Source organism: Pyrus communis, chromosome 7, assembly GCF_041283825.1.
Source record: "Pyrus communis isolate YQ-2024b chromosome 7, ASM4128382v1, whole genome shotgun sequence".
Classification (NCBI taxonomy): Eukaryota; Viridiplantae; Streptophyta; class Magnoliopsida; order Rosales; family Rosaceae; genus Pyrus; species Pyrus communis.
The window spans coordinates 5,003,531-5,075,619 of NC_142571.1; the positions used below are offsets into that span (position 1 = coordinate 5,003,531).

The 72,089-nt window shown below is 37.0% G+C and overlaps 5 protein-coding genes across 12 annotated transcripts; 3 read left to right on the plus strand and 2 right to left on the minus strand.

Annotated features, from left to right (window-relative positions):
* Positions 1 to 587: 587 nt before the first annotated feature.
* On the minus strand, positions 588 to 6,963 carry BTR1L (binding to TOMV RNA 1L (long form)). The gene is made up of 8 exons (XM_068472902.2): positions 6,552 to 6,963; positions 5,225 to 5,463; positions 5,022 to 5,128; positions 3,044 to 3,237; positions 1,771 to 1,835; positions 1,286 to 1,381; positions 1,145 to 1,206; positions 588 to 1,058 (listed from the first exon to the last, which is right to left on the minus strand). The coding sequence occupies exons 1-8, from the start codon at positions 6,637 to 6,639 to the stop codon at positions 962 to 964; spliced, it is 948 nt and encodes a 315-aa protein (XP_068329003.2). The 5' UTR covers positions 6,640 to 6,963; the 3' UTR covers positions 588 to 961.
* A 5,099-nt stretch (positions 6,964 to 12,062) lies between these two features.
* On the plus strand, positions 12,063 to 12,389 carry LOC148695496 (E3 ubiquitin-protein ligase SIRP1-like). Its single transcript, XM_088697201.1, has one exon. The coding sequence runs from the start codon at positions 12,063 to 12,065 to the stop codon at positions 12,387 to 12,389; it is 327 nt and encodes a 108-aa protein (XP_088553327.1).
* A 20,691-nt stretch (positions 12,390 to 33,080) lies between these two features.
* Positions 33,081 to 37,546, plus strand: LOC137734802 (RAP release 2, galactose-binding-like domain protein, putative (DUF1997)). The gene is made up of 6 exons (XM_068474084.2): positions 33,081 to 33,435; positions 33,555 to 33,745; positions 33,888 to 33,933; positions 36,376 to 36,458; positions 36,552 to 36,668; positions 37,263 to 37,546. The coding sequence occupies exons 1-6, from the start codon at positions 33,237 to 33,239 to the stop codon at positions 37,332 to 37,334; spliced, it is 708 nt and encodes a 235-aa protein (XP_068330185.1). The 5' UTR covers positions 33,081 to 33,236; the 3' UTR covers positions 37,335 to 37,546.
* A 13,105-nt stretch (positions 37,547 to 50,651) lies between these two features.
* On the plus strand, positions 50,652 to 57,126 carry LOC137735133 (RING/U-box superfamily protein). 8 transcript variants are annotated; one of them, XM_088697754.1, is made up of 9 exons: positions 50,747 to 50,999; positions 51,148 to 52,608; positions 53,459 to 53,577; positions 54,372 to 54,414; positions 54,496 to 54,998; positions 55,087 to 55,399; positions 56,202 to 56,367; positions 56,525 to 56,627; positions 56,736 to 57,126. In XM_088697754.1, exons 2-9 carry the CDS (start codon positions 51,451 to 51,453, stop codon positions 56,851 to 56,853), a joined length of 2,523 nt encoding a protein of 840 aa, XP_088553880.1. In that variant the 5' UTR covers positions 50,747 to 50,999; positions 51,148 to 51,450; the 3' UTR covers positions 56,854 to 57,126. The 8 variants fall into 8 exon arrangements, with proteins under 8 accessions (XP_068330619.2, XP_088553879.1, XP_068330616.2 ...); XM_088697753.1 differs by having other exon boundaries at positions 50,655 to 50,999; positions 51,369 to 52,608; positions 54,372 to 54,998; XM_088697752.1 differs by having other exon boundaries at positions 50,669 to 50,999; positions 54,372 to 54,998.
* A 5,518-nt stretch (positions 57,127 to 62,644) lies between these two features.
* Positions 62,645 to 65,618, minus strand: LOC137733258 (putative 2-oxoglutarate-dependent dioxygenase SLC1). The gene is made up of 4 exons (XM_068472405.2): positions 65,129 to 65,618; positions 64,576 to 64,823; positions 63,889 to 64,231; positions 62,645 to 63,191 (listed from the first exon to the last, which is right to left on the minus strand). The coding sequence occupies exons 1-4, from the start codon at positions 65,426 to 65,428 to the stop codon at positions 62,937 to 62,939; spliced, it is 1,146 nt and encodes a 381-aa protein (XP_068328506.1). The 5' UTR covers positions 65,429 to 65,618; the 3' UTR covers positions 62,645 to 62,936.
* Between the last annotated feature and the right edge of the window lie 6,471 nt (positions 65,619 to 72,089).

A 72,089-nucleotide genomic window follows, 5' to 3' on the forward strand; every position in this document is an offset into this window, starting at 1 on the left:
ACCCTAATTCTCTTCAATTAAATATGAGCTTGTACATATTGACCAATCGTTATACTTCCAACAACTCTTAAGATACAAGCCATTTTTATTTGCAAGCACGAACTCCACCATTTCTAGGATTAGGTTGCATCTAGCCCGGCTAGATTGTCTACGTACTCTATGCTCTAGCACATGAATCAAACCTACATAGTCCTCTCCCGCCTACGCCTCGTGGTATTGAACCATAGGGAGAGATATTTGTGTAAAGGGTGTGAGGAAGAAATTCCTCATGGGAATTTCGGCGGTTACTTGGAACTCATACATTAACCTTCTCCTTATGACCTCTATATATAGCAGTCAATTTAGGGTTAAGGTGTGGGATGGTGACCACTAATCCGCGTGCACAATTTAACTCGCTAATTAAATGGTGACCACTAGTGACAAAAGCATCCCCTATAGTATATATTTCGAAGTTTTGTCCCTCTTTTATTTTTTCAGGCTCAGCAATACACTGATAGGAGGAAATGCAACACAAAATCTCTACTTCTACGTACTCGAGCTACAAGCCTTCGCACATTGCGCGAGGGGGAGGGTTTTAACCCGGGACGCAGAAGAACAAATTTTCCATTATCAAACTTGATTTCAGACAACACCTACAAATTCAGAAGTTACAACTGTATAAATTAAGAAATAAAGCTAATCATTCTCTTTAGTCAATAAATAATTGCTTTCTTCAACATTTTCCCTTTTGAAAATACAGGTCATCTCATATAAGTCCCTATAAAATATAAATTGCTCTCCAGACAAAAAGAAATTTCTTCCTGTTCTTGCTTCCTACCACAGCATTCAGATGTTCTCAACCAAATTATCATACTCTGAGAATGTAAGTGGACACACTTCAATACCAGAAAATGTATAAGAAATAATTCGGGCAGCTCCACCACGAGATTCTCAAAGAGAATGAGTTCTGACGCTCGGAAAGTTAATCCATTGCCCTCTCGGATGCATAGGATACTTTCTGCATTATCATGGACTCAGCAGCATGGATTGCCCTCTGTGACCCCGTGATTGTCACCTTCCTGCAGAACAAGACACATGATGGAAAGTTATGATTTGGAGATGGTCGCTCGGAGGGGAAGATTTATGATACCATGATTTATAATACCTGTCAGTAGTTCCAGACATGAAGTCACCCCTATCAGATATCTTTATCTTGGCTCCACTACCCTGCCAAACGAAAGTGCTCTGGTTAGAGTTTCTGCATATGTTATGAAGCTAAAAGATATTAAGGTAGTATTTATAAAACCTGACTAATCTCCATTATGGTCCTTCCACCACGACCAAGAACCAACCCAATATGCTCGTCTGCTACGCCAATCGTGACCGAGTTACTCCGATCCTCCTGGAAAACAACAGAATTTTTATAGTCAAGAAGAAAACAAGAACATAAACATATAGATAGCATGACAATTATGCACTTGCTATCAAACGACAAGTTACCATTCCATTGCATGTTTTAACCATCATGGAAATAAGGTTCATGCAGCATTTTCTACTTCCAAACAGGCTACCAGCCCCCAAAAGAACCATTTGACATGTTTTCAAGCACATCCACTGTCCCGTATAACTTTTGTAAAACTTAAAAGTGAATTCTGAACTACTATCGCAGGCCAACACTAACAAGTCTAGAAAATGAAAACTTACTAAGTATATCTGTTCAAATTATATCACAAGTCCCTGAACGTCTGTTAATTTAAAACAAGATAATAACTCAGTGGGAAAAGGATGAACCTTAGCATTCTGAAATTTTCCTCCAGTCCCATTTGGTGGTCCATAACTCATTGCATTGTACGCTGCTGTTGCAACAGAAGGAAGCACAAATGTATATTGGATACCATGAAAACCCAAGAAGAAAACACCTATAAGTTCAGTTGGAGTGAACTTACTAGGAATTAAATCTCGCCATAATAATTTTGTATAGAGTCCAATCTAGGCAATTATATGAAATTATGCAATCATACTATGAAACAAATGGCCATCCAGAACCTCTATTCACAAGCACAGAATTTTAGTATTAAAGAATTTCATTTGATTATCAGTATTGTCAAAAATTTGTTATAAATGAAGCATGTCCAGAACCAGACCCTACAGGGATACCTCCCTCCGAAAATCCACCTACTTCCCAAGGGCTTGTCCTGGTGCAAACCCAGGACGTTCCCGTCAATTGCCTAGAAAATAAATAAAGAGATATTTGGATCCTGGTCCCTGAGTCCAAATTTATTAGCTGTGTCCAATAACATTTTAAGTGTGGTTTAACTAGAAGAGTCAAATGCACGCACATAGAGCAAACCAAGGAAAAGAGAAGTCACAAACATGTCCTTCTATTTCACACACACAAGAACATCAACTTAAAGAAGTTTAGAACGTTTTCACAGAAACTAAAATAACGACTCTTTCATTCTACTCTACCAATTTATTTTATATCAGAACACATTTAATAGAAATTGATCTCTCTTATTTTCCATTTCAGTTTTTCAAATCCATTTCAATATTATAAGCAATGGAAAATGGTAGGAAATGCCTTTTCTACACAATTGGTTTTCTAGTGATAACACACTTAAAACTATGCACATTCTTTTATTAGTTATGATCTATTTTTTTCCCCTCGTGGGGAAATGAAGATCAAAATTGGAACTTCTCTTGTTTAGAATAGAATGGGGACACCGATTTGTCTACTTCCCAGAAAAGTTCATTTTAGGTCTAAAATGTTTTACTCTGTAAAATATTTTGCACAAAAATTAATGGAATGTATAAAAATCTCTCACTATTTGAAACCAAGCTAATGGATCACATTTCAAGATGAAGCAAAAACACATTAAGAAAGACCTCTATAACCTCAATAAGTCATGTTCACTACACTACATTTGAATCGTATGTGCACACAAACACACTAAGTCTATATAAATTACAAATTTTTAATTTTTTTAATTTTTTTTATTTATCTTGAATTTATTTATTTATTTTGAGAACAATAAATTAAGAATATGATCATAAGCGGACACACCTGGATATGAAAATGGGGCATTCATAGACTGCGCATAATGCGAGTCTTCAGATAACTTAGAAACAATTAAATCAACTGCTCGCATCTGTTCATCCAGACTTCCTGTTACTGTCACCAGCCGATCATTCAAACCAAAATAATTATTGTCTTGTGGTGATATTTTAATTCCAGCTTGTGATTCTTCAATAAATGACCTGGTCAAAGGAAATCTTAAATGTTAGCAACTTCTTTAATTATTTTGTTGGGTGATATACATACAAATGAGGACCCTAAATATATAATTGAACATCATTGAAACTTTCATCAACTATGAGTTAAAAGTATCAGTTTGAAAACCTTAACCAACAAAAAGACTTCAGCATTCAATAACACTTTCATGAAGAGTAACTACGGGATATCAACAGGGCATAAGCACGGGCCATGGCTTTTCTCATGTAAAGAGAAGCCTAAACCCAGCTATCTCATTAAACAAACAAATGACAACATAAACAGGAAGGGGAAATTAATTGCCAAAACCTCCCCTTAATAAAGTTGCCGATGCAGACTCCTAGTCACTGCACGTATTGTTTTTATTTTCATAAAAAGCTGTATCCTCGATATAATATATATACATCTTCTAATCTAGCAAATTGTGTATCTCTGCTACTTGTCTACTCAACATCTATAAATTTCTCTACTTAGGTCATGATATCCTTCAAATCTGAATAGCTGAACAAGACAATCTTTCTTTTTTGGGCAACAGCTGAACAAGATGTTGTACTTTTATGCACAAACGGAAGCAAATTCTAACAAAGTACCAATATCAACGTCATAGGTGAAAGCTAAAACAAACAATCTCAAACTAACAAAAGAGATTTACGTGGTTCGGCGTAAAACCTAGGTCCACGAGCGAAGCACGGCAAGGAATTTCACTAAACAAACGGAGATTACAAAAGAGTATTTAAACTCTCACCACCCAAAACCCACAAATTACAAACCCTAACCCAAACGAGTAGAGAACCCAAACAAACGGAGAAGATTCTCCCAAACTGCTCTCTAACTCACAAATTGACTCTCACCAAATTGCCACACAAATGAGCCACACGAAATACACTAACCCTAAGGTCCTATTTATAGTGCATAGGACTTAGGTTACAATAAGAATCCTAATAGGAAGTAAATCCAAAACCTAATCAAATAGGTAATTAACAAAATCTCTCCACCAAGGAAACCAACTAAGAAGTCAAAATCCAAACCCAAATAGAACACCAAACCACATAGGTAACACAAACCTAATTTTTTGCATCATCCTAATTTTGAGCCGTAAAACCCAACACAAGATAATCAAGTATTTCATCTGAAACAATTTTTCAGATATGACAGGACTCCAACAATAGGATGTATGAACCAGCCTCAAGCAGAACAATTCTCTGTATCAAATAATGCTTCTCCATCTTGAGTCTATGCAATCATATTAGTAATCAATTTAGCCAATAGACTTTATACAACAGCCCACCTGGCATCATGTCACCTCCAGATGACAATGCACATATCATTTTTCAAATCATTACACCTCCAGTTCACTCAATGATTATGTTAGTGAGCACACCAGAAACCCAACACTAAGGAGTTGACTCCCCCCAAAATAATATTCACATCTGAACAATTTTATTATTGTAAATCCACCAATTTAGAAAAAACCTTACTGATTCTTAGTTTCTGACAGCAGAAAACTCTGATATCCAAATTTGTTTATACTCGCCTTTTCTTGCATTTCTAGGTTTTTTCAAGTATCCTAGCCATGTCCATAGTGAAGTAAGAACATGCTTCAGAGAAGTACAAACACCAGGGAGGATGAGTTTGTTTTGTTATTATTATTGAAGGGAACGACAAAACAAAAAAGTACTTAGTTTTACCAACAAGAATTCAGATTTTATATTCTATAAGCATGTCAAGATTGAGTAATGATACTAAAAAATCCATGAAGTTGTGTCCTTACTTTATGGTAGATCCTCCTTTCCCAATTATGCCACCACAAGAACTATTTGGAACAACTAATCTCAGCTTTGTTCTTGGTTCCACTTCTTCAGTTTCTTCAGAATGAAGCTGACCAACACAGGAAAAGCACAATTAGCACCAGAAAAATCTAGTTTACTAATAGTTTAAAACTTATAAATTGTAAACCTGCATCAGAAAAAGTACCTCACTCAGTAACTTAGCAAGAACAAGGTCCACAGCCTTGACTATTTCATTAATTGTTCCAGAAATCATAATAATCCTATCAGTTGTTCCAGGGAAAAACTCATGATTGCGCGACAACTGAATTCTTGCTCCAGATTGCGATTGAAAATCAGTGATTGTTGCACCACCCTTTCCAATAACAGAACCAGCTGCAGCATTTGACACCAGAAACCTAACATATGTAGACTTCTCCGCAGAATCTGGAACAAGCAAAACAGAAGAAAACTACTGCATAAGTATAATGAGGCTGGTTTATTACATTTCCGACAACATATTTGAGTTAACTTGTGTTTGGGAAATCATTGGTTCAAATCATAACAGCAATACTACATATACAAAAACGACTTGAAAAGATTAAATATCAAGAGCTCAAACAGAAACAGCCTAAGCAGAAGTAAAGCAAAGGAACACCTGTGAGCAGTTTACAGTCGCTAAGCTCGCCCTCTTCGCCTTTGCTTAAATTTGTTCCATTGTATAGAGTGAGTTAAAAGTCTGAAACTAAGCAGTTCCCTAGTCTATTATCCACAGAGGATCTATTACATAGAAGCTAATATAATAAAGCATTTGGTCCATTACCAAATTGAGTATTTATTGGATTTATTTAGCAATAATGTACAGGCATTTGAAATTATAACCAAATCAACACAAAAGTACCGAGAGAAAAACATTGGCCCGGAAATCACAAGACAATTCCAACATACGGTAATTAACAAGCATTTCTGAAAAAAAGGCAATTCCACACGCCCCCGTGAAAATCCAATAATTTCTAAGACGCAATTTAGCAGTTGAATAGGAGGAGAAATAAAAGATTAAAACCCAAGGCATTTAAGACTTACAGAAATCAGATCCTAGTTGAGCTTTCACTCTTTAGACACATGCATCAAAATCATATTTATGCCGTAAATATCAATTATATGAAATTCCCTCGCATCGGCATCAGTTCAGAACACGAAATTATTCAAATTACTTTCCCAACCCAATCCAACATGTTTAAACGTAATTCACAACCCTATATTCCTTCAATTGGAATCCCCTACTATTTTCTCAGCAAACAACCCAATTGTGGGGCTTAGGGCTAGGGTTAGGGTTTCAGTTTACAGAGAACAAAGGAATTAACTTGAAGGAAGCTTACATTGCCATTATTGTACAACTCCATCGAACATATAAAGTATAAAAACAACAGATATCACCACTATATACACATTTCACAGACATGTAATAGAAAGACAATAGAGAGAGAAAGTGGATCAGATCAGAGAAGGGGAGAGTGAGAGAAAGAAAGAGATACCCGAACCCGGTGATTTGGGCGGCGGCGGCGATAAGCGCCTCCGTGGGGCCTCCGGTGACGACATGTAGGAGGACTCAGTGGACTCCATTGTCTTCTTCCTTCAGAGAATAAGATAGAGAGAGAATGGAGAGACACAGAAGAGAGATTCTAGAGCATTCGCAGAATTGGAAGGGGGATTTTGAAGCTTGCAGACAAGGTGTTTGATGAAATTGTTGAGAGAGAAAGCAAAACGTGAGATTTGCGAGTGTTTTGGTTTTTCGCTGTGAGCTGTTCGGGGAAGGGAACCTCTCTCTTCGCTCTTCTGCCTGCTGCCCACCTCACCTACTTATCCATCTCCCTCTCTCTCTCTCTCTCTCTCACTCTCTCTCTCTCCTCTTCTTTGTTCTGTTTTGGCCGTCAGAACCGCCTCCAAAGTCCTCGTTTTGTAATTTTAAACTCTTTTGCTTTTTCAGATCGGATGGATCAGGGCCGTTGAGGTAGTCAACTTCCGAGTGGTGGTACGCGAGATGAAGGGTCAGGATCTGAGTGATGATATTAGGAAGGGATTGATTGGGGATAGGTTTTGATGCTCACCGCCCTCCCGCACGTTTTTGGTTCCCATGCCCAACCATACAAATCGCTTTTGTACAACATTTTTACTAATGACCAAAAGTACAATACAACTATTTACCCAAGATATTTATTCTCTGTTGCCACTTAAGACTTGTTTGGTCTTTACTGTGTTTTGAAAAAAAAATGTTTTCACTATGAAAGTAAACCATTATAATTTATAAAATAAGGTTATTGAGTGTTTAGTAAATTTTTTATTTTTTTGTAAAAGTGTTTTTAACAAGAAAATAGTACTTGAGTATTTGATAAATTTTTATATAAATTGCTACGAATATGTTAAATGACTGAAAAATATATCGTATTTAATATGATATAATAATTGTCAAATAAAATAATGTAGAGACAATAAATATAATTTTGTAAAATATGTAGGGTATACTTGTCATTTGAAAATTGGCACTAATTACTATGCTTTTAAAAAAATATATTTTTTTTAGAACCATGGTAGACCCTATTTCTATTTTTCTTTTTTTTTCAGCTGTCAATGGCAACACATTTTTTTGTTTTACCAAACACAGTTGATGTTACAAATTTTTCCATTATTTTTTTTTTAAAGCACCAAAATCCCAAACCAACCTTTAGTATTACGGTCTAGTGGTATTCCTCATCACTTGTAAATAAGAGGTCTTAGGTTCGATTTTCGTCAAAAATAAATTTGAACCATATTATTATGGCAAGCTTATTGTAAGCCTTAGCTCTAGCTCACTCCTCTACCTCTTCATTTAATGTGTATAAAATTGTTACCAAATAAGCCACGCCTTTATAGCCATCACAAGATTAAGTCATATTAAGGGATATCCTCACCTTTATAGCCATCATAATATATCCACCACTGTCTATGTAAAAATTGTTACCAAATAAGCCACGACCGTAAACATGATCTTAATTAATCATATTGCTGAATTCATGTAAACAATTAAATATCAAAGAGAATAACTCAAGTTCATATAACCTAGAAGTTGAATTATAACATTGACAACAAAAACAGTAAACCCTACCCCTCATTAGTCATAGTATTAACACATCCACACCTTCACAGTCGTCATAATATATATTGCGATGACTGTGCAAGCCTTCATCAAAATCTCCAAAACCATCATTGTATTCATTATTGTACGGTGCATTATCATCTTTGTGCTCTCTATCGTAACAAGAGTCATCATCGTTGGACTATTCTTCGATGTTGGCCATGTCACAAAACAAAATTAGGTCGAATAACCTTCAAGTGGGCGAACCCTACATGAGATTGCAGAAAATTTTGGGAACTCGATTTGTGAAGAGAAAGATGACCTAAAGAGTACAATTATGCTAACAAGGAAGAACAAACGCACTTTCGATGAAATATAGAGAAGTTGACGTCAAAGGTGAGGAACTCGATTTGGAGATGAAAAATGTGTTATCGGAAGAATTGGTGAAGTTGACACAGAATAAAAAAAACAAACGCAGGATACCATATAGATACCTCGTTTATTAAAAACAAAAAATTAATCAATGATATAAGATAATCCTCAATTTTTATTAAAACAAATTGTATCTAACGGTCAAGATCATTCGTTGAACTTATCAATAGTCTAAGATAATTGTAAAATATTATAATATTAAAAGATACCGATACCCTTCTTTTTAACAAGGTAAGGTAGAATTTTCCATAAGTTTTAGTTATATTTTTAGAAATGGAAAGAAATCCAAGAAAAAGAAGGAATTAGAAATCCAATAAAAAGGGAAAGGAATCTAATATAGGCCCCGTATAAGGTTTTATATTAATACTCTCAGGTCTCAGCAGGATTCACATCCCTTCAAAACGTTATCTGCAGGCAGGATTTGAAAATTTGGAAACCAATTAAGAATCCCAAAAGAAAATTTTTTGAACATTTAGAATGAAAAAATTAAAATCTCCCGCTCCAATTATTTATATTGCTGATTCAGCAGATATACAGTGTACCTTCTCCATAATTTTCAGAGTTATCTTCAGTTTGGAAACCCTACTATTCAAACTTGAAAGCATATACAGCTGGGTCTGCTTCGTTTTCTTTCTTAGTCTTTTTTGTACTCGAGATATAAATATTCATGGCCGCTAAAAATTGGAAAGCGGTGGGTGATGCTTATTGTAGGGCATGGCCGCAACGAGCTACTGAACCCGAAAGCGGCCAGAACTTGCTACATAACAAGTTCTTGATGGATATCAGGGCCACGATCTGGCGATGCGTGCCGCAACACCCCGTTAAATTTGACAATGACAAATCCTTATTTTTAAACGAGGATAACTAGAGTGTGGAAGACAGCGAGGCCATAATCGAACTTCAGTAGTCTAACTATCAAGATGACATGCGCACTGAAATATCCCGAACCCTTTCTGATCAATTTCAAATCCCCTTCCTTGCTCACGAAGACATGGTTGATACAATTATATACCAAGCCTTTGAGGTCGATGTTAACGATGCAGAAAAAGATGAACTATAACAGTTGCAGAAGATTTAAGAACAAGAAAGTAATAGAGCAAATAGAGGGAAGGCCTTAGAAAAGTATTCTGTTTGTATTGAATGTAAGAAAAACTTAAGAGAATTACAGAGAATGCCAGCTTATATAGCTGTAGTGCCTTAGCTTACAAGCTAACAACTTTCCTAACTGTCTAAATCAATTGCAGCACCACATTACAACTAACTATGCTAAGTTGGCAACTGTTGCAGCACCATATTACAACAAACTATGTTGAGTTGGCATTTAGTCAATGATAGTCAACATCCCCCCTCAATCTTAGTTGGGATCTCCTAGCTTAAGATTGTAGCAATGCATAAGAAATGAGGGACTGTGTAAGCCTTGGTTAACACATCTGCTATCTAGTCTTCAATAGGTATGTAGAGCGCCTCCAAATCACCCTTTTGCACTCTTTCTCTTACAAAGTGATAGTTCGTATCTAAATGTTTTATCCTTGAGTGAAAAATAGGATTAGCACTCAATGATATAGCTTACATATTATCACAATGTATGATGGGTGGATAAGGGACATAAAATTTTACATCCTTCAAAATCTGTCTCACCCAAGCAATATTAGCTGCATTATAAGCAAGAGCTTTATATTCTGCTTCAGTTGAACTCCTTGAGACTGGAATGTTTCTTTGATTGCCATGACATAGGATTGTTCCCAGTAAACACAACATAGCCTGTCACAGATCTTCTAGTGTTTAAATTAGCTGCTCAGTCTGAATCTGAAAAAGCTACTAAGTTGGATTTTGACTTTGCTGAATACACTATGCCATGATTTATTGTTCCTTGAAGATTTCTCAAGATCTTCTTACTGCCCCAAAATGTAAATCTGTTGGTGTTGTCATGAATTGGTAAACTGAGTTGACAACAAAAGCAATATCAGGCCTAATGAAGGTAAGATATTGCAATGATCCTACAATACTCCTATACAAACTTGGATCTGTAAGCATTGTCCCTTCTGTGCAAGTAATTGGTTATGAGGTTTGCAAGGTGTTGTAGCTGGTTTACAAGAGTCCATGCCTGCTTTATGAATCAAATCCCTTACATACTTAGCTTAATTAGCAAAAATGTCACCATTTGCCCTATATTGTATCTACAAACCAGAATATATGTAAGCTTCCCCAAATCTTTCAAGTCAAATATTGTAGCTAGTTCTTCAAATGGTTCTCTAGATTTTAATAGAACTTGATCCAGTGAGAATTATATCATCTACATATAGAAGTAGTATGATAGTCTCCCCATCTTCTGTCTTCAAGAATAAACTTGAATCGGAGGGTGATGCAGAAAACCCTATAACTGAAAGATAGCTTGTAAATTTTGAATTCCAAGCTCTTGGAGCTTGTTTCAAACTATAAAGTGACTTTAATAATTTGCAGACATGTGTTGGATAAGAACTATCAACAAATCTCTGAGGTTGCTTCATATACACCTCCTTTTGCAAATCTCCATGCAAAGATGATTCATTATGTCTAATTGTCTCAACTCCCAATGATTCAATGTAGCAATAGCAAGTATAATCCTCACTGTTGTATGCCCTACTACTAGACTGAAGGTTTCAGTGTAATCAACCCCATGTTCTTGAAAAAAACCTTGTGCAACCAATTTGGCCTTGTACCACCAATATGGCCTTGTACCTTGAAACAATACCATCTGGGTTCTTTTTAACCTTGTAAACCTACTTACTACCCACAATCGATCTATTTTTAGGAGCTGGAACCAAGGTACATGTACCCTGAGCTCTAAGTGAGTCATATTCCTCCTGCATTGCACTTTGCCATTGAGGAATTGATACAGCTTTCCTAAAGCATGTAGGTTCAGTTGCATCTGTAATCTCTGAGATAAAGGAATATCCTCCATGAAATGAGTCTTCATCACTTAATTGTAGTGTTTGAAGTTCAGGAAAATTAGCTAGATAAGCAGCATAATGTTTCCTCTCTATTGCACCACTTCTTAGTCTTGTCACCATTGGATGAGTTGAAGTAACAATTTGATTCTCCATAGGCCTTTTAGATAAAGAATGAGATATTGGTGAAATAGGTGGAAGGAGTACCTCAAGTTGAGAACTGTGATGGATAGGCAACAAAGGTGATTGAGATGTAACTTGTGTACCAGAGTGATGGTGATGATGATGGGGACTCTGACTTGCAAGATCAGAATTCGCTACATTCACAGAATTGCTAGTTGCAAAGGCTGATTCATTTTGTTCTGAGACAACAGGACTTGTAGATCTCACTTGACTTGTACTACTAGACTGTATTGTATCTGCTGCAGAAGTTGTGTCATTATGTCCTAAAACATCATGACTGGATTGTCTTGTTGAACTCGAATCTGCATACTTGTTCCATTCTCAGTGTTTGATAATAATTCCATATTCTGTGTTGGAGGGAATATCGTTCTGATGGGGCGAGGGTTTTCCGTATGGTCGTGTGCATTGATATTTATGTTGCTTACTGGAACTTCATGAACAGATTCGGAAGCATGGATGTTGCGGAGGCTTTTGATAATGGTGGCAACGAACCTACCTTTGTTCCTGCAAGTGAGGCTTCCATTGAGATGTTGGAGAAGGTGAACGTCGAATTCTCCACAACGTGTTCGGTTTGTATGGAGGAGATTAGGATTGATTCTGAAGCAACTCGAATGCCGTGTTTACATATTTTCGATGAGGATTGCATTGTGGAGTGGCTGCACAAAAGTAGGTTTTGTCCCGTGTGTCGGTTTTCCATGCCTGCTGATGGTGATCAGTGATTATACACAGGGAAGGTTGCCATGTGTCTGCATGATTGATGTGTAATCACATTAATCTGCTTTCTGGATTGTCAAATGAATCGACTTTGATGTATTAATTCTCATTAATATGAACAACTTTCCTTTTTTCTTTTTGTTGAACTGAATAGATTAATTGTCAAATGAATCGACTCCGGTGTATCAACAATTAACCGACTATGATGAATCAATTCTCATTAATATGAACAACTTTCCTCTCTTTTTTTTTGTTGGATTGAGTAGATTAATATGAATAACTTTTTTTTTTCTTCTACAAACCATACCGTTAGTGGGTTAAATTGTTAAATATTAGGGAAGTGGGAGATCGGTGAGGATTGAAACCGCACCAAAGTGAATAGACATTATTAATTTTCATCGTTATGATAAAACGTCATCTGCATTAATATGATAACTTTAAAGTCCTCGATTTGTTTAGTACAACCATATTCTTTTTCGTTTTCTCATCTATGGAATATATCTTGTTTCTTTGTTACAAAATGAACCTGGATATGGTTTTTTTTTTTTTTTTTTTTTTTTAATTAAGAAACCTGGTTGTAGAAATATATTTTTCTGATTAAACATATTTTGAGTTGCAATTATCAATTAATGGGATCATTGGTAAACTTTTTAATGAGTGTATTTGTGGTAATTGATATATAGTCTGTTAATTTTAGAAAAGAGCATATTTTCTCCTCTTTTTTTTTCTGTATCTTCTTTTCATGAGTGCAAGTCTCGGCTTGGTGAATGCACCGGCCCCTTCCAAATTCAACCTCCACTTGATACCCTGCTAATTAGGTTTCCTTCTATGTTAGTCTACAGACTTCAACATTAGATGTTACCACTTGAAATACGAAATCTGGTGTATAGGGATTTTATATTGTCGTTTAACTTTTTTTGAAAAAAAAAAAAAAAAAAAATTATATATCCAATTCTGTTTTGAGAAAGAAAAGTCCAACTTCTACAAAGAATTAAGGATAATGCTTCTCTCATTCCCATAACGAGCATTGTCAAATTCTTCGTTCATATGAAAGGACTAAAGAGTCTTCAAATTAAATAATTTTTTTTAAGATGCTTTCATGTGATAGTAAAGAGAATGGACAGTTCTAATTACGATGCTTATACGATGAAATGGTGTCATGTTAGTGTGGAAATAAGGTTTTCCTCCTTGATGAATAAGGTAAGTATTGTATTAATATAAATAAAAATAAATAAAATTTAATTAACTACTATATCTTGTTTTACGACTTATACGGTTTGTAGATAATTAGTTCGCTACCTAATTATATGTGGCTTAGCTCAAAGTCCCAACTAAAATTATACATAGGTTTTGGGGAGTAATTAAGATCATAGCCTTAGGAATAAGCACTTCTAGCAGATTTTATCAAAATAGGAATAAGGTAAACTTCCCACAGTGAATGCATGAAAATAGTATACAAAATGACGACACCAAAACCTAATAATAAGGGTGTTGAACATGTAAATATATCCAAAAAGCCTATTTGCTAAACCACAACAAAGTTACATGGAATAACCACGCAAAGATATGAACTGTACTTATAGATAATAGGAAACAAACATTTTAAAATACGGATTCTCACAGAAACATATTGGTGTTCACAACGTACCCCTCCGGTTCAACGAAAAAAAATAAAAAAAATAAAATAAACAAACATACATACATACCCCTCCAGACGAATTCCTAGTTGTCAAGCGCACGGAAATTTGTATTTTGAAAACTCAGCACAAAGACGAAAAAGAAAGAAACCACAAAAGAGGAAAGAGTTTTTTTTTTCCGTTTTTGTTTGCTCTATGACATCCCACCTCATCCAAAGATTGGGAAAATGATTAACTTTTATGGAACATACAGACATGCAAATCATCAATGCTCGCAAACGGTATAGGAAGGTTAAGAGAATGCAGATTAAGTCCTCAATCGACTTCTATATCATTTCAAATCAAACTAGGGCAAGAAGAAAAACCAAATGTCCTTTTGGCCATGGCCAGTCACGGAAGGGAATTAGTGGTGGGTGAGCCTTATTGTTATACATGGATTCATGGCATTGATGAATTCGAAGACAGCATACAAAGCACGCATTTCGTGATGTATATCAAGGCGACAATCAGACGCCAGCAGCCTAGGGTTTCAGAGGAAGTGGAAGAAGAGGACGCAGAAATAGAAGAACACTTTAGTGTGAATGATGCCACAATGGAACTACAATTTGACCCAGACAGTACTGACATGGGTATTCTCATTTCCAACACACTTTCGGGCCTTCATATTCCTCTCCAGGCTCATCCACCCATAGTAGCTGAAATATTATATAAAGCCTACTCCTGGGCAACGGATAATGATAGTTATTTTCCTCCTAGTCGAGAGGTTTTTCATATGGGGGTGTACGTGGAAGTTAGCGTTTATCAGACATACCTGTCAGATATTGGGGACACTGACATGGACGTGTCTGATACTGGGGACACTGACATGGACGTGTCTGATATTGGGGACACTGACATGGACGTAGAGGATGGTGGTGATGAGCCTCAATTTGTACCGGCAAGTAAATCGTCCATTGAGGAGTTGGAGAGGACGATAGTCGAAACCTCAACAATGTGTTCTATTTGCAGGGAGGAGATGATGGTTGGCTCAGAAGCAACTCGGATGCCGTGCTCACATCTTTACCATGGAGATTGTATTGTGGAGTGGCTGCAGAGAAGCAGGATTTGCCCGTTGTGTAGGTACTCCATGCCTGCTGATGAATGATGATAGAAATTATTGTCATAATAATGAGTCGAATTTGATGTGTTTTCTTTGGTTAATCTGGTTATCTTTCTTCCCAATTTATTATGCATTTTGGTCTTTCTGAACCTAATTATGTTTTAATATTTGTCGTACAACAAAATTCTTGACTGCTTTGATGATAGAAAGATTGAGATTTTTATGAATATTGGGTTGAATTTGATGTTCATTATTGGTTAATCTAATTAAATATTTTACTGCGGTCACTTATACATATGAGAAGTGATTTCCGCATAACCGTTTTGTATGCAAAAATCACTTCTCATACTACAATAGTACCAATCTAGCCCTAGCTGATCCACTGAAAGTAACCACTTGATATTCATTTTCACTTGTAATCGAGAAATCTTGGGTTTGATTCTTGTCAAAGACAAATTCGAACAAAATTATATATAACTAGTTCATTGTGAGGCTTATCCCACTCCCCCACTCCTTAGTGTAGATAATAATGTATGTATTAAAAAGATATGATAAAAAAGCCAACCGTAGAAGAAAGCAAACTTATTAGGGTTCCATAGAGAATAATAGCCCCAAGAGGTTGGAATCCACATGAAATTACTCTGGTGAAAACTAAGAATTGAAAAAGATACTTATCATTAAAACAAACATTGCAATCTTTAGAGACATGAAAACATAAAAAGGGATGAAGAAAATGAAAGGGGTAAGGATGATACGGGAAAAAAAGCAGACATGAGAAAGAGAAAAAAAAGGACTATAAGACATGAAAATCCACAAATATTTATTTACCAATAAAAAGCATATATAATCAATTGTCTGTTCCAACAGCAAAAAGATTTAGGCAAGTTACATAAAATGATGTACTTAATACAAATTAAATCAAGTTAAACGTTTAAAGCTATGGCCACAAAGCAACTTAAACTTTAAGCCAATCATCACCAGAAACTTCAAACTCATCTGACCGTTCCTTCTTGACATCATCAACCTTCTTTTCCAATTCACTGTTGGCAGACTCCTTCTGTACATCATCAAGCTTTTCCAATTCACTGTTGGCAGACTGGAGCTTTTTCTGATAACTCTTCCGTTTCTAGTCAATCACAACAAAAAAAAAAAGTATAGGTTATGTAATGCTTAGACGATTCATGGTTCATCAATCCAAATCTTCCCAGTTACAAATAAAATAGGGAAATTAATTAAACAAACCTTTCATTCTTTCGCCAAAGATGCGGCCGATTCATCAGCCTTCTTTTGCTCTAAATAACCGTCCCCATTCTGAAAGAAAAAAGCCAGTACATGAGCTCCCACGCACTATATGATTCTTTTAGGCCAGAAAGCTCCCATTAAATAATAGTTACATATAAGATTATATAGTAAATAAGCTATAGTTTAAGAACAAGAAAAGAACCGTTTCATGCAGTTGCATCTCCATCTGTGCAAGAGCTTTCATAAGATCTATCTTTTCAGCTTGAGTCTGTTCAACCAGAAACGTAAGCTCTAGTCTACTCAGGCTCTTTCTGCTGACATTCGTTACGCTCAAGCTCTCTCTCAAAATTATTTTAAGCTCTTTGTTTAGGTCAGCTTCCCTCTCTAGCTCAGCCATTTTCTTGGTAAGCTCTATGTTCTCAAGTTGTTTCTTTCTTTCTCCTTCTTTGTAAGCTTTGATACTTTCTGCTCAAGAGCTTTATTAAGTTTAACCTTTCAGCTTTAATCTACTCAAGCTCCTTCATAAGATCTTCATTTTGAGCATTAATTACTCTCCTCAACCATTTTCTCAAGCTCTTTCTTCTGACATTCATTTTGCTCCAACCTTTTCTGAAAATCATTCTCAAAGCATGATGAATATATATATGCGATTTCTCTCCTCACGCTATTTCCTCTGAAATTCAACAGTCACACAATTATCCGGGTAAGCATTGTTAGTCTAATCGAATATCAAACCTCATGACTCATGATAATGTCCTCCAGTTCTAGTTTATGGCAGAGAGAAGTCACTATTTGAAGAGGTTTTAGATTTTCGTCGACCAATAAAATTGTTTGTCATTACGCTATGCATGCATGGTTGATTGAGTTTTAATTAGATTCAATATAACCATGTAAAAAACGGTAGGTCCTTCGGTTATGTCCGTTATTATGATCTATACTTGGATGCATACTAAAATACACTTATGACCATAGTCAAAGTCCAAACCAACACTCAGGTTTATTGGAAAAGAAATCATGCCTAAGAATGACAATGCAATCTATTATTAATTTTAATCCTAAAATAAATTTATGTAATTTAATTGATGTTAACTTGAGAGGAAGAACGATACCAGCTCTTGCAGTTTCATCCCAAAACGTTCAAGGGATTTCTTAAGCTCGGCCTTTCCAGCTTCCTTTTGCCTAAGCTTTTTCGTAAGAGCTTCCTTTTCAGCATCCTTCTGTTCAATCACGCTCTTTGTTTTGATCAACCTAACTCTGCAAATCAACCAATTTATTGCTAAATGCCTTCTTATCAACCTCGATCTGCACAAACTTGTCTTCAAGATATTCCTTTTCAGCGTCAATTTTCTCGCGAGCTTCCTCAAGCTCTTTCTTTTCAGCCTCAGTTGTCTTGAGATCTTCCTCGAGCTCTTCCTTTTTAGCCTTAATCCCCTCAAGTTCATCCCTAAGCTCTTTCTTATGAGATTCGCTCTGTTCAAGCTTTTTCTCAAGATGTTCTTTAGTTTTTTGTTTTGATCAGCTACATTTTGCAGCTCAAGCACTATCATTCCAAGCTGTTTGTTCATCTTAGCTTCGTTCTGCAGCGGTGCAGCCCAATAAGTTTTTTCCTAAGTGTCTCCTTATCAGCTTCAGTCTGCGCAAGATTTTTCTGAAGTTCATTAACATCTCTCAAGATGTTTGGTAAGCTCTTTCTTTTCGGCATCACGCTGTGCAATAATTTTCTTAAGTTTCACGGTTTGTCGAGCTTCAAACTTCTCACTTTTCTCAAGCATTTTCAAGTTCTGCTGGTATTTAAAGTACCCTCTTGACAACATAACATGAAAAATAAAACAAGCTAATTATCTTTCCTGCCCTTTTCCGAGGTAAAGGCAACATGGGTAATCAGAAACCTAATACTTAAGAAAAAGTTACTCACCAAAGTCCATATATCTGCTGAACTGCATGTAATGCATGTCTTCAATCCTATAATACAGAATAAATTGAAGAGTAATGTTATTCATACCATGTTTTTGTACCATATTTTCATACCATTTTATATGGCATTTGATGTGGACAGCCATATTATTTGAATTAATCAGATTTTTAAATTTAGTCATTATTTAATAAATTAATAATTAAGAAAAACTAGTTAATTAAATGATAATGATGATTGTGGTATACGAGGAGTCTTTCTCCTTCCTTTCTTTGGTTTTGCAAATTTTTCAAATGATGTGACTGTCCACATCAAATGCCACCTAAGGTGGTATAGAAATATGGTATAAAAACATGGTATGAATAGCATTACTCTAAATTGAAACAATCCAAGTAATTAACCACTTACACCCGTTCAAGATATATATATATATATATATATATATATATATATATATATTTACAGATGTGTATGCATTTTATGAAATATAGATGCATTCATTCTAAAAATTACTGTATATTATGTAAATAGTACTTCAGCGAAATTTGACAATTAAACAATCAGGATTAAAAAGTAATACTTATTTTTATGTATGTAGTATCAAAGAGACAAGTGTAAATACACTTGAGATACATCGTTTACGTACAATGCATTGAGTCTTGATTGGGGAGAATAACTAAGATGTCACAGCTACATCATCATTGTGGCATTGCGTGCCAATCATACAATGTTATGTGAGGAAACACTAACACATCACATTGTCCTGTTGGCAAGCGAGGTCATGATGATAGCGTACCCGTGCCATACCATATTAGGCATTCTCCAGTTTGGTGCTCGTTTTATGCCTAACCAAATCATGATGAGACTGAATGCATACAAAGGCAACGAAATCGTACGATTTCTCAACATGGAGAAAGTTTCGCATCTATTGATGATCATTATAATTTATAACTCATTGTACTAAAAAGCTATATCAGGTAAAATAGAAAAACTCCATAACATAAATAAGTGGAAGGTGTCCCTCAAGCCATCCCTCATAACACCTGGGGGAAGAATGATCAATTATAATATATCATGTGTAAATTTATAATTCTACAGAAACACTGAAAAAGCTGGTCTAGCTAGGGCTACTTGCTAGGGTTTCAGGACCATCGGAGGTCCAGTGGGTTAAAAAAACTGGTCAAGGCAAAGGTCAAGTTAGTTTCTGAAAAATGGTGTCCTAACACCATTTCAATTTTAAGCCATTCTTCTCCAGATTCAGTGATTTCAAATACAAGGGAAACACATTCAGATATCAAATATCATAATAACTAAAAAGCATCCAAACTCACTGACTTGATATCATTTAAAATCTCAACTTCGACTTGCTGATTAAGATTTCTCATGTTTCTCAAACCCAACAAGAAAAAAAAAATTAAATACCGAATTTATAGTAATCAAAATCAATTAGAAAAGAAAATGTGATGTCTTTGGCTAGTTCTATGCTAACAAAATTACTTAGAAAAACAAATTTGTTGTTTCAAACAAATATGATAAATTCATACCACTCAACATGAAATATATGTATACGTACGTATGATATCTGCATAAAATAAAGATTATGGTATACATAAGAACTTACGCGTGTAGTATAACTAGAGGAAATTCAGCACTCACAGTAACAAGAAGAGTCAAGCTTGGATTTCGTCCTTGTTCAAGGTCGAATCGAGAGAGCTAGGGTTTTGGGTGTGTTCTCTTATGCGCGAACCCTATAAAAATACAGGTCTCCATTTTGTGTTCTTCTACATAACTTGGGAAAAGGGTTATATATCCAAGCTAACTACAATTCTAATTAACTATGGTAAACAAAAATGAAATCCCATAAAATAAAATAGAGCAAAAATTAATATCCTCTTCATTTTTTTTATCGATCCCTACAATACTGTAAATAAAAGGCCCTGCCAAATGCCAAAAAATATTAATAAAAGTAAGTAAATTATTTATTCCTTTATTCTATTATTTTTTTCCAATCTCAATCACAAGTGTAGCATGTATAGAGTCTATAGACTGCTAGTAAACTATAAACATAAATTTGACATAAATAAAAATTGATTTGGGTTATTTGAAAGGCATAGCCAATTGCCAAAATAATTAATAAAAATGGTATTTTTTTTATTAAATCAATAACATGTTACAATATTGGCAATATGTCAATTTCATGTTACAATTAATTTTTTTTTATTAGACGTGATTAATTTGATTATTTTTTTGGGAGAAAAAATATTTTGGGTGATTAATTTGATTATAATAAAATAGAAACTGCAATGCGGTGGTTTCAGACTCCTTCATAATACTAAAACAAATATTTTGGGTGATTAATTTGATTATAATAAAACAGAAACTACAATGCAGTGTCTAAATTCATGAGACTGAAGAACGAAAATTGCAATTCAGTGTTTGGCTGGAATTTAATTAAAACATGCCAAAATCAGATCTGTAGAAATATTATTCCTTAAACAATTCCAAACGGCATGCGTTGTGTCATTATGTCATAACCAATGGTGGGAGATAAAACGGATTCAGAGATAGCACTAGTAAGATAACTAACCGCCAGGTAGTCTTGATGAATATTCAAAGAGGATAAGCAGGATTGGGGATAAGGAGTCCAGGGGCGGCATCTGTTGCTTTGTAACAAGGAATGGCTTCATCTGACGAAGCCAAACAAGGTAATTGGACTCGGTGAGTTTGAGAAACTGGGTGGTGTTGGGACCGGGGAGGGAAGAAGGAGAAGAAGAAGAGGAAGACATAATGTTGAAAGGAAAAAAGCCCTAGACCTAGACGCAGGGATGATAGGGAAAAAAAAGAGGTTGACGTTGGGGAGAGAAAAGAGAACCCTAGGACGTAGTTAGCAGAAATATTATTCCTTAATCAAATGTGTATACAATGCTTACAATATATAGGGTATTAGATAACCCATATTTGATGGGAATTTAAATATAACTAGCATATGAGAGAAGAAGAGAGTGAGAGAGAACGTGGAAGTGGGGATAAAAAGAAGAGAAGAGAGGTTTGTTTTTTATATTTTTTAATTAGAGATATATATGTAAGAATTACATGCAGGTGATATTTAAAAAAAACAAAATTTTGGTTGTTTGAATTACATTATTGCTCATATCCTTTATGACACACCCCGACCGAGATCGGAGCGTGCTGGCCGTCACACAAATGTGACGTAGCCATGTGCACGTGCGGAAGCTAATAAGTAGTAATATAAAAGTACGAATAATTAAAAACTAGCATACAAGTACTAGAATAAGTGCTAGTTAGTGCGATACAAATTCAGAGCAGGTCTATAGCAGTCCAAATAAAACAACAACAGTAGTACGCCCGAAGGCGACCCTACAATGGGGAGTGTCTGTCAGAACGCCGAAAAGCTCTCAAGGGAAACCACCGCAACGGCTAAGCAACTAGAACCTGGAGGGGCGCAAAACAAAAGCGTGAGTGGGCAAAAACAAAGCTCTTTTAAAACCATTTAGCAAAATACAATCTAACCCCTCGCCGTAAAACCTGTATACTTCCCAGAAAATAAATATATATACGTATGTATAGATATGCCAATCATGCTCAGGGGTATATCATTCATGCTCAATATATACCATGTCAAAATCTCATAATGATATGCAAGTGCTCAGGTATGAGTCATATCAATCACACAATCCTCTGGCAGCCGGAGTCACCTAACGTGACCTGTACGGCTGTATATAGAGCTCAAATCTCAATCTAAATAACTAAACCTGCCCACGAGTCGGAACCACCTAAAGGGGTCTGTACGACAGGCCTGGGTGTAACGTGTATATACGCTCTAGTGCTACGATCACGTGAAGACTGTGCGAATAATCGCGGGTCACCTACGAGTCGGAACCACCTACTGTGGTCTGTACGACAAGCCTATGCACCTAGCTTGGATCCAAGCTGAGCGTATGGTGCGGGAGGTGAACAACACGTGAAGGACTGTGCCCTACTCTGAGCGGGAGCACTAACACCGGGGGTGCAGGTTATGAGCTCTCTAAGCATCTCTATCCACTATTTAATGCAATCGTTAATTAACGCTTACCTGGCACTTACCTATGCCTCCACAGCACCCACATATAAATATATATGACATATGCATATGTATATGTATGCCACAAATAATGCATGCAATGATGCATAAACGATATTAATAAAGTGCATGGCATAATGTAAATAACCCTTATTAATCAAATTCTGGGAATATAAATGTATATAGGTATATACGGAAAACAAAAGCCCACTCACTGGTATGTAGAAGGGTCGTAGCCCCCCTGTCTCGCATGTGCACGCTCGTCCTCTGGGTACGTGTCACCTAGATGCGAAACAACTATAAAAACGTTAACTTTAAAGCACATAACCCGTTTCTCGTAAAAACTTCTCATACATTGCTCAAAATGGACAAATGAATATACCCACGTGCTCTACACAACCTCAGGGTCACAACCATATTTTTAGAAAAATTTTTGGACCCCGCACGCGCCCCCACGCGCCAGCACAGGCACGGACCTACGCGCCCCCCACGCGCGGCCACGTGCCAGGCACACTGACGGTGTCAACAGACGCCGTCAGGAATATTCCGTTAAAACCCCGAAATATTCCGTTAAAACTAACTGGTTCCGTTAACGGCGTTAGGAATATTCCGTCAGAATTGACGGAATATTCCGTCGCCTTCTTCCTTCGATCGCCGGCAACGTCGCCGGCGCCGGAACCTGGGAAAACCTGCAACTCAGGTTTTCTCACTCATTTTCAACCGTTTTTCGTGATTTTTGGACCAAATGAAAGCCCTAGACTAGTAGAACAAGTCCCAACAAGTTTTAAGGGCTAAAACTAAGAGATTATACCTGTGCAATTTCTCCAAAACCGGCCAACTTAGAACAGGACGATCCCGACGTCCAATTTTGTCCAACGAAGCACTCCGAGGCTCCTTGGGACCTCACCAACACATCTACAAGCTCAGAAAACCCAAAAACTTAATGTACAAACTTTGCATGAACAGTACACAATTCGGACCACTTCGAAACGACGTGAAAACAAAATGTTTCTCACCTGAAATTGCTACGGTTGTGTTCCCCTCGACCTCACGAGCTTAAATATGTCCTTGGTTCCCTCGATCTGTTAGTGTTTAGGGTGGTTGTGGGTTTGTCCGTACGTTTTCGAAGAGGAGGAAAGGGAATGGGGCTCGGGGAACTCACAGAGAGAGAGAGAGACAGAGGGAGACAGTGAGACAGTGTGTGTGTGTGGCCCTCAGCTTGCCAACACCACACAAAACAACCAAAACCAAATAACGAAACGAACTAGGGGCTAAAATGTCATTTCACTAGTACGTTTTTAAAAATCCCGGGACGGGATGTCACAACCTTCCCACCTTAATAGAATTTCGTCCCGAAATTCCAAAACAACCAAACAGCAGCCCCTAGTGGCCAAAGAACAAACGAGGGTACAAATCCCTCATTCGATCTTCTGTCTCCCACGTGGCTTCCTCAACGGAATGATTCCTCCACAAAACCTTCACTAAATTCACTGTCTTGTTCCTCAGGACCTTTTCTTTCCAATCTAGTATCGTCACCGGCTCCTCGTCGTACGTCAAATCTGGGTTAATCTCAAGCGGTTGATGAGGTATCACATGAGATGGATCAGCAACATAGTGTCGGAGCATAGACACGTGAAAAACATTATGCACTCTAGCCAACTCCGGAGGCAACTCCAACCTGTAAGCTACCTCACCAACTCGTTCTGTGACCGCGTATGGTCCGATGTACCTAGGACTCAGTTTCCCCTTCTTTCCGAACCGCACAACACCTCTCCACGGTGAAAGCTTCAGAAATACCCAATCTCCGACCTCATATGTTCTGTCCGTAGCACGCCGATCCGCTAGACTCTTCTGCCTGTCCTGAGCTGCTTTCAGGTTAGACTTAATCACCTGAACATTCTGAGTAGTCTCCTCGACAATCTCTGGACCCACTAAAACTCTTTCTCCAACCTCTGACCAACATAACGGTGTGCGACAAGCTCTGCCATACAAGGCCTCAAATGGCGCCATGCCAATGCTCGAATGAAAACTGTTGTTGTAAGCAAATTCCATCAAATCCAACCTTTGGTGCCAAGCGTCACCAAACTGCAACACCGAAGCTCGCAGCATATCCTCCAAGGTCTGAATAGTTCTCTCTGACTGTCCGTCTGTCTGTGGATGATACGCCGTGCTGTAAAGTAATCTCGTGCCCAAAACTTCCTGGAAAGCTACCCAAAACTTCGACGTAAATCGTGGATCTCGATCCGAAACAATACTCACTGGGACACCGTGGTACTTCACAACCTTCGAAATGAACAACTCCGCCAAACGGCTCAGAGAATACTTCTCTCTCACAGGAATAAAATGAGCCGACTTAGTGAGTCGATCGACGATCACCCAAATGCCGTCAAAGCCATTATGTGTACGCGGGAGCTTGTACACAAAATCCATGGTGATATTTTCCCATTTCCACTCTGGAACGGGAAGCGGCTGCAACAACCCAAACGGCTTCTTCCTTTCTGCTTTAACTTGCTGACAAACAGCACATCTGCTCACATACTCGGCTATCTCCCTTTTCATACCCGGCCAATAATAAAATGGTCGAATGGTATGATACATTTTCGTAGCTCCTGGATGCATGGCATAAGCCGAGATATGTGCTTCATCGAGAATTTCTTTCTTCAACACCACACTCTTAGGCACGAACATTCTACCTTCTAGCATCAACATGCCATCCGAATCACGAACTCTGAGGTCTCGCCTCCTTCCTTGCTCTCGAGCTTGAATAAGTTCTTGAGTCTCCTGATCAGCTACTTGGGCTTCAAGCACCCGATCAACAAGTATCGGCCTAACTTGGAAATTAGCAAGTAATGCCACATCTCGATCTTCGGCTTCTAGCCTTACCCCCGTAGTACGCAAGTCCACCAAAAGAGGAGCACGACTAGCGTACAACGCATTAATACGGCCCTGTGACTTCCTGCTAAGTGCATCAGCCACTACGTTCGCACGACCAGGATGATAATCAATCGTGCAATCGTAATCGCTGAGCAACTCCAACCACCTCCGCTGACGAAGATTGAGTTCCTTCTGAGTAAAGAGATACTGGAGACTCTTGTGATCCGTAAAGATCCTGCACTTTTCTCCGTAAAGATAGTGCCTCCACAACTTTAACGCAAAAATGATAGCAGCCAACTCCAAATCATGTGTAGGGTAATTCATCTCATGAGGTTTCAACTGCCGCGAAGCATAAGCAATCACCCTACCATGCTGCATCAATACACATCCCAAACCATTCAAGGAAGCATCGCTATAAACCTCGAAATCACCGCTATCGTTTGGGAGTGCCAAAACAGGTGCATGAGTGAGACAATGCTTCAACCGTTGGAAACTCTGCTCACACCTATCATCCCACTCAAATTTAACATCCTTCCTCGTTAACCTCGTCAACGGCAAGGCAATCACCGAAAAATCCTTAACGAACCTCCGATAATACCCTGCCAAACCAAGGAAACTTCTCACTTCGGTGACGGTTCGCGGTTGCTCCCAACTCTCTATCGCTGCAACCTTCTGAGGGTCAACCAAAATACCCTGAGCAGAAATGACGTGCCCCAAGAACACAACTTGGTCTAACCAGAACTGGCACTTGCTAAACTTAGCATATAACTGGTGTTCCCTCAACCTTTTCAACACCAAAGTAAGATGTCGAACATGCTCCGCTTTCGACTTAGAATACACCAGAATATCGTCAATGAAGACAATGACGAATCTATCCAAGTAAGGCTGGAATACTCGGTTCATCAAATCCATAAAGGCGGCTGGTGCATTCGTCAACCCAAATGGCATAACCAGAAACTCGTAATGACCGTAACGAGTCCTGAACGCCGTCTTAGGGACATCATCCCTACTGATCTTCAGCTGATAGTAACCAGACCTCAAGTCTATCTTAGAGAACACGCAAGCACATCTCAGTTGATCAAACAAATCATCGATACGAGGCAAGGGATAACGGTTTTTAATCGTCACCCGATTGAGTTGCCTGTAGTCGATGCACAGCCTCAAAGTTCCATCCTTCTTCCTCACAAACAACACTGGAGCACCCCAAGGCGAAGTACTAGGCTGGATAAATCCCTTATCTACTAACTCTTGCAGCTGAACTTTCAATTCCCTTAACTCCGCAGGAGCCATACGATAAGGAGTTAAAGAAATAGGATTGGTACCTGGAATCAACTCAATGGTGAACTCTACGTCTCGATCTGGGGGTAACCCAGGTAAATCCTCAGGAAAAACATCAGGGAAGTGTCTGACCACTCTCACATCCTCTATTCTGCTAGTAACAACCTCATCCAGCACCACATGAGCCAGATACCCCTGACAACCCTTAGTTAACAACTTTTTCGCTCGTAGCGCCGAAATAACGCCATATCTCACCCCACTCTGCTCACCCGCGAAGGTAACCACAGGTAGTCCAGGTCGGTGAAACGTAACCACTTTCCCATAACAGTCAATGTTGGCACGATAGAAGTGCAACCAATCTGTGCCCAGAATCACATCAAAGTCCACAATATCTAACGGGATAAGATCGGCTGACAAAGCAACACCCTCTACGATCACTGGACACCCCGGGTACACACAATCTACAACGCAACTCTCTCCCCTAGGCATAACAAACTCTAAATCATACCCTAGGGGTGTGGGGCGAGGTTGCGTCGCTTGAGCAAATGTATGAGAAATTACGGAATGTGTAGCTCCACAATCAATTAAGACTCTAGCAAAACAACCAAGAATGTTCAACGTACCCATAATCAAGTCTGGGTTGTTCTGAGCGTCCTGCAGAGAAATATTGTGAAGACGCCCCTGTCCCTGCTGACGCCCGCCGCGGCCTCTGCCCGCCTGAACGCCGCGTCCCTGAGCACCACGCCCCTGACTGGGCTGGCCTGCCTGTCTCGAAGATCCTGCACTGCTAGTGGCAATCTCTCCCTGCTGATACTGTCCTCCCTGATACCACTGAGAACCACCCGCTAGAGCTGGAGGATACGGCATATAGCCGCCTGAATACTGGGGATAGCCACCCTGGGGATAGGGATCCTGAGGGTACTGATACTGCCCAGGAGCATAAGGGACAGCATCACCCTGATAGTGGTAAGCACCACCTCGACCCGTCTGGCCGTAGCTACTAGTACCCTGAATCTGCTGGAGCGGTGCAGGTGGTGGCATAAAGGTCTGCTGCGGTTTCTGCTGCTGCTGACCCTGGGGACAATTTGCCGCTCTATGTCCCACCTGTCCACATGTGAAACAACCGTTGCTACCACGTCTACACTCACCGAAATGTCGGTTGTTACACCTGCGGCAAATAGGGGCTCTGCCTCGCCCACCATCGCCCTGCCTCTGGCCTCTAGCGCCACCAGAAAATCTACCTCCACGACCCTGCCCAGTGGCACTGAAGCCACCACTCGAAGAACTAGAACTAGCTCCACCTCTCTTGAAGTTCTGAGTCTGTCGGGGCCCGAGCGATGCCTGACCTTTGCCTTTGTCATCTTTCTTCTGGTTGCCGTCCTTCTCTTCATCCGTATCGCTCGACATATTCTCGGAGTCCTCGATCCTCAACAGTATCTCATAGAAGTCCCGATAAGTCTCGCTGTGGACCGTAGACGCCATAGAACGCCACTTCTTCCTGGTGCCCAGACGGAAAAGACGGAGCATCTCCGCCGGATTACCAGCGACATCAGGGTGATAACGGGACAAGTCCGTAAACTTACGGTAGTACTCATTCGCTGACATCTTCCGCTGTTTCAGTTCGGAAAACTCCTGCTTCTTACGGTCAATGTACTCAGGGGGCACATATCTTCTTCTAAACAACCCCGTAAACACGTTCCAATCAATCCTCTGATCCGGAGTCAACCTACGAAGCTCCTGCTCCCACCAAGCTGCCGACTCCGTATCCAGAAACCAAGCGGTCGTCTCGACCCACCTCTCCATAGGCAAGTTCCCCTGATTATGTAGCACCCGGAAAGTCTTCTCTATGTGTTCTAGCCAGCGCTCTGCGCTCTCGGGTCCCTCACTGCCCTTAAACTTATCCAGCTTCAAGTTGTACATAGTCTCCAGAGGAGTCCTCTGGGGAGGGCGCATCACTGCCTGAAGGGCTGTAGCAAAAGCTTCCCCCAACTGAGTAATATCGGGGAACATAGGCTCAGAAGAGCGACGGGGTTCCCGACGAGGCGGCATAGTTCTGACAGAAGACACCAAAATTATTAGAATACTCACAAGGACACAGGACTGCCAAACCTAGGCTCTGATACCAAACTGACACACCCCGACCGAGATCGGAGCGTGCTGGCCGTCACACAAAGGTGACGTAGCCATGTGCACGTGCGGAAGCTAATAAGTAGTAATATAAAAGTACGAATAATTAAAAACTAGCATACAAGTACTAGAATAAGTGCTAGTTAGTGCGATACAAATTCAGAGCAGGTCTATAGCAGTCCAAATAAAACAACAATAGTAGTACGCCCGAAGGCGACCCTACAATGGGGAGTGTCTGTCAGAACGCCGAAAAGCTCTCAAGGGAAACCACCGCAACGGCTAAGCAACTAGAACCTGGAGGGGCGCAAAACAAAAGCGTGAGTGGGCAAAAACAAAGCTCTTTTAAAACCATTTAGCAAAATACAATCTAACCCCTCGCCGTAAAACCTGTATACTTCCCAGAAAATAAATATATATACGTATGTATAGATATGCCAATCATGCTCAGGGGTATATCATTCATACTCAATATATACCATGTCAAAATCTCATAATGATATGCAAGTGCTCAGGTATGAGTCATATCAATCACACAATCCTCTGGCAGCCGGAGTCACCTAACGTGACCTGTACGGCTGTATATAGAGCTCAAATCTCAATCTAAATAACTAAACCTGCCCACGAGTCGGAACCACCTAAAGGGGTCTGTACGACAGGCCTGGGTGTAACATGTATATACGCTCTAGTGCTACGATCACGTGAAGACTGTGCGAATAATCGCGGGTCACCTACGAGTCGGAACCACCTACTGTGGTCTGTACGACAAGCCTATGCACCTAGCTTGGATCCAAGCTGAGCGTATGGTGCGGGAGGTGAACAACACGTGAAGGACTGTGCCCTACTCTGGGCGGGAGCACTAACACCGGGGGTGCAGGTTATGAGCTCTCTAAGCATCTCTATCCACTATTTAATGCAATCGTTAATTAACGCTTACCTGGCACTTACCTATGCCTCCACAGCACCCACATATAAATATATATGACATATGCATATGTATATGTATGCCACAAATAATGCATGCAATGATGCATAAACGATATTAATAAAGTGCATGGCATAATGTAAATAACCCTTATTAATCAAATTCTGGGAATATAAATGTATATAGGTATATACGGAAAACAAAAGCCCACTCACTGGTATGTAGAAGGGTCGTAGCCCCCCTGTCTCGCATGTGCACGCTCGTCCTCTGGGTACGTGTCACCTAGATGCGAAACAACTATAAAAACGTTAACTTTAAAGTACATAACCCGTTTCTCGTAAAAACTTCTCATACATTGCTCAAAATGGACAAATGAATATACCCACGTGCTCTACACAACCTCAGGGTCACAACCATATTTTTAGAAAAAATTTTGGACCCCGCACGCGCCCCCACGTACCAGCACAGGCACGGACCTACGCGCCCCCCACGCGCGGCCACGTGCCAGGCACACTGACGGTGTCAACAGACGCCGTCAGGAATATTCCGTTAAAACCCCGGAATATTCCGTTAAAACTAACTGGTTCCGTTAACGGCGTTAGGAATATTTCGTCAGAATTGACGGAATATTCCGTCGCCTTCTTCCTTCGATCGCCGGCAACGTCGCCGGCGCCGGAACCTGGGAAAACCTGCAACTCAGGTTTTCTCACTCATTTTTCAACCGTTTTTCGTGATTTTTGGACCAAATGAAAGCCCTAGACTAGTAGAACAAGTCCCAACAAGTTTTAAGGGCTAAAACTAAGAGATTATACCTGTGCAATTTCTCCAAAACCGGCCAACTTAGAACAGGACGATCCCGACGTCCAATTTTGTCCAACGAAGCACTCCGAGGCTCCTTGGGACCTCACCAACACATCTACAAGCTCAGAAAACCCAAAAACTTAATGTACAAACTTTGCATGAACAGTACACAATTCGGACCACTTCGAAACGACGTGAAAACAAAATGTTTCTCACCTGAAATTGCTACGGTTGTGTTCCCCTCGACCTCACGAGCTTAAATATGTCCTTGGTTCCCTCGATCTGTTAGTGTTTAGGGTGGTTGTGGGTTTGTCCGTACGTTTTCGAAGAGGAGGAAAGGGAATGGGGCTCGGGGAACTCACAGAGAGAGAGAGAGACAGAGGGAGACAGTGAGACAGTGTGTGTGTGTGGCCCTCAGCTTGCCAACACCACACAAAACAACCAAAACCAAATAACGAAACGAACTAGGGGCTAAAATGTCATTTCACTAGTACGTTTTTAAAAATCCCGGGACGGGATTTCACACTTTATTTATGTTTGCTTTTGATTAGAGGGTTAGAATAGTAATTCTATCGAATTTTGGTTGATAATGAAAATTCTATTAATATATATATTAAGGAGAAGAATCTGGAGATGATGAGTATACTTTTAACATGATCACTCTTTCGTCCCTCATCCCAAACCCCTGAACTAGTAAACTCTTTCTTCATCCAACCAAAAAAACCCAAGAAATCAACTTCCATGTTCCAACAACAATACCCAAATTATATTGAAAAGAAAAAACAAACAAATTTGATCTCTCTTTAGCAATCATGGTTGCTCACCCCAACGGCTCCAAATTATGAGCTGCTGCTTCATGCATTCTCTTAATTTCTTTGTGTATAAATGCCTATTTCTTTCAGGCCCCATTTGCTTTCAACGATCTTTAGGTTGGGCACAACAAACTATCTTCCATTATCACGTGAAACGAATTCAAGCACTTAGAATGATTAATTGAATTCATTTTCAAGAAACCACTCGCAATTGTTAATTATTAAATTCGTAATCAAGCAAGAGTTTTGCAGAGAGTCATAAAACTCAATTGTAAACCCAATTACCATAAAGAAATAAATAAAAAATTGTAAACCCTTAATTTCTTATTCTGATAGGCCTCGTTGGATTAGGACTTTGTATTGTTTTCTTGGGTGTCCAAAGAGAGATAAAAACACGTGGTGTATCATCTGTGTTCCGTCACAACTAAAAATTTCTCAAAGAAGAAGAGAAAAAAGGATCAGAGAGGAGAGAGAGATAGATTAAGAGGGAAAAGGATCCGGTCCGGATCTCTCCCATCAAAGGCCCAAGATCAAGTGATCTGGACCGTTGAAATTTGATCCAATGGTTACAATTATTATAACTTTTAGAGGAATCCCTTGTTTGTAGCCGTTGAATCTAATTTCAACAGCCCAGATCACTTGATCCTGGAGCTTTGATGGGAGATATCCAGACCGGATCCTCTTCCGATTAGGACTGCCAACTGCTGAGACTGGTTTACAATATTACTAGCATAACATTAAGGTTTGCCTAGTGTGGCATGCAATGTACCATCCTTCTCAGCTGCCTGCTAGGGTTTAGATCTCTATAAATAGGCAACTCAAAGGAGAAAAACGATCATCACCACTTACGTCTCAGAACTCTCTTAAGTTTTTTTTTTTTCCTCTCAAACTATTTATGACTTAGGCATGGAAGCCCCTTTGGCAGAGACTTCTTTTTCTAAGCACAGCTCGATGAAAACAACAAATGAGATTTCAAACTTACAAATCCAGAAGATGTAAAGTGAAATGGCAATGTAATTTTTACATCTTGAAATTACCTCTCTACATTGGAGATGCTCTTTTACGTAAACTTGGTCTACTTTAAGATTGTGTAGTTATTAATGTGGCTTCGTTAATAGAGATTTTTTAGAGGTATCAGGAAAATTTTAAGCTAGTCTTTTCTTCAAAAGATAACTTTTGAACCATATAATTTGACTCTTCGACTACGTTTGGATATGGGATATGGGAAAGAAAGCTTGTGAATGGGAAAGTGTTGCATTTATGAAGGTTCATCTATACGGCGCAAGGAATATATTGGTGTGGTTTCAGAACTTACCTTTGTTCGAAAACGGTGGAAACTCACCAGGAAAGTGCTCCGTGTCAGAGCCTTTGACTCAACGACTTAGTGTTCAAGTTTCGCGAAACAAAGCCCAAGGCTACGTTCGTGGTGACAAGAGGAAAGTGATCGATATGCTTAGGAAATTGAGGTGTTGACTTTGTGGTTGTTCGAGACAGACGAAAGTTGCCCTTGCTTCTATTGCTATGACAAACACCTGCAGGGTTCAGCGCAATACGAGATGGTCAAGTGACCTTAATCCCCAAATGGGAAGCTTTGTTCATTCCCATCCAGATAGGGTGGTGTTAACCGGTGGTGGCCGGCCATGTCTTCCATTTTCTAGCGGTGCTCCTTTTGTTTAGGTCAAAATTATCATTGCATATTAGGGCTTACAAGTTATTTAAAATGTAGAGTGTATTTAACATTGTTTAAGATACCAATAAAAAAAAAATTACTTTTGACTTCCAAATGTCATAAAATCTTCGTTATATCTCACAATTTTGTACACACACCAAAAATGTTTTGACTTCATAAAAACGTCATTTTCATGGAAAATAATAAGGAAGTATAAGCGGCACATCAGGAATTTTGGAACTACATGTTGATTTTTTGTGTTATCCTATTATCCTCCACCCAACCCAACCGCTGCTTCTTCTTCTTCCTCTTCCTCTGCCTTGTATACAACTATTTTCCCTACTTTTTGGGGAAAAGAAAAATTAAAAAATATTTGTTCATATATAAAAACAGAGAAGATGGCACTGAGCTCATTCTCTATAAAATTCGGTTCGATTTCGTGTCCCTACGAAGGCCACAGGACCGGTACGTCTCCGAGACTCCTCAAGCTCAACCATGTCCTTTCGGTTCGCGTTTCGGCCGATTCGACCCCAAAAGCCCGATTCGTCGCCCGCCGAACCGAGTCCGTCTCGGTTCCGCAGCTCCAGCGTCCTCTAAGTAATGTTAGAATGATGTTTCGGATTCTTTCCATGCAATATCATTGCTTTGATTTCTCAATATTCGACGAATTTTTTTGATTTCGTGTAATTAGGGTTTTGTGGTTGTTGGGTTTTCAGGTGAGTATATGAGCTTGCCGGCGAGTCAGTACTCGGTTTTGGACGCGGAGAGGATCGAGAGAGTGGATGCGAATACATTCAGGTGCTATGTGTATAGGTTCAAGTTCTTTGCGTTTGAGGTTTGCCCTGTTCTTCTTGTTAAAGTCGAAGAGCAGCCCAATGGCTGTTGCATTAAGCTCTTGTCCTGCAAGGTGCGTGTGTTTGTGTTTGTAACTGTCTCATTTTCGTTATGGCACGTTTACTAATCCGTAAGCGCAATGGAAGGAATTGAATTGAATGGAATTGAATTGTGAATATTTAATTAGCCCTTTTGCTTCTGTTTCTTGCTTACAGCTGGACGGTTCGCCGATTGCAGTTGCGCAGAATGACAAGTTTGACGGTGAGAAAATGTTTACTTAATCTTATGGCATATGAAGAATGAGAATATGTAATGCTTCTGTTTTGAAACAATTAGAACCGTAGACGTACTATTTTTAGAGATGATTTCGGCAAGTTGCTATAGCTGTAGTGCTTCAATATTGAAAACTACACTTTAGGGCTCAAAACATTTAAGTGCACTCTAATTGGGTTATTGTGGAAAAATCTTATCACTGAGCTACAAAAAAGTAATCTGAGATTGCCTGCTTAATTCCAACCAGTTGTTTCACAAGAAACAGATCAAGTTTTAAGGTTAACTAACTAATTCGTGGTCTGATGAGTACCTACTATAGTCTATCATTAAGTAACAATGAAAGAATTGAGTTCATTTGCAGTTTTACCAGTTACCCTCTAACCTTTTGATGTGTCACAAAGTTTTTCTATTAAGTAACAATGAAAGAATTGTGTTTGTTGGACCTTGGTTGGGTACATGCATAACCAAGCTCAAGATCATTTGAGCTCAAATGTCTAGGTTTGAATTGGTTAAGGCACGGTGGGATGTAAATAACTGAATTTTGAATTTGTTGAGGCACGGTCGGAAGTAAATATTGGGATAAGTATTTACTAGGGAGGAAACAAACTGGATGGTTACACTTTTGGTAAAAAGAGGTGTTCCTCTTATTTTCTTTTCATTGATTCAATCAGTGTGAGATTGGTAAAATTACAAATTCTGGATGTCAATTTGGAATATATTGACTCAAGTATGTAATGGTAGAATTGTTTAGGACAGCCCTTAGTGTCTCCTAGGCCTGACAAGCTAAGAGTAGCGAACCTTGGGCTTTGGTCGTTAAACTTACCGAGTTGAGCTTAAACTTGGATCAGTTTGATAACTGAATGAGCTCAATGGAACCTTTAAATCAGATGTAGTTGTCACATTTATATCCTTATCTATTTCTTTGGTAAGGTGCATTGACGACAAATAATCATTTTCACATTTGAATTGAAAAGGTAATGCATCTACTACTGAAGTGGGTGCATTGATGCTTAAGCTTGTGGAGGTCTTTGTACGGATCTGTTTACAAATCTATATGTGTGTGGGTGTGTGTGTGTACCCCTCCGTATTGGAATCTAATTATTTACCCTCCGTGTGCTTTGATAATTAATCTTTTTGGGAAATTGGCCGTTATAGAAACATTACAATTACTGATTGTGGAAATAGAAATATTGACATGAACTGCACGAACAACATAATATTGAAGGAGTGAAATGTCTAAAGTACCCCTACATAGATTTAGTGTTGATTTAGTGTAGATATCATAGATATAGTATTGATATATAGGGTAGATATTGTTGATAGGATGTTCATAATGTAGGTATACCGTCCATATGTTTACAATGTTGTTGATAATGGTAATTGATATTGTCAAAATGTGTTGCTATAGTTATTGATATATGTTCAATATGCCGTCTATATGTTCACAGTATTGTTAATATTGTTGATATTTTCCACTCACCACCATCCACAATGTTACTATCAGCAAAACCTAAAACTTAAGCAGTCACAAGCAAGAAGATCCCCAAAAGGAAGGACAAACTCAAATCGATTGGAGATTTAACCTAGAACTAGTCAGGATCGACTCCAATTCAGTGAGAGAGTTAGAGTTGCATAGAGAGAGGATTTTTCTAAGGTAGGTCATTTAAGAAAACTATTGAGAGAATCGTAGATGTGTAATGGGAAAATGAATTGGATGGAGGAGAGAGAAACATAGTGGGAGTGACAGGTAGATATAGACATGGGTCTTGGTCTCCACCTAGTACTCAATGATCAGAGGCTACTCCAATGGTGAGAACCCATTTTTTATCGGTGGTAGAGTTGGTGGAGACAGAGAGAAAGCATAAGGGGTTTATAAGCAAGGGCTTTCTGGTCTTTGACACTCTAAAATTTTCTATACCAGCACACCCAAGTATTTCTATTCCAGCACTACCGCCCCTTTGAATCCTTCTACGACGACCAATTTCCAATCTTTTTCATAGATTTGAGAATGGATAAGTCATTATTTGTGGTTATCTATTGTATAAGTTGGGTGGTGCTATCCACACACCTTTTTTTAACCTTCCCCATACTCCTGTCAATTTTTTACCATAGGTCGAATGAATTGAAGAGGATCAAAGGACAGAAATTAACAGAGGGTGTGTGGATAGCACCACCCTATAAATTTCGTCTGCACAAATTTTCTTTGTATGTTTGCTTTTGCACAGTTGTCACAGCTGCCAGGCTGTGCCAATGACTGCACAAGGATGGTGGCTGTGGTAGTGTGCAATTGAATTTGGTTTTCTTTCCAGGCGATTCAAAAAATTGCTATTAAGAGTTTCTTTTCTACTAGAGAAGTCAATCATTATGTTGAGTCATTTGATTTATGCTTTTTCAGGAGTTCTTTGACATTGATTTGGTATGGGAATGCAGCTTTTATGGTGAACCAAATATCGTGTGCTAGCAGCCAAACCAACTCCTCACGACAAGAACTCAAATCAGATACTGTCATTGAGGTGGCATAAGATCTTTTTTTATTGCTGCATAACTATGCTTGTTGATATTTTACTATGTCCGGGAACTTATGTGGATTGTTTTGTGAAATTTAGGTTAGCATTGAGATTCCTTTTGCATTTCGTGCAATCCCAGTGCAAGCTATTGAATCATCTGGGACCCAAGTCCTTGAACAAGTACTAAGAATTATGCTTCCCAGGTTTATGTCACAGGTTAGTGGACATTTCTTCAATGCTGTTTGTTCAGTTTGTTCTTCTGTTTGTATTTTCTTCGAATGTTTTTTGTAACATATGTAACCATGGCCTCTGAAGTATTTATTGTACTTTTTAGATTGCAAGGAAAAATAAAATCATCTTGAAAATTTTCCATTTTAGATAGGTAAATTACAATACGTTCAAACCTTTTCTTTCTCTACGTGGATTGCTAGCCTTTTTCTTTAATTTTTTATGGGTGAGTTGAGCATAAGTTTTCTGCTTTAAGAGTTGACGCATGATGTATGTTCTTGGGCTGTCTTCACATATAGTAAATCTTGTGAACAGCTTTCTCAAAAACCTCTCAAAACTTGCCTTTGAAATTTGATATTTAGAGTGGAGCAGGATATGTAGCGTGACGGGGTTTCCCATGCAAACTGAAGTGGCGTTTTTATCATGTAGCATTTGATTATATATCCTCATAAACTCAAACTCAATGGTTACCTATTTGATCATAAAAGTTGTAAGATCAGCATTAGGGTTTACTGCAATATCGTAATTCTTATACTGTATGTTGGAGAGGGTCATACAGTTTTAATATCGTGGTTTGTGCAGCTTGTGAGGGATTATCGAGCCTGGGCTTCTGGTGATAGATCAAGGCAGCCTCTTGGAACTGGCGAGATATGAAATTGTAGATGATAGCACTTGCGAGTTCTTTTGGCTTCTTGTGTTGATCCATTATGTTAGCAGTTGTATTATACGCAGTGAGAATCCTGTCTGCCAACACTTGATTTTATTATCTCGCTAGTTTGGTTTGTTTGAGGAAGGAAAATGGTCAAGTAAATGTATCAAAGAAATGTATGTTCTTATTTGTTGCCCTAGCTAGATTGCGTTATCAACGTCATTGGTAACTTAGTTTAGGATACCAGACTTTGCATGAATTACATCAGTGGCTGGTTCCTTCAGTTTACTAGCACTATCAGCCCCTTAGTTTAAGGGTGTGTTTGTAAGTGCATCTCAAAATGATTGAAAGCTTATGGTCAAATTGATTTTGGGTTCCAAAAGCACCAGATATGCGCTTCTTGTAGGAAACACTTCAAGTGCTTTTTTAGGTTCCACTTGAAATTTTTACTATGGATTTGATTTCAAAAACATTTTCATCAAAAATGGTTTTAGTCATTTTAAAAGCATTTCTAAGTGCACCTTAAATTGTTCAACTTTCCTAGCTAGAAACATGATCCATTTCCAGCTATAGTGATTGTAAGTTGTCACTTGCATAACTAATTAAACAATTTTTTTTTAACGAGGATTAAACAAATCTTAATTAAGGGAAAAAGCAATCGAATAAATAAATATAACTCACCTACCCAAAAGCACTGACTAAAATTTTTTTGGTATTGTTAGGAAAGAAAAACAATCTACAATTCCACATATACTAGTATTAGCACAAAAATGGTAAATTAGTTCTCAAGCCCAGCAGTGCCTGGTGAGAGGATAAGCCCAACCGATTGAATAAATGATCACGCAGAATCAGTGATGGGAAGACAATCCCTATAGACTATGGCCTGTGTGGAATTGCTTTAAATTTTTTTTTAGAGAAAACGTTTTTGAGTTTTAAAAGTACTTGAAGTGTTTTTTGCAAGAAACATCTGTTATATATGTGATTCTTCCAGAAAAGTGCTTTCTTATGATGCATTTTTATTGAGGATTGTTCCAAAATAATTTCATCAAAAATGTTTTCAGCCATTTAAAAATTCTTCCCAACAAGCTCTATATGATCTTCGATGTGATTAGGAGTCTTTCCTATATGAGAATCTTAGTGACGTCACTTGTCATGTCTCTCAAAGTCAAACAACCAATTGACTTGATGAATATGATCATTCTTTATAAGAATTAAACCAATTAACCAATCCCAACATGTCACTTGTGCCCTATTGAATCATCTTTAAGTTTAATCTTACTAGTATATAAGGACATGACCTTCGATTCATAAATAAGTAATTGTTCTTCTACCAAGAAACTCAAGCTTTTCGATTCGCTTTCATTCTCTAAGTCTAACTTAGACATAAAAAAGCCCTTAGCTCATACCATGTCAGGGTGACAAAGTCTAATGTATTAGAATATGAGTATGAGAATGTATGTTATAGCCGACTATTATGATTTAAATTGGTGCAAATAAGTCTAATAGAAAGAGGCTTTGAATTGTTCTAGAAGTTATGCCGATTGAAATTCGGTTTCCATCCTAGCTAGGTTATGCACTCATTGTTGGACAAAGATTTCTTGCCAGTGTTCCACTTGGATTCTAATAGAAGAGACAAGTGGATTGAGTGTGTATGTATGGTAGACCTCTGCTCTCACAGAACACACACTCTATATTGAATAAAAGGCTTGTTATTGATTTCAGCATTGAAGGTTTTGTCAAAGAGGAGAAGGATTGCTATAGAAGATTGATGACTTCATCATCTTTGATCTCTATAGAGAAAGGAGCTCTATTGTGGAGTCTGATATGGCTTCTTTTTCGACTGCTTCTATAGGATAAGTTAGATACTTGTGTTTAATGAATTGTAATTTTGATACTTACATGGTTTGTGAGCTTAATCTGTTGACTTATGTTTTCGATAAGTTTAGTGTTCTACTTGGTTAGTATTATTCAAGTAATAGTTCGCTTGTGCAGATTATGTTTTTCTATTTCATTTCTATTAAATTATCCAACTTTTTGTTTTTTTGTTAACCTTCTATATTCTTCTAGTTTCTAGGTTACTGTTCCTACAGAAAATACCACGTGCGTATCCTGTATATGCACATTCTCTATAGTTATATGCAACTGCTCACTTGAAAACAAAAAGAAGAATCCTCAAGACAACCTGATGAAAAGTGACTGGTTTTAGTTGGGGTCACAGATGATAAATAAATATATGGCATATTCCCTTGAACAGAACTAGACAGTAACAAACACCCAAGTGAGATGTATTTTATGGACCCAACCTCACAGATTCTCTTTCATTTTTAACACCAAAATCTCTATCCATAACCTAGGATTCTAATCCCTCATCCCTTCCCACCTCTAAATCTCTCTAAAAAAACCAACAATCCTTGTGGGATTGCGATGAGATTTTGTTTCCCAAAAAAGCCACAAATTCTGACCCAATTATTCTCCTTGGAAGACCAACCCCAGCTGGGTACGTTTCTGGATAATTCCGAAGGACCAAAGTGTCATGGAGGAAATGATTTTCTGGCTTCTTGGAGATGGAGTTTTGCTGAAAGTTGAAACCCTAGAGAATGATTTGAGTAATTGAGAGGGGCAAAGCTGCATGGAATTGTAAGAAAATTAGACCGATTACCTAACACAACCAACTTTGTTTTCTCTACTCCGATGCATTTGTCCATATGTTAATGGACATATGTAAATAATTATTCTTGTATTACGGCTTTCCACACTCATCCAAATATGATATGGCATGCATGTCTGAAAAATCATTGTTAAATAGCCTCCACACGTTTTCATTTTAATTTTTATGTTTTATTTTTCTCGCTGTGAATAATCAATATCATTGACGGTTTATTAATCTTAATTTCATTCCATTCATATTTAGGAAATTGTTGCATTCATTCTCTCTATTTTTTTTCGAGCAGAACAAAGTACAAAGCAAAGATGACATTTCATTCGTTATTCGAGCAATATTTTCAACGTATCTAAAATATAAAAATGGTCGCAACTTACTACTATAATCTAGTTATTCTACTTGTTGCTATCGGTCGCAGCATGCATGGGCTTGGACACGTTGGATAACTTTCGAAGCCAAGGGAAGGAACGCAATGTGTCGCCATGCAGAACCAGATGCACGTGGGCTCCCTTGTAACATTCTTTCTTTCTTGGACATACATGCACGATAGATTCAATTCAATGCAGGACACCTGTACCTTCAGAGCATGTGAAGATAACGACCCATGCAGGAGAATTCTTCGGTAATTGTTAGTATTATCCAATTCCCTCTTGTTTTGATCAATAGTTTTTATTTTTATGACATTAAAGATTGCAAAGATGATCTTTTATGGCATTAAAAACCATACATGTTAATTGTAATTAAGGATGTACAATCTTCCTAATTTTTTGTCGCAAAAGGGCAAAACGAACTACGTACTGTTACATATATATACATATACTGTTTACTTAAAATTTAATGACATGAACGGCTTATTTGTTCAAGTTCTATTAATTTTATGGATCGTTCTTACGAAACATTAGTCACGTCGGAAATTGATCAAACAAATTGGTAATCATAATGTTGCAAGAAATATTGCAATTTCATGATAATCAAATGGCTAAATAATTTTAGATTAAATCGATTTTTTACAAAATGATTTTTATGAATTTTTTTTTGTAAATAGAAAGATGATTTATGAATGGAGCCCAAGAAGTTGAAGGTGAGTCATTATAAAAGTATGTGGATCGTGCGTCCGGCAAGCAGTCCTCGTGTTTGGTAAATTAATGAAGAGAGAATATTAAGCAGGTAATGTTATGAATATTAAATTTAAAAATTAAATTACGTGAATATAGATGATTGAATTATTACTTACGTGTTGATTAACGTGCTTATTTTTTATTGGTAACATATAATGTGATTTGTAAATTTGGTTTAAAAAATTAGTCTTCCTAAATTATTCATACTAAGTAACATCTCTATATAGATACCCGATATATCTAAACTACCTATTAACAAAGGGTAATGCTAGGGTGACACAAATTTTAACCAAATTTTGTAAACCAAATTATGTGGTTGTTGATGATTGGACTGTTACTTAAATGTTGATCAGCGTGTGTATTTCTTATTAGTGACACATCATTTGGTTTGCTCATTTGTTTAGAAATTTGGTTTCTCTAACATTATCCATTAACAAAACTCTCTTAGTCAATCAAGGTGAAAGACAATATAGTCTTCTATTACAAATAAAATCATGGGCTGTAATGTAATTTTGCACAAACCAAATTTGTGTTTTTTTAAAGCCTCACCTATATGTAATCCTAGCATATCTAAAAAAAATAAAAAAACTCTCTCCCAATCCCACGTTCTCTTTCTCCCTGTCTCCTTCCCCTTTTAAAAACAAAAATAAAAAATGTTCACACACACAAAGTGTGTGGACGTCTGTTAGTAACCTATAATGAAAACATCTAATAGGAATGCATTTTCCAATATAGACTAGCAAGAAAAATAAATACAACATATAGTTTGGAATGAGCATTTGAAGGAATGTACTATAAATCTGAAGAGAGAAACAATTCACAGTATTCTTTTTCACGCGATATTCATATGTACAAGAGCTCAAATGCCCCCTTACATATTTGCAAATATTTTATTATATTTTAACCAAAACCCCTCCCTTCTTGGAGTCCGGAGATGAGGATTCTACTCTAACACAACGAAAAGAATAAAGATCAAACTGCGTTTTGGTCAAGCGTAATGATAGTGAGCGTTTTAAATCTTCACACATTGGTCTACAATAAAACTATTTAATTTTACTTCAATATTATTTATAGGCATGCTAGAGAACTTAAGCACCCTCCAATATCACTACCGACATCAAGAGATAGCCATATAATTAAGTACCAGCTTCAATAATATACTTTAGACTTTAGTAGTATATGAGTAATAGAAATTTAATTATGACAATTTCTCAACTTTCTTGACTTTGAGATAAAGCTAGCTTAGGGAATCTCATTCTCCAATCATAAAAGGTGCTCAATTATCTGTTTATTAACTTGTGTTTAGGGCCTTGTTTCATGCTATAGATTATCTTTGAGTTTTCAATTTTCATATTCTTCGTGTGCGTAGTTTCCCAACTTTTTGGTCAAAATATATGCATATAGTCTCCCTATATGCATGTATTTTGAAGGAGATTTTTGTAGATGTAATTTAAGTGGTTTTTTCAATTTTTTTTTAGGTTAGTATTCACTCCACCCAAGGTATAAAGGAGGTAATTAACTAGAAAACTTAGTACTTTGTTGCATCGGACATGAAAAAAGAGAAGAAATTGCTACTTTTATCATTGGAAAAGAAAAGAAATTGATACTTTTCTTAATATCTATATTTTTATGCGGCTTTGTTTAGAACTACTTTATGAAACTCAAGATAAGACTCGTGGCGACTTTTTAATCATATTCTCAAGGTCACGGGCCATTAACATAATCATATACTTTTGCTAAACTATGAAACATTAACAAAAAAGACCATTGTGGGCTAGATTGACGAAATTACACCAACAAGACAACAAACACTACTAGCCTAATTGACGAACGCCCCAAAAAAAAAGGAGGATGTTTGCCAAAGGCCCTCCGATTCCCAATTCAAATAAATAGTTCGAGAAAAACTAAGAATTCTAAGTAGTAAGTGGCAACTACCATTTTTTCTGTTTGACTTGGCTATTAATAGGCCTAAACCCTAGCATGTAGCTGGGAAGGTGGTTTCAGGCCATACTAGACAAACCTTAATGTTTTGCTAGTGATGGTGCATACCAATCTTCGCAGACTAGTTACTAGTAGTCCTAAAGGTCCCAGTTGGTAGGAACATAGGAGCGTTGGGTAGCCAAGGGAGAAATTTGAAGAGTCGGCTTCCTACCACCATTGGCCCGGGTATTGGAGCGGTGACATGACATATTATATATGGGTATAAAGCACCTTTGATATGTTAGTGACCCGAAGGCCTTGTACCCACAGGACAGACAAGTGCCACGTTCTTTCATGTGGGGCAGACGATGCCACGTTATCTGAAGTACCCTATGATTTGCTCACAACGTTGAGGGTAACCATTATAGCGAGTATAAAATCCCCAAGTCCTTTTCCTATTTGATGTGGTTAATTTATGTCTTCACATCAATCAAATAAATGAACCAGTTAAATCATATTTCCAACGAGTACTTCGTAATTGGATAGTTCATTCTAGGATTTGGTCTTATCAATATTTATCATTTAAATATTAAAAAGCATCCCAAGTTCGAATATTTTTTTTTCTTGATGATAAAAAAAAAAAGCCTGACAAGTAGTGAAGAATAATAATGCAACACTCAAAAATAGCAAGGAACATTCGTTTACAATGTGTGTTAGAAACGAGGACAATTTAGATGGCAAAAAGCCATTTTGTTAAACAGAAAACCACGATCACTTAAAATGCAAAACCTAATTTTGTAAAAAAAAAAAAAATGCCAACCTAAGTAATGTAGAATGAATTGTCAAGGAGATCGAGTAATGGCCAAACCACATGGTCTAATAAATTTACACAACAAAGCTTTGCCGTGTGACAAAATACAGGAGACTCAAGAAAGTACGCATCTCGTGTAATCAAATTAAATTGGACCGAAGATATTTCCGTAGACACGCGCAAATAGTTTTCATCAATCATTTATATATGGTCAGTAGTGGCAATGCAACTAGAGCGATATGCTTGTTTCCCAGGTTCTCCACCAACATGGATTGAACATCTAAAGTTTGGATTCTTGACTACCTTGTTTGTCTGCCCTGAACAACCAACATGGCCTTGTTTTGTTTGAGTTAAAATTTCGACCAAGCACCCAGAGAGCAACATTGAAATGGGCAGCCTAACGTGCAAGAACGACACCGGCACGCAACACCCAATGTGTACATTAAGAGCAAGACAAGGACCTGATTTTGCTCGTGTGCCACATTCCAACATATCCCAATTTGAAATGGTCCTTCACCCACAAAAAGAGGTACTCACTCGATCTATTCATGACTACCTCCCTTTTAGTCTCGATATTTGGCTTTGAAAAGAGCAACTTACATACAATGTGTTCATTATGGTGTCCCAATTTAATAAGCTTTACATAACTATGAATTATTGAATTAAAATGTCACGGTGAAATTGAACCCCTAACATGTAATTCCTTCTTTACTCTGAGACTACTAAACATAACATGTAAGTCCTTGGCAGTAGCTTTTACAAACTAAAACATATCACTCCAAAGTCTCCAATCTTTGCTAACTACTCCAAAGTCTCGAGAAATAAAAGCCTCACAGTTATACTTCACTTATTCTCGATAGGTTTCGTGCTTAACATCTGTTCACATGTGATGTCCTACAGTTACATATGCTTTCATGTAACATCATATGTAGGATATAGTAGTTACACGTACATCATACCTAAGTGCATAGAGTAGTTGTTGTAAAGTAAATGATTGAAGTTGCTTGGATCTCTCGATCCAATATATTTTGATCAAGCTCTTGTCTTTTGTCGGCATCTTTTATTAATTATTCGATTACAAATAGATGACTAATTTCCTATTCGACTGATTGATAAATATAAATTGTAAGTTGGAAGCTCCATTCACTTTGATGTATCACATTATGTTGAAGGATACATCATACACGTGAGAGTGGAGGGAACTATTCTCTATCCAAATGTTAACTCGTAATTGGTCAACTTGTATATTCTGACAAAGACTGATAACAAATCTAATAAATCAAACATTAGGTGTCATAATATTGGATACTACGACACGCGAAACTTTGGTTTATTTTGTTTTGTCATCCTTGTCTGTTTTATTCAACTACTAGGTGGAGCCCAGCTTATGTATGTAAAATATAAGAAGGATAATACATGAATTTCCCCGCATATCTCGACTCATACAAACGTAGTTTCTTCGAATAAATTTTATAGTTAGAACTGTTCGAGTTTTTTTTATCTTCACTTGAAGATTATTACTACGAAAAAATCATTTGAATTGGGTATTATTTGGTCATCTAAGACCAATTCTAATGGTGGGCTAAAAGCTAAATTACCTCCCAAAATTTCTCCCCACAACCACTCCAACCCAAGGGAAAATTTTGGGCTAAATACTAAATGCTAAACCAATGCCAAATTCCCTCCAAAATTTAGCCCAGAAATCGGAGTGAACTCCACCCAATATTTATCGGAATTTAAATTTTTTTAGGTTAAAATATTCATAAAATTAATTTACAATAGTCTACATATATATATATATATATATTTAAATTAAGTTAACAAAAAAAAATAGCCTAAGTTCATTATTTAATAATCCCGGGTTAAAATTTTAGGCTAGAACGGTTGGAGCAGAAAAATTGTTTCTAGGCTAAAAGCTAAATTTTCCGGGCTAAAAAATTTGGCTTTTAGCCCAACCATTGGAGATGGTCTAAGTGTGCCAAATGAATGGACCGTTCATTAAGAATCTATTACTTGGTACTTGCACCGTTGATTTGTTTCATACATTTGGTGGTATAAATGATAATGATTTTGAAAGATATTTTATAGGGATAAACTTTAAATAAAGATTAAGGAATTGACTGGTTCTGATTATAAAACTTATACGGCGAAGTCATATTATTAGCACGGGGTGAGGTATGGGCACTCTCTCATACGGGTGCAAGTATTATCCTGAAAAAAGGGCTGAAGGTGGATGTTATGAGAGAAAAATTAGAATGTGAGGGAGAAAAGGTTTATGAGTAAAATAAATATAATTACTATCTTGCGTTTGAATTTATATTTGTTATTTAAGTTAATAACTATTGAGAATGAATCACACATTGATGAGGAAATGGACCTTGTATGTGCTTATAAGAGGTTAGACTATTTCCCTTATTGCGAATTGATTTTATTGTGAAACCCCAACTTTCTTCAATAAGTATAAAAATGATATATAGTACTTTTCACACAATGAGGGTTTTGATAAAAAATAGTATAGATAAAGCATACATATTAAAGGAAGGAGTGCAAATAAAGAAAATAAAAGTGAAAATCACGGTATTCATTTTTACTTGTAAATAAGGTCTTTAATTTATTTCCCAGTTCTTCATAAAAACAAATTGGATTTTGAGTTAGCATGACAACCATTCAAGGCAATTTTTACTCCACCAGAGTGAATGTTATCAATAAAACTATTTGGACACGCCCCTTGTCGATCCAAAATAAAGATTTTTTTTTTTAGTACATTGATATTTTTACACTAGAGAATGGGGGAGAGGAGAGTTCAGCTAAGCCACACAATGAGTAACTTAATTTTGTATCGAATTCGCCATCCACGAGATTCGAACATAAGACCTCTCACTTTCAAATGAAAATGAATATCATTAGACCGTAGTACTGAATGATAAAATAAAGATATTAGATATTTGGATAATGAGGTCTTTTTCAAGCACAAATAGAAGGATCGTGACTGATCATTTTGTTATTAGGGAGAAAGGTAGCTTCATGTCGGCAGTCGTGGTGGCTCTTTTGATGTTTCAGGTTAGAGGGTTTTTTTTCTTATCGTTTGGGAAAAAAATTATTCAGACATATAAAATTATTGTAATTGTTGATACACACTAATATATGGAGATCCTATCATTGTAAGTAAGCTTTATCTGCATTATCATAAACTGTACTGACAAATATATTAATTTTGTGTGTCAAAAAATAGCACTTCGAATGATCCGATGAAGATTTTCTAACACAGGACACCCAAAGGCTGATGCTTTTGTTTATAATATATCGTCCTTTGGTCAACATATATGCATTTAATATAATTTTCAGAAAAGTGACTCGCACCAAATTTTATTCTTTATTTTTTATAGTTTAAAAATAGTCATTTAAACAAACACAGCAACAAATACTAAATGACTCTAGGATATGTGTGTGTGTATATATTTTCTTATACATAGGTAATAGCAATTTCAGGATTCAAATATCAGGTAATCACACTAATGAAGATAATAAATGAAAATATATTGAAAAATTCAACGATAAATTACTAACTTTTCATTCATAATTTTTGTACAAACATCATTATAAACTACAAAGACTAAATTTATCTACGACGAGGTTAATTACTCTGAAACTGTGTCATGATAGTTTCATTGTTAATACAAGAAAAATCTTCTTACTCAATGAGAACAACTGAACTATCTTTAACCATTGGGTCCTCAGTTTTTTGTGGAATGAACACTCAGTGATATTCATGGCGAAAAATGTTCTCGCTACTGAAGTAGTTACAATCGGTAAAACCAAAATCAATTCAGTAAGTAAATATAAATACTGAAATACTTGATGCAACCCTTTTTCCACTATTTTTTTAGCAAGATCACTAATCCCTTGCAATTGAGAAAATTCAATTCTCAAACGCATAAAATGAATATAAATATCAAGTTGATCTTTAAGTGAAGATAAGTCTTGGTCTGTAAAATCTTGAAAATACAATTGAGTAAGTCAAAATAGCTTTTCTTTATCAAAACTTACAAAAATAATCATTTTGAACTCAAACTAGTCAAACAAATGGGCAGTTCGATACTTATAACATCTACAGACCTTTGAAAAAGGCATGAAAATATATATTATTAACCATGCATTTCAACTATTCAAGTTTAATTCAACGATTAAGAAAGAAGAATATAGTTTAGTTTAATATATTTTTGTGTTTGCTAATGAAAATTTTAAAATGATTATTGCATAAAAGGAGGGATCCTTTAGTTTAATACCAATTCTGAAAAAGTTTTAGCCAAAATACCGTAACTTTAGTTTAGGTACCAATAATAAGGTTAACCAAAATAATTTTATAAATACTATTCTAATTCAACTTAATTACATGATTGTCACTCAATTCTACCATATTTTACGACTGCTAATTTTTTCTAGCATTCGACCAATCAAATTTTGTGGTCTTAAGGTTAGTGTCAAAGAATGACTTTAAAAAAAAAAGTTGAGTAGTTCTCTAATTTTATTGTATATACACGTAAAAATACAATAAACTCATACAACAAATATAATTAAAGATGCATCTATTGATATTTTATCACTGTTGAAAAATGACATAAAATTTTCCGACGACTTGAATTTTTTTTGGCACTAATGACAAGCCTAACGACAATTTTTAGTAGTGGCACAGGCGAACTATGGGTCATGTGCAATGAGTGCAAAAATGTAAATATATTTATGCTTATAATGTCTTCACCCACAAATTGTGGCCTAATTAAAGAACGAGCCTATTTCCACACGTCTGCGTGTGGCAATTTGCTCTTTTACATCTTATTCTTTACTTATAATGTCTTCGCTCACAAACTGATTTTAAAATTTTAATTAAGACGGAGTAATTTTGAAATTATGAATGTTTCACTTTTTTTTGTCATCGCTTTAGAAATGTCGGTGAGTTGGGCTTGGTAGTTTTGCTTAAAATTGGTATTTAACTGAATTTTCTCCTTGCATTAAGCAATATTATTTATCTTATTTTGTTTCTACTAGCCTCTTGCAGCATGGGAATTGGCCTCTTTATATTAGATTATGTCTTTTAGATTTTTTATTTGAATAATTGATTTATATTTTTTCTATTAAAACTTATTCAAAAAAGAAAATGAAGGAAAGCCATGAAACTACTATTTTGTCCCTCATTAGTTATTTGATAAAGTTTTGAATTTTTAATTGATGGACTTTATATATAAAAATTAACATCAGATTTCTCTATGTGGAACAGTCTAGTAAAAAGTGAAACGTTCCATAAATAAAACGTAGTAATAAAATTAGAACACAAGTCATAATTTAACCTCATGATTTCTTCCTATTCAAAAATTGCAAACATAACCCTTCGATTGTGTGGTAATTTTATCTACACAAATCTATATCAAGTTAGTTGCTATTTAGTTTATGGGGCACTGTAGTGTGCTTATTTTTTGCTTACGTGGATGAAAAGTAGATGTTACATATGCTTTTTAATTCTAAAAATGATTTTATTTATTTCCTGTAGAATATGTGTAAATCAACGTGTCATGTAGTGTTCGTGCAAACCAACTAAATACACCATATGAAAAAGAAAACTCTTTTATTTTGCTTCATGAGTATTCGAATATTGTGGAGAAAATATTTTGGAGTTCCAAATAACAGTTTCACCAAAAATATTTTAGATTCCAAAAGCACTTAAAGTGCTTATCCAAGATGCATTTGTATTTTTACTAAGGATTGGTTTCAAAAATATTTTCACCAAAAGTTTTTTAGTCATTTTAAAAGCACTTCCAAATAAGTCTATATATCTAAACTACATACTTACAAAATCTTTTTTGTCAACCAAAAGAGGGTGTAAAAATAACTTAGTCTTATATCATATGAATAAAAGCATGGGCAACAACGTAATTTTGCAAGAACAATTTTTTGTTATTCTTTTACTTTCCTCACCAACATGTCATCATAACATATCTCTAATTTTAAAAATATAAATACAAACTTCTCCCAAGTCTCACTCCCTCTCTCTTTTGCATTTCTCTTTAATTTATCTATGTCCCATATACTTTAAAAGAAAACCGAAAAAGAAAAGTTTCTTCTTCGCACATAAAGTGTGTAGGCTTAAGCTGGTTTCACATTAATTAATTTTAGTACAACAATATAATTATAGGGGTAAGAGGATTTGAACTAAATCACACAATAGGGTTACCATATTAATTTAGTATCTCATAATTCATGAGATTTGAACTAATATATCTTACTTATAAGTGGAAAAAATAGCACTAAACAATAATATGACGCCATATCAACTTAAACTACTCAAATATGACATGGATAGTGTTACTCACACACTCATTTTATCTCACACACTTCTTTGTTAACTTTTGGTCATAATCTTCTTTAATTCATTCGATCTCACGACTAAAGTTGAGAGAGACGTGTGAGAAATAAAATATGTGTATAAATAACACTACTGACATATCAACTTTTTTTTTTTCTTTCCAATTTTAATTAAAATGTTTATATCTTCAACTAAAATAGTAAAAAAATATTCTGAACCAACACGATCCCAGCTAAAACAACCTCTAGTTTTTTGGATAAATGTTTTACAAGTGCCTATGCCCTATCAACATGGTCAAACATCTATGCAGTTTTGGATATTAGATTGGTTTTATAAAACTGAATTATTGAAAAAAAATCGGTTTTGTAATTTCTGAAGTGACGTGGAAAATACCGCTGACCCACGGAGAAAATGGAAGTTAGTATTTAAATGAAAAACAATGAAGTACGTGGCATCACCTAATAGCTGCCGCTCTCCTCTCTCTCTCTCTCTCTCTCTCTCTCTCTCTCTCTCTCTGTTCTTTTGGATCGTTCTTCTCTCTCTCTCCTGTGTTTCTCTGAAATGTTAATTTATAAATTCTGAAATAATTCTCCTCTCTTCTTTGATCTCTCTCTCTCTCTCTCTCTCTCTCTCTCTTTCTCTTTCTTCCTTTTTTCTCTCTCTGCGTCTTCAACAATTCTCTCGTTCACTCACATTTGCCTGAAGTTTAGGGTTTTGTTACAGACGAAACTCTCCCTATTCACCCCTCGCTTTAACATACACCCAGTGAGATTAGGAAACCAAAACATTGAAGCTTCAGAGGTACGTCTTCTTCTTCTTCAAACCAATCAAAATTCCAACATTCCCGCGATTTCTCACAGGGCGATCTATTTTGCCTCCAATTTTCGTGTTTTCTTCTTCCCGGAATCATCCAATTTTCTGAATTGGGTATTTGTAATTTTGTTTTTAGGGGTGTGCGTTTGCGAGCTATGAATGAGTTTTGATTTTGATTTAGGTCGGTGCTTACTGTTTCTTCGATTGTGTAATTTTCTATATACGGAGTCAATTTGGGGGTTCATTCCGGATTGCTATAGAATTAGAATGTGAATGTTGGTTAAGTTGCAACTTTTTATTTATTTATGTATTTAATTCGTTAGTTTTGACTTTTGGGGTTGGAAATGGAGTGTTAAGGTGTAGCTGAGTGGTGGGAATGGAATAGAGGGGGTAAAGGTTGGTGCTTGGGTGCCCTAGTGTCGGATTTGATAGGCTAGTGATGACGGATTTTGAGCCGTTACAACAGAAGCCGGAATCCGCTGATGCCTGTGCCGATTTTGAGCGTGGATTTGAGGAATTCATGCGGGGGCACTTGGATGAATGTATGTCATTTGCATCATGTAGTTCTCCTCGTAATCCTGATGATGAAGATGACGAGGGTGAGCAGCTTGTGCGGAGGAGACGGAGGTTGGATTTGGAGGGTGACGATTTAGCAGAGTCATCCGCTGCACGGCGACACCACTCGCGGATCCTGAGCCGTTGGGCTGCGCAGCAGGCGCAGGAGATGATAACAACCATTGAGAGGAGGAATCGTGAATCAGAGTTGATGGCACTTGCAGGCCTGCACACGGTTTCGATGCTTGACTCCTCGTTCTTGAGGGAGTCACAGTCTCCTACCTCAAGGCGGCAGGGGGCTGTTGAGAGGCCAAGTACTCAGGCATCCGCAATATTGCAAATGTGGAGGGAATTAGAGGATGAGCATGTGTTGAATAGAGCGCGTGAAAGAGTGAGGGAAAGGTTGAGGCATAGGAGGAGTGTTGAGTCTAATACTAATGAGTCGACCACAAATATGTCTGATAGTCGGGGGAGTGAGAATCAGGGTAGTTTGGCGGACGCAAGTGAGAGTGAGAATGAGTTTGGAACTTGGTCACATGATCAAATAGGTTCACAACGTGAACACGGTGCCAATGACGTGTCTAGTAGAGAGCAATCTCCTGATCTTGGTGAAGTGGAGAGGGAGAGAGTGAGTCAGATTGTACGGGGATGGATGGAAACTGGCATTGGTGATCGTTCATCCAATGTTGCTCAGAGAAACACTAATCCCAGAGCAGAGTGGCTTGGTGAGACAGAGCGTGAAAGGGTGAGAATTGTTCGTGAGTGGGTGCAAATGGCAAGTCAGCAACGAGGAGCTCGTGGGGGCCAGAGGGATGATCAAGTTGCCGGTGGTGGTGCTCAAGTTGATCGAGCTCGTGACGGGACAGTTGCTGACCATGAAGAAGGCCAACCAGACCACATTCGCAGGGACATGCGGAGATTGCGTGGAAGACAAGCTCTAATTGATTTGCTTGTAAGGATTGAGAGGGAACGACAAAGGGAGCTCGATTGTTTGGTGGAGCATCGGGCTGTCTCTGATTTTGCTCATCGAAACCGCATTCAGGTCAGTTGTCTCATGAAGATTGTTTAATAATGTTATTTTAAACATAATTCAATTTGCTCCAGTGGTATGGTTGATATTTAAGAATTGTCTGTATCAATGAATGTGATTTCTATGATTGTAGTTTACAGATTTTCTAGAATACTTAAAGTTTGTGCTCAGTAATTTGTCTGGCTGCTTTAGAAGATCAAAATAGCTGGGTACAATTGTTGTCATTTGAGTTGCAGATTAAGTCCGCATATTATGTTTGTGATCCCATTTTCTATTATGAATTATTTTTTCTGGTCCTATTTGTACCCTTGTATTAGTGGATAAGGATGAGCCAGAGGCCCAGAACTTATGTTTCAAAATGGAACGAGTTTTCTTCTTTCTCTGATATACCTTGCTTCTCTCTCAGTGGGAGGTATGGGCTTATTCTTAAGTGTATCATTTTGGGTGCTATATCCGGTTGCAAAGATACCATTGTATTCACTTGGCTTGCTCCCAAATTAGAATGTACACCCTGCAGCATACATTTTAACTCAAACGCTTATCCGAAATTGTATTGCTATAAGGTGCATGATGATGTTATGTTAATATGAGAAGAATAGCTATTGGTTCTCCCCTAACCTTTCCCCCTTTTAGTATTCATGCATATTTGTAAGGTGTTGTTTCCTATTTATGCCAGTTCTCATCACCATCGTCTATAACATAGACATACTACAAGTTGCATTGATGTTATCCCAACATAATGAAACTGTGTATTTCTTTCTGGCTCTGCTACCCAAAAATTTCCCTTTTATGACACTGTAGATATTAAGTTTCCTGCATAAATGGGCATGATTTGGCTACTAATACAATTAAACATTTCCAGTCATTACTCAGAGGTAGATTCCTGCGCAATGAAAGACCTATTGAAGAAGAAAGACCACCTTCCATGGCTGCTGGTGAATTAGTCCAGTTGAGACAGCGACACACTGTTTCTGGTTTAAGGTATGTGATGTTTTTAGTCATGCCGTACGTCTTAAGATGCCAAAATTTTTCATCACTTCCTTTTTTTGTTCTTGTACTTAACGTTGGTATTTTTTTTACGTTTATTATTTTGTTTAGACTCTTAGTAGTTCTGATTTTGAAAAGCTATCTATTTAATGGGAAAAATGTAAGGGAACATAGCATACTTTATGTTGTCTTGAAGGAACACATTTATCATCGCTTTGTCATTTCTCTCTAGTTTTTTTGTTGAGTCAATTTACTACATTTATGAATAATTTGGTTGAGGTTAGAGAATTCCTTTGTGAACACATTTATTTGTTAGTATTTGTAGGAGATTTTCCTTTAAGTCTACTGTGCTGTGTAGAAGCATTACTAGTGATGGGTTTGTGGGGGTGGGGGAGAAACACAAGATTTCTAGATGGATGGCCATTACTTTAAGCATCCTTTTTTTCTCTGGGTTTCAAATAGAACATATAAAGTCTTATAGATGAATAAATATGCATCGGTATTACATATTAATATGAGTGGCTATGCTATAAGGCTTGCAATTACTTTACAATATTTCTTCCTGGGATAATAATAAAAATACAGAATAAATATGAGATACTCGTTTGATCTGCCTTATTCTTGATTTTACTTTGGTTTACTTTATCGTTTGGGTTTTAATGCACCAGTTATATCTTTTGAGTATTTTTTATTCCATCAAGTGAATGATGATAATTTTTTTTTTGAAAGACAAACGAGAGTTGTGGATGTTAGTTGTTTGCATAATGACAAGTTTGTTTCCTTGTTAGGGAAGGGTTCCGCTACAGATTAGAAAATATTGTTCGTGGTCAGGTTGGCAGCCAAACCGATTCTACGATTAACAGTAATATTAATGAATCTAGAAGTGAGCATACTCAAACAAATGCTTCACAGGATGTCCAACAGGAAAGTAATGATCAATTGCAGCCTGGTAGTCAGGCAACTGACATCAATCAGTTGCCTGATCAAATGGGAAGCTTGGAGAGCAACACTACTGATGAGCGTCAAGATTGGCAAGAAACTGCTAATCAAGGAGGGAATTGGCAGGAACCAGTTGCTGAAGATGAGACACGAAACTTGGAGCAGCCAACTTTCGGTCAGTTGAATGAATGGAGAAATGGTAATGCCGAAGATACGGCTGAAAATTGGCAAGGAAATTCAGTCGATAATTGGCCTGAGGAAACACCCAGAAATGTTGATGGAGAAGCAGATAATCGACAAGAAGCCCAGGGAATCTGGCATGAGAATGGTACTCGGGATGCTGTTGGAAATTGGACCGAAGGGCCTTCTGGTCCCATGAGAAATCGCCGTTCAGTTCCAATTAGAAGATTCAATAGATTTCATCCGCCAGATGATGATAATGTGTACAGCATGGAACTCAGGGAACTTCTGAGCAGGTATTTGATTCTTGTAGCATGATTATATGTACAACATAAACTTATTATTTGGTTCTTTTTATGATGGTTATGATTTTCTATATTGTAGGAGAAGTGTCTCTAATCTTCTTCGCAGTGGGTTCCGTGAAAGTCTGGACCAACTGATTCAGTCATATGTTGAAAGGCAAAGTCATGCTCCCATTGATTGGGATTTGCATAGAAACTTGCCAACACCAATTCCAGCTTCACCAGATCATGATCAGGAGCAACAGCGGGATGGGCAGAATGAAGATCAACATGATGCCATTACCAGACCTTCACTTGTTCTACCATCTCCACCAGTGCCCCCACCACAGCCATTATGGCATCAGGACCTACATCACACAGGCTGGTCTCGTCATAGCATGCATCGTTCAGAAATTGTGAGCAATCCCTTCTCTCTTAATGCAGCTTTTTTCAGGCTTTCCGATCTTTCTCTCAAAATTGTAGATATGGCTTACTATACATAATCGTGATATTCTATGATTGTGGCTTTTACGGTTTATACCAGGTTAATAAATATAATATATTATTTCCCTGTATTGAATTTTTAATATATCAATAAATATATTAGTATCTAATATCTATTATACGGATATTATTATTATATGTATTAATATATGATTTATATATTTATTTTGTATTCAAAATGTATAAGAATTCATAGTAAATAGAGTAAAACTATATATAATTTGAAATAGAATTCTAATTTCTATTTATAATTCATTTTGTTGGTCATTAAGTAATTGGGACCTCAGTATCATATCACTTCTAGGATTAAATGACACATGTTTTCCTTTTTTCACTCTTTCATTATATTCTATTTGTAAGTCACTTTAGTCCATTTATAATTTCTGTTTGTAATTTATTTTATTCCATTACTTCTTGTAATACAATGTGTTGTTGTGGTTGCTATCTTTAGACATTCGTAAGACTTAAATATATTTGGGAATTATCAAACTTTTTACAAACTTTAAAGGGTCTTTCATTGCTAAGACAGCATACCATAACTAAAATACTTGTAACAGTATAAAATAGTACAATGTAAAGTCATATAGAATGTAATGTGCCTGTTTAGTTGATGATTGATGCAAAATGGAGTTGGAGTGGATTTTCTATCCCGCGTCTATTTTTTTCTCGTTCTTTCTTTTGCTTTCTCTGAATGTGGATTCCTACAAGAAGCAGGAATGGGAGATGATTAATGATCTCAGAGGAGACATGGGTAGACTCCAGCAAGGCATGAGTCACATGCAGAGGATGTTGGAGGCCTGCATGGATATGCAATTGGAGTTGCAACGTTCTGTTAGACAGGAAGTCTCTGCTGCTTTGAATCGTTCATCTGGTGAAAAAGGTTGGTTTCAGGTTCAATATGTTAAATGACACAGAAACATGTTTGTTTCAAGAATTTGTGTGTGTTCAACGAAACTGTATGAATGCGGTCTCTGCCTCCATTAAAGCTGCATTTTAATCTTCGGTTAATTCATATGAAAGATGCTATCACTTTGCAGGCTTGGGTGCTGAGACATCAGAGGATGGGTCCAAATGGGGTCATGTGAGAAAAGGGACCTGTTGTGTTTGTTGTGATAGTCAAATTGATTCTCTCTTGTACAGGTATATTGCTTGTAACCTCGATACATTTGATTTTGATGGTGTTGATGACTATCATTTTGTAATAAACTGTTCTGTGTGTCTTTTGTCCCTTTTTTGTTTCGGGTGCAGATGCGGGCACATGTGCACTTGTTCAAAATGTGCAAACGAGTTGATTCGTGGCGGAGGGAAGTGCCCACTTTGTCGAGCACCGATTGTTGAGGTGATTCGAGCATACTCCATACTGTAAATTTAACTCTTAACAGGAAAGAAAAGAAAGAAGGACAAAAATATAAACTGAATAGAATGACCGGAATGGTGGAAAGAGGGGAGACAGTGGTTGTTCCATAGGATGAAGATGAATGGGAAGCTTCTGTGGTCCTTTTCTCTGTAGAGTGTTTTACTAGTTTCCGATGTTTCTCTGATTATTTATGGAAATTCGAATGCGTTGTATAATTAGAATAACATATGGCACGCTCGATTCATCATTCTTACGTAAATAAAATCTTCTCTGAATTTTTTCTTTTCGTGTGTTTCGTTCCCTCTCCATTGGTTCTCAGCTCTAGCTATCATAGGCAAGCATAACCGTGATTAGTAAAATTGGTACAAATTTTTATAGGGCGGAGAAAGTAGGGCAGGTGAGAGAATAAAACGGGGACTTGGTATACGTAAGGTAATGTGTAATTACTGTATTAACTTTAGTTTTTAAATTATTTACTGTAATGGGAACATAAATAAGATTTGCTTGTGTCACGATTCCACAGATTTATTTCTTAACAGTAGCATAAAAAATGAAAAAGAAAAAAAAAGAGGGCAGAATGGGATCTTGTTATCTTTGTGTACTGAAGCTTTGGGTTTGATGATTGTCGTGTAAGTATTATTCTCCCTAGTACTCGAAAAAAAGATTTTTTTAGTGTACCAGAAAAAGTGGTGAAAATTAAAAGAGAGAGCTTGCTTCGCTCCATGCAGCATATTAATGTTCCAAACATACGAAATCAACCCTTAAAAAAAAAAAAAAAAAAAAAAAAAAAGGAAATTGGAGTTTTGGTTCTTGTACTTTTGATCTCTGAACTAAAATGCATGATCAGTATTGATCATTGAGTTTGTCACAACGTGAAACAATAGTCATTTTGGGTAACCGTTAAAATTTCCAATCAAAATAAAAACTTTAAGGGCAAGATAAGCGACATAAGTTCTAAATGGAGTTACTGATAAGCACTATTGTACTATGCTGCGACTAGATCAAGTTGTTTTAGCTACAATGTAAAGCATGAAATCATTTTCATCTTATTAGTTTCAGTTTTATTTAATTACCGCAGGAAAAAGTCGTTTTTTGAATTTGTACATCCAATCCAATCTTCCAGAGCCATCAAACCCGATCAAATTGAACTGGTCTGGAATGGTTGTTTGCTTACAGCTCAGAAGAAAACGTATTCAAACTCGATCAAATTGACTTGGTCTGGAATGGCATCATATACCTTTTCTACGTTGCTTTTTAATTTACTGGAAGTGGAAGCAAAAGGCAACTTAATTATTGGTTCCAATAAAACTCTGAGCAGACAAAAATGTCGTAAGCAGCTGGAACTTTACCGCAGTGACAGAAAGTAATAATGCTTATGCACTTTATTGCGGTTTCAATCCTCTCTTCTTCCTAACATTTAACTTAGTATCACTATCATTCGTCTCATTTTTGATGTCCTCGTTCTGAAATTATAAAAAACTAAATAAACTAACTAATCTAGATTATTATAATTGTGTATGACATTGCAAACCCTAACGCTAGCGGAGTCAATATGGTTTCAGAACGTAGTCATCAAATGTGATCGACATGAGTCTTGAAAACCAGGTCATTACACTAACTTAACGCCTTTCAACTTTCGCATATTTGAGGCTCTTTCGGAAGTAGAATTCGCGCATTTCTCGTACTTTGTGTCTAGTAACAGTACCTGCTTGTGTTCATGTGGATGTGCTTCAATTTCCTTGGACAACAGACTAACCAAAGATCAATCAGAGTGAGACGGAAGCATGGACTGGTGTATGACAGATGAATACATAAAATTTTGCATCTACTACTTTGGAATAGTGATTACGTGTTAGTAATCGGTAATCTCTCTCTTAATTTGGGCTTTATATCTGTAATTGGAAAGTTCAATATTATTGAGATTCTTGATCTTTGATACATTAGGCCATCTCCAATGGAGGTTAAAGGTCAAAAAACCAAAAAAATGACCTGATTTGCCAAAAAACTCATCTCCAATCCATGACTAGGCTATAATTTTATGGAACCTACTAGACAGTTATTTGGCCAAAGGGCTATTAGGCTAGCCAAATGTAGCCCCCACTTAGCTCTTTTTTTAGGACTCAGCTCCTCAGTTGCAATAATTGATTTAAATTCAATAGCTATATTTAAAAAAATTCAACGGTAGTTTAACTAAATTACCAATAAGTTTAAATTATAAACTTAAAACTAATAAATTATTGAAAAGGGCTATGTTTAACTCATTCGGTTGGAAATGATACATGAGTATGGTCTGACAGTATTCCTTAAAAAATAATTTTTTGCAAGGCTATAATTCTAGATAGGACTATATTTAGCCTTTTCCATTGGAGATGTCCTTAGGATGTGTTCCTATGGCTTGAGAACTTTGAATATCGCCATGCTGCCGCATATTACCGACCAGAATCGGAAAGAGTCGCGCATAAGAGAAAACCAAAACACAAACAGTCACTAATCTACGCAACGTATTCCGTGCCTACCTTGTATTGACAATCTGGATGCTTCTGCAATTCATCCTTTTCTACTTTCAGTTTCTGACTGGATGAAAAAAATGTCCGTGTCACCATTCCACTGTAATTTAAAATAAGCCCATACGAATGGTTAGTGTTGTTTTTAATCGTACTAGATAAATGAGACTGCATAAACTGTGGGAGCACTGGATCGATTGAAGAGCTTATGGTTTTGGGTTAAGACACACGAGGAAAACCCGCATTCTTAGACTTATTTTGGTCGTGTTTTACTTGTATCTTCTTCCCTAGCTTCGCATCAAGAGTTTGAGTTTTCTTTATGCACTCCACCTCCTCCTTGAGAGTTATTAGTTTCCTCTAGCATTCGTTATTCGTGCAAGTTCATTCTACAATTCAACATGGGAATGTAACAGTGGTTGATTCATGATTCTAATCTCGAAGTTCCTAGAGTAAAAGATTTGTGTTTTTTTTTTGTTTTTTTTTTTTTAATAGACAGTATGCACAAAAAATTTCAGTGGAGGATTTTTTTCGAGTGCATGTCATCCTCTGTTGAGCGTTGTTAAGAGGCCCTGACCAATTCTATCGATTTCCTTGAGTTTTATTGAGGCTTACCCATTAATATTGTCAACGCATCCAGCCGAGGTATACTAAACATGTATTTTCATCCAACACTTATTATATACGCAAGGGTCCAGTAACAACATTCGAACTCCGAAGGGTCCTTGGCTGACTTTCATAAGCAATTTTCCCCCGCCTCCGGCGGGTCTAAGACCACCCGGGTTTGTGGGTAATCATTTAAAAGTTTATTAAAAGTAAATAGGTGGGTAATAATTTAAAAAAAAAAAAAATCTAGGGGTTTTCTCGCTTAAAAAGAATAAGGGTTCTTTAGATATAGACTCTTGCAACTTCTATTTCCTAGACAAAAACCCACCTAGTTATAAACATCTAAACACAACTCAAATTTAAAAATGACTGCCAAGTATAGAAGTAATTGACCTATTATTACAAAATATTTACAATTTGTACCACAATATTCAAAATAAAATCAATCAATGTTATTACTCACCTTAATTACAATAAAAAAAATATAATTATTGCACATATTATTACCCCTAACACGCACATATATACTTCAAATGTATATATTACTAGCATAAGCTTAATACACACACACACACACACACACACACATACATGCACAGTACTACATATATGATCAAACATATTAAACTAATTAATCTACCTATATTTAAATTTATGATGAGCAAATAACATATATTTTGTTGGTAATTTATTTTCCATGTATTATTACATATATTTGGCACATTTTATTGTTATAAGATATATGTACAAATAATAGGTAAATTAATCTTGAATAAAATACAATTGCTTTATTTTGCAAGTAAATTAATTTTGAATCAAAAAACATTTCTTCATTATGTAGGTATTTTATTTTGTATGTATCATCATATATATTGGGCACATTTTATTATTATATGTACAAATAATAGGTAAACTAGTATTGAATAAAATAATAACATATTTTATGTAGGTATATTATTCCGCATATATTTGGGTTTGCTTTATTATGTAGGTAAATTATTTTGCATGAATTTTTATGTATATCATGCATGTTTTTTTGTTGTTGTTATATATATGTGTGTGTGCGTGAAATAATTTACCTACATTTATATGTAAAATATAATTTTATTGACTTAACTAAGCATGTATTACTACATTTATTAGGCATGTTTTATTGTTATTATATATTATTGTGACATCCCACATCGCCCAGGGGAGTGATCCTTATATGTATATTCCCATCCATACCTAGCACGAGGCCTTTTGGGAGCTCACTAGCTTCGGGTTCCATGGGAACTTCGAAGTTAAGCGAGTAGCACGCGAGAGCATTCCCAGGATGGGTGATACATCGGGAAGTTCTCGTGTGAGTTCCCAGAAACAAAACCGTGAGGGCGTGGTCGGGGCCCAAAGCGGATAATATCGTACTACGGTGGTGGAGCGGGCCCGGGAAGTGGTCCCCTCCGGGCCGGGATGTGACAATTATGCAATGAATTTATTATTTTTCTTTATTTTTGTAAAATCGTTAATTCTCCCTTACAATTTGTATGGAATTAATTGTGTACATCAAACATTCAAATATGGGTGTTTTGGGTATTGAAAATTTTTAAATGTGTAAAGTCAAATATAATTAATGAATTTGCTGATGTGGAATCTAGTCAATGAGTTTTATTCCAGTAAAAAACTTATGTTGGGTTTTATGTGGAGAAAATTAAGTTTCAGGGACTAAAGTCATATTTTCAGAAAAAAATAAAGTAAATTAAAAGAATTAAAGTTTCATTAGGGAACTATTAATATTAGCATCTAAAAATTTACAATATTTTATTTTAAACATAGAAGATTTAGAGTGTACATTAAGGTTTTTGGTTTGGAGTGCTTATAAAAATTTTCTAAAATTAAATATATCAGTAATTACTAATGAAACCTAAGATATATCAATAATTCCTAAAATTTAATATTGTAGTGTGTTTAAGCGTGTTGGGCCACTTAGTACTATATTCTAGTGATATTTTTTTTTCCTTATAAGTAAGAGGTCGTATGGTTGATTCTTGCCAAAGAAAAATTCAAACCAAATTATTATGGTTAGCCCATTGTCAAGTTTAGACAATTTCCTGACTTTTAGTGTAGATAATATCATATGTATTAAAAAAAATGGTTTACTATTGGTGAGAAAATAAATTTATTAAATTTTCCAATAATTAGCATATAATTTATTTACAAATGGAATTTTAATCATATTGGTTTTTATTTGAATTAATATTAGATTAATAACCTGCTTATATAAATCAGCACCATTCCTACCACGAACTCATAACATTTTAATAAACACTTTCAATATGAATCCGATTCTAACTCATAATCTCCATTCTTCCTCAATTGATCTCTTCAACTCATTAATGCCTTTTATTTTTTATTTTTTTATCACGAATTAGTAAACAAGCCAAAAGAGATTTTTATGTAATTTGGCATGAAGATAGCCCTTTGTTTAGAAGATGCCTTGTTTGCATTACTCTAAGGCCTTTTTTAGAAGGTTGTTTGACAATGAGGCCGTAGCCTGTAATGGAGACTATTGATCCCTAGAAAACTCAAGAGATACGGTAGGCCTTTCGAAGGGGTGAGTTGTACTTATGCTCTTATTTTCGGTTTTTCTGTTTTTTGTTGAAAAATTTTATAGTACTTCAGAGTGTAAGATATTCTGAACTTTTTAACTATTACAATATAATTTTGTGATTTTAACTAAATATCTAACAATTAAAAAATTCAAAGTATCTAATATCCCATGCATCAGAAAATCCCTTTTTGGTGATCTTGGATGATTATCTCAAGTTAGCTTGGTGATCTTCGATAACTTCTGCGAATTAAGTATGGGGTCCAATAAAAGGGGAAAAGTCAAAGATTGCAAAAAAAATTCAATATTTCTAGTAAAACTCGTCTCATATGAAGTCGTATGCATGCATGGGGAAGTCAATACGCCAATAATCTAGAGAAATCTACTTTCTGGGTAAACGATCAAGTCAATTTCCTGGACTGTAGGAAAGTCTTGGCGTCCATTTCGTCGTGGGAAGAATTAGAAATGTATTGGAGGAAACTGGCGAAGTCTGTATCCTTGTAACGTGTAGGGTTTACTTCGTCAATGAGTTTAGGTGATGGCCGAACTGTGCTCTTGAATGGCAGGCTGTGCAATGAAGCTACGGATATTCGAGACTTGCGAGAGTTGACCAGAACCCTATGGACCACGCTCTTGTATCTCCCATTGCTAAATATCTGCATTGCATGCATCCCCAACAGTTCACCACACACATATATATCAAACTCAATTTACTAATTAATATATATATGTATATATTCATTAAAGCCAATCCAATAGTCAAGAGGGTGTGAAAAATGGGGATCCCTCTTGTTAAAGGATCCGTGTGTATATATATATATATATATGCGCTTAATTATGACATGATTAGTGTTTTTAATTGGAAGACCGTTCAACCCAAAAAAGTGGGAGTGAGGGCTAGTAATAATGTTAATCTGTTAAACAACCATGAAATTTAAAAGTTTAAATTCTTGGAAAATAGTTGTAAATGAAGCAAGCCAACATTTGTAACCAGCTTATGTTTGTGGAACTCAAAGAAGAAATTTTTTGTGTACATGTGACCGTATGTCGACGTGGTACTATAAATCTATACAAATTATAACACGTAAACTATGCCTAGCGTTCACCACTTTGGATTCAGCTAGGTTTCATTTACTAATAGGTTATTTCGGGGAAATTAGTCATGTCCAGCCAAATAGTTGTAACTAGCTGATAAGGTTTCTGTGTCTCAAAGAGCTTGAAAGAAACTGTGTTATGATTGGTATGACAATTGGAAATCGTACAAGGGATCAATGCAAGGATCAATACGATATATGAAGCACCTATTCAATATCACATGCATGCTCCATGATTAATTAATTGATAATTACCAACCTCAAGATGATCACCAACATTGACAACAAAAGAATTTGGAAGTGGTTCCACGGTTACCCAACTTCCTTGATTCTGTATTTGAAGACCCTCAACTTCATCTTGAAGGAGAAGAGTGAGGAGGCCATAGTCCGAATGGGGTGGCATGCCTAGTGTTAAATCAGGTTCAGGGCACGCAGGGTAGCAATTCGCCACAATGAGTTGGCTTCCATCTTCAAATTCCTCCAAACTGCCTTTAGCCTCACCACCTTTTGTAGTTTCCACCAATCCTAGGCTCTCCATGATTGCCTCCATTAGCATTAGATACAAAAACTTTGTGCTCTTCGAGTAGTTCACCACTGCCTCCCTATGCATATATAATGACATGATGTATAAAATTCAAATTAGAAGTCGATTAAAAATCCAAGTGATTGCATCCAAATATTATTAGGATGTACATAAAAATCAATATAAGTAAACAAAACAAATTGAATATCCAAATTTGTGTGTTACGGTAGCAAGTCGATGCATGACCAAAAAAATACAATCACTTGTTGTATAACTATGTGCTGATCTCTTTGAACACATGCTAGGTCACTTGATGAGAAATACAATAGTCCAATACAGCTCATGATAGAAATTTTTACTCATCGATGACTAACAGAACCCTAAACTTGAGATATATATGTGAGAAGAGAAGCGAAGAATCACCTTAAGTCCGCTGGAGAAGAAGGCCAACAGGACACAGTGTCTTGTAAAGGATGGCAGCTAAGTTTCAGAAAGTCTCTCCAGCAAAATACTTTATCATTGTTCTGGTTAAAGCTTGTTCCATACCTAGCTGGGGAAGACATATCCTTTGACATGTACTTTGATCTCTCATTGAAAGGGAGCTCGAAAAATCTTCTGCTTACATCAATCATTTCAAGAATAACATCGTCTTTGATACCATGGTTTATCAACTGCAGCAATAAAAATAATTAAGGGTTTATATTTAGTTTCATAAGTTTTGTCATATGACTAGTTATGCATATGGACCTATATATATATAGTTTCATAAGTTTTGTCATATGACTAGTTATGCATATGGACCTATATATATATTTAGGGTTCCTTTTCACAAAAATTTATGCGCTATTCAAACCAAGCGGGATCCCGTTAGAGAAGCAGAATTATATGACATGCATATGGACAGTTATACAACAATATGAACTAGATGATGATCACATTAAAGAAGGAAGGAACATGCATACGATTGAACATCAACCTGAAAAAACCCGAATTCTTCGCAAGCGTTTGCAAGGGACTGTATTACTAGGGATCTTTTGGACCCTTGCAACTGAGTAAAATCAATAACTGGCAACTTGAGGTTATGCTTGCTAGCATTCCCAGTGTCTCCCAAGTTGGGTCGTCCTTGGATGGGCAATATGTACTTGCTTGGAACCCTAGTCAGCCCTCTTTCACATAAATGTCTCACTCCCTTCTGAAGGTATTGGATTTCTGTTTCTTCATTTTCGATATGGTTTGTACCATCAGCAGTACTATTTGTACCCATGTCAGGTAACATACAGATATTATCAAAGAGAGAGTTAATATATTTATCATACAAAGCAAAGCAATGGATGACAAGAAGGAAAAATATTGGGTGGCTTTGAACCGTTTATTTGCAGAGATGTGTGGAGAAGAAAAGGGGTGGCTGGGAACCAAGGGGGGTGGCACTAGAGGCAATAAGTTAAAGAATAATTTCAAAGGTGGTGTACTACTTATAGGGAGGGAAAGAATGGACTTATTAGAATTAGCAAGTTTTGAGATTTATACACAGCCTGGTCCCATAAAAAATATATATATTGCCATATTCCTTGTGCATAGAGACCTTTGACCAAGTTTAGTCTGACCTTATATGTAGCAAAAAGATCGAAAGTTGAGTCAAATCTTGAGGCGGTGGAGCTGGTGAGGAACTTCGACTATCTACATGGCCCGCGTAGAATTACAAATTCAATGTTTCCAACGACCCGTTTCAAAAATTTTATTTTAATTAGTTAAAATTGTGAAAATACTCCTAACTATGGAATGGTTGACTTTTGTTGACCTTCGTTAGCAGACATATTAGAATTTTTCTCATATATTGTGCCTAGAAATAATGAGGTAGTAAAGACGGTGATCCTCAATGAAGCGCACCAGTTGGCATATGCTATGCATCCGGGTAGCACGAAAATGTACCACACCATCCGCCCCTATTATTATTGGTATGGTATGAAATGATATATCACCGACTATGTGAGGAAGTGTATAGTTTGTCAACAGGTTAAGGTAGAGAGGAAGAAACCGGGTGGATTACTACAAAACCTTCCAATTCCAGCATGGAAATGGGAAGATATCACTATAGATTTTGTTTATAGGTTGTCGAAGACTTGGTCAAAATTTGATGGCAACTGGGTGATCGTGGATAGAGTGATTGAATCCGTTCACTTTATACCTGTCTGGCAGAACTATAAACTAGAGAAATTAGCAAAGCTGTTTATTAAGAACATTGTCAAGTATCACGGCGTATTGGTTACTATTGTATCGGATCGGGATCCGAGGTTTACTTCCAAATTTTGGAAGGCATTTAATGACGCCCTTGAGGTAATGAAATTTTCTTAAGGGGAGTAGATTGTAATGACCTGTTTCGAAAATTTCATTTTAATTAGTTAAAATTACGAAAATACCCCTAACTATGGAATGGTTGACATTTGTTGTCATTCGTTAGCCGACATAATAGAATTTTTCTCATATTTTATCCTTATAGCACTCGTCGATACAAACGTGCACGTACGAACGAAATTGAATTCGGTGTTATAACGAAGCTCGTACGAATTTTTAAACGTATGGGCATTTCGGTAATTTCATAAGTGGAGATTTTTCTCCACTTTTGGACCTTTACATGGGTGGCACGTGGCACCCACTGTTTGGTGCCTTTTTCCTTCCCCTTCCCTTGACCTTTGGAACTCTCTCTCTCTCTCACTCTCCCTATCTCTCTTTCTCTTTCTATGCTATTCTCTTCGACAAACCAAACACACACACACATACTTTGACACATTTAGATTAATCAACACCACTACCCTCTTTAAGACCTACACCCAAATTTTAGGCAGAGATCCACCTCTCCTATTTTTTATTACATGGTATAGCTCATTCTGCTTGTGCTAGTCCCATCGAATCTTCGCCATTTTCGACGCAGGTAAGTTTCTATAACCCTTTAGTTTGTGTTTTAGAGTAGATCAGGTTGAATTTGAGAACCTTGGAGTGTTTTAATGCAAAAAATTCTTAGGGGAGACATTTCTCAATTTTTCTGTGGAAAACGGTGGCTGGCAGGCCATTTTCCGCCTGATCCCGACGTCAACTCCATCCCATCTTGGTATGACTCGAATCTTTACTCTCTTACCTTCAATTTGGCTTTTGAATGATAGATTTTGGTTAAGGTTTGACCCCAGATTGGAGCCAGGAAAGTTTTCCCGGCCAAAACCCCAAAACCTAATGTCCTTCTTCGTTGGTTATGGCGGCCCGTGAAACTATTGGGCAGATTTAACCCATAGCCTAAATGGGAGCCCAACCCAGCTACTGGGCCAACCCACTGAACCGACCTAGCCCTTTTAGCCTTAGCCCATTAACCTTTTTAACCCAGACCCAAACTTTTGGGCCTGGTCGCCCATTAACCTAGGCCAGCTCGTTTTCCCTAGCCTATACTTAAACCCTTGAACCATCTCACTAACCTTTGGGCGAGCCTAATCACCGAGCCTAACCCAAACCCAAAAGCCCTAAACCGGTCCAACCTACTAACTATTGACCCGGACTGAATCGACATTGATCCGACCTGACTGGATCATTGACCTGACCTGGCTATTGACCCCCTGATCATTGACTGGTCAACGTTGACCATTGATCGTTGACCTTTGACTTCGGGTTGACTTTTCAGATTTTAGACGAGACCCCTCTTAGACTAATTTCGACGTCATGATTCCAAATCCATGCTCCGTTTTCTCAAATTCCAACGTTTTAGTAGAGTTTTATTAAATGTAATCTCTTTATGTATAGGTGCATCGGTTGAAGGTGATACAGTCCATCCTAGTTCGAGTGGCTCTCCGGTAGTGGAGTACTTGTGAGTGGACCCCTTCATAACTTATATATTTTATAAAATATTAGCCTAGCATGCATTCATATTTCATGATTTAAATATGTTTTATAATATGCCTTATAGAATTCTATATTTAATGGTTTATGAAATATTTATAATTTATCGAAATTACGTTTTATGAACGAATATGAATTATTTTATGGATTTGCGAATGTGATTTATCTTTCATGGATTTATGAGATGAGGTTTAAGCTTTTGAGCTACGATGATTGATACGAGATTTTGAGATATGTTTTTGGTACTTACCTAGTGGGTTATCATACGGCACATTTGCACACCATGGGTATAAATGTCTATGGCCATAGGACACAGATGATGGACGAGTGAGAGATGATATATTATTATGGCATCTACAACAAGGAATTCATGGTACCATTTGCAAAACGCTAAAACCGAATTAACAACATGGCATATGCGTTAACTTGTATCACATACACTCGATTTAAACCCAAGTGGTAGCTAATCACAAGAATTAAAATCAAGTTCATATCCACAACAAAATGATACTCAAGGGAATGCAAGTTCATAGATAATTAAACTGAAATATTAAGCAATCATGGTTAGGCTACATCGTAGCCCTTGCAAAATGAAATTAGTTCCGAAACATAATTGAAATTGGTTCTGAATCCATAAGAAATAAGAAGAAAATTTAGTTTAGAAAAGGCCTGAAAAGTCCCCTGCTTTGCCGTACCTCTAGTCTGCCTTCTTCCCTTACTCCCTGTTTTTTTTTCTCTTTTCTTTCTTCTCCTACCGATGCCTTCTTCAATGATCCTTAATGATCAGCAAAATATTGCCAAATTAATGCCAAGCAGCCGCTCCTTTCTCTTCCCCCTTTTGATTCATTTACTTTCCATAACTGACAAAGACTTAATCACCGATTTATTACATTGTGCCTCTTGGGTTTAATCGCTGCAGACATAGCCTTCATATTGCCCTCTTCCATTCCCTGGTTGTTTTGAAATGGTAATCGTATTTTCCCAAATGGATATCCTCTAATTCTGAAAGTGATCAGATCCCCACATCAACTGAAACGACTTAGCATCCAAATTCTCATATTTATACTCCCCCTAACTTAAAGATGAAATTAAGAGATTGATCTTCCATCTTTCTTTGATCTTTGCTCGATTGAAATCTCTTCCTCTGCTGCAAGAGTGTTGGCGGCTGGAGGTCCAAAAAAGTTATATTAAAGATGGACTTGCCTCTCTTATGTCGGTTTGAATGAAAAGTAGGCCAGCCCTTACTTGTGCTAGTCACGTGTTGATGAAAAGAATAAGGAAGAATCCTATGTGAGACAAATGCTCTACTTTTCTCTTAATTTGTCATACTACATAACATTATTATGATAAAAACATATCACAATATGGACAATATGCCAGCCAACATGTGTGACAAACAAAAAAGGAAAATAATAGGATCTATTTCATCTCCTTAATTTGGCCATCAAAACATAAAACCATGAATTTCTTTCGTTTAAGTCCAAACATAACACAAGAAAATGTAGCTTTCAAAGTAAAATAAGTAGTAAAATATGTGCTCATCAATTGTGAAGCAATAGTCATTAGATACCAAGCGAAATGATGTAGGATGCAGCAACACCAAAGTCTTCTACAAACCACCTAGCCGGATACAACGACTTTATGGGAAGTGTTTGTTGTGTATCTAGGGTTTGCAGGGACCTTAGTATTTATATTGGCTAAGGCATTAAGGTTCCGTCCATAAAGGAATCTCAAATCCCACTTTTTAGTCTATCAGTTAGGTATCATAATCACATAAAATCAAGGAATCCATCAATCTTACTTGTATTACAAGACACCTAATATAGGATTGATATCTTTAGGAAATCAATCACAGTATCTACACTAATCTCCAATATTACATTCCTATTATATGTTGTAAACTATTTAAGGTTGATTTACATCGGAATAAATCCAACAACTCCCTCCATTGAACCTGAGGGGGGATGTTTAGGATAGTAATCCAATGGTTATAGAATGTGCCACTTGTCAAAGAACGGTTGTCTTAGTTAGGAAATGTTGTTATAATTATTGTTGTATCTTCTTGTGTAAGTCGCAAATGAATAACAACTATATAAATGATAGTGTATGTACTAAGATATCAATCAATGAAAATACAATCTTCTTAGTTCTCTCTCTCTCTCTCTCTCTCTCTCTCTCTCTCTCTCTCTCTCTCTCTCTCTCTCTCTCTCTCTCTCTCTCTCTCTCTCTCTCTCTCTCTGATATACATTGATTTACAATCACAAAACTAAATCTCTTAATTAATGCGTCTCACCTCCACCAACAAAGCGACACCAATTTTTGTGTTAATTTTAAGGCACACATTAGTTTTTTTTTTTGTTTTTTGTTTTTGTTTTTTTTATTTTTTATTTTTTCCTTTTCTGTTGACGTCAAGTGTAATTCCAATCTCATCAGTGTAAATGTTTGCACATAAGCCATCAGTACTTTTGAGGGCCGACGCCTTTTCTTTAGTTTTTGTCCGTACGTGGCCGTGGACCTTTTCTTTAGTTTTTGTCCGTACGTGGCCGTTTCCGGTTGAATCCTACTAGGAGTTCCAAGCCTTGCCATAATATTCTTTCAATTTCTATCGCTGCAAGTATGCATTAGATGTAGAGTCAGCAGTTCACAACTAATTACATTAAATGCTGTCTTAATTTAATAACATTCAACACATGTTAAATTTTATTACAAATTGACTTGGTGCAATTAGGAATTGTACCATTTAGTGTAAATTATAATTTGATTCTATAAAGTTTTTTTATATGAAATTTTATTCTCCAACATAAGATATGACTCGCAAATGAATACAAACACTATAAATTTTATTTCTTACACACCCTTCTCAATTTTTAGTCATCAATCAATGAATTAAGGTCATCTCCAACCGAAAGGTCCAGAGGGCCAGAGGGCCGAAAATAGCCCGAAAACCGTCTCCAACCGAGAGCTAGGCCAGAGGGCTCTGGAATCTGAGAGGGCCCCACGGAATCGGAGAGGGCTAGAGGGCTGGAGGGTTGGAGGGCTGGAGGGCTGGCTGCAAGCAGCTAGCCAGCTAGCCCGGGTCTGGCCAAAAAAACTGGAAATCCTGTCGGTTATAATCGATAGGATTTCATTTATATTATTTAATATAAATGTATTCCTGTTGGTTATAACCGACAGGATTTTTTAAAAATAATTTTGAATCCAACGGCTAGCAGACGTCAGTTACAATTGGATTCAAACTTTTTTTTTTTAATTCTATTTTTTTTCCTATAAATACCTTCCTCACAAAATTTTCACCATTCCTACCATTTCAATTCTCATATTTTCCTTCCTCTTTCAAAAATCTATCCTTCAATTTTTTTAATAATTTTGCTTCTGCAATGGAAGGTAGGGCTTGGACCCGAAAAGAAGATGAATCTCTTTGCAAGGCTTATAGATGGGTGTTGGAAGATGGTGTGAGGGGGAATTGTCAAACAAATGACGGTGTTTGGATTCGTGTGTCCAAAAAATACTAAGAGTTCTATGAAGGCACCACTCCAGTGAATATTCGAAACCACGAGAGTTGTTCTTCAAGATGGAAGAAACATCTTCAGCCAAGTTTGAACAAATGGCATCAAGCATTGTTAGCAGCCGCAAGTAGACATGAAAGCGGCGCTAATTACTACGACGAAGTAAGTGTTTTCACAATTTATTTTAAATATTTAATTATATTACATTTAATTTCATAAATTAATTTCCTTTAATTTTTTTTCTAGGTACGCCAAGCAAAGGAATTGTATATGGAGAGCAGCTCGAAACCCTTTCAGTTTCACAGTTGTTGGGAAATTTGTAAAGGGTGGGTGTTATTTGAAGATCCACCAAAGAGAGCTCCTACGCCGGTGTTCGAAACTGCATTCTCAACTGTAGATATGGATGAAGATGGATCTCCAACCATTCAACAAAAAAGGGTAGAAAATCCGTCTTCGGGTGAAGGTTCCATACCTAGGGCTATGGGACGAAACAAGGCGCGAAGGTTGAAGGAAAAGGGCAAGGCAAATGATAATTACACTGCTCAACATGAA

What these genes read in the sequence shown, in the direction of transcription:
- BTR1L (XM_068472902.2), bottom strand. Translation starts at nt 6,639, where the DNA reads ATGGAGTCCACTGAGTCCTCCTACATGTCGTCACCGGAGGCCCCACGG. An exon ending in GCCCAAATCACCGGGTTCGG is followed by an intron (nt 5,464 to 6,551) that starts GTATCTCTTTCT and finishes TGCTTGTTCCAG; the next exon opens with ATTCTGCGGAGAAGTCTACA. An exon ending in CCATAATGGAGATTAGTCAG is followed by an intron (nt 1,207 to 1,285) that starts GTTTTATAAATA and finishes TTCGTTTGGCAG; the next exon opens with GGTAGTGGAGCCAAGATAAA.
- LOC148695496 (XM_088697201.1), top strand. Translation starts at nt 12,063, where the DNA reads ATGGTCGTGTGCATTGATATTTATGTTGCTTACTGGAACTTCATGAAC.
- LOC137734802 (XM_068474084.2), top strand. Translation starts at nt 33,237, where the DNA reads ATGGCACTGAGCTCATTCTCTATAAAATTCGGTTCGATTTCGTGTCCC. An exon ending in GCAGCTCCAGCGTCCTCTAA is followed by an intron (nt 33,436 to 33,554) that starts GTAATGTTAGAA and finishes TTGGGTTTTCAG; the next exon opens with GTGAGTATATGAGCTTGCCG. An exon ending in AATCAGATACTGTCATTGAG is followed by an intron (nt 36,459 to 36,551) that starts GTGGCATAAGAT and finishes TGTGAAATTTAG; the next exon opens with GTTAGCATTGAGATTCCTTT.
- LOC137735133 (XM_068474515.2), top strand. Translation starts at nt 51,451, where the DNA reads ATGACGGATTTTGAGCCGTTACAACAGAAGCCGGAATCCGCTGATGCC. An exon ending in GCATGCATCGTTCAGAAATT is followed by an intron (nt 55,400 to 56,195) that starts GTGAGCAATCCC and finishes GATTCCTACAAG; the next exon opens with AAGCAGGAATGGGAGATGAT. An exon ending in ATTGATTCTCTCTTGTACAG is followed by an intron (nt 56,628 to 56,735) that starts GTATATTGCTTG and finishes TTTCGGGTGCAG; the next exon opens with ATGCGGGCACATGTGCACTT.
- LOC137733258 (XM_068472405.2), bottom strand. Translation starts at nt 65,428, where the DNA reads ATGTTACCTGACATGGGTACAAATAGTACTGCTGATGGTACAAACCAT. An exon ending in AAGAATTCGGGTTTTTTCAG is followed by an intron (nt 64,824 to 65,128) that starts GTTGATGTTCAA and finishes TTATTGCTGCAG; the next exon opens with TTGATAAACCATGGTATCAA. An exon ending in ATGTTGGTGATCATCTTGAG is followed by an intron (nt 63,192 to 63,888) that starts GTTGGTAATTAT and finishes CATGCAATGCAG; the next exon opens with ATATTTAGCAATGGGAGATA.